This window comes from Sminthopsis crassicaudata, chromosome 1, assembly GCF_048593235.1.
Source record: "Sminthopsis crassicaudata isolate SCR6 chromosome 1, ASM4859323v1, whole genome shotgun sequence".
Classification (NCBI taxonomy): Eukaryota; Metazoa; Chordata; class Mammalia; order Dasyuromorphia; family Dasyuridae; genus Sminthopsis; species Sminthopsis crassicaudata.
In genome coordinates this window covers 601692456-601764544 of record NC_133617.1, presented here as the reverse complement: position 1 = coordinate 601764544, position 72089 = coordinate 601692456, and positions in this window count along the sequence as shown.

Genomic DNA, 72089 nt, shown 5'->3' with positions numbered 1-72089 from the left:
AAATATATGTTAAATCCAATATATGTATGCATATTTATACAATTATCTTGCTTGTGCATACCTTTTGATCCAATAGTACCACTACTGGGTCTATATTCAAAGGAAACCATAAAAGAGGGAAAAGAACCCATATGTACAAAAATGTTTGTAGCAGGTTATTTTGTGGAGGCAAAGAATTGGAAAATGAGCAGATACCTATCAACTCGGAAATAGCTGAATAAGTTATTGTATATGAAAGTAATAGGATATTATTGTTCTGTAATGTGAAGCTTTGTGAAACAAGGAGACCCAGGAAAACATTGTATAAAGCAACAATGGGATTATGAAATGATCAACTATGATAGACTTGGTTCTTCTCAGTGGTTCAGTGATTCAAGGCAATCCCAATAAACTTTGAATGGAAAACACCATCTGCATCCAGAAAAAATTATGGAAACTCAATGTAGATCAACATATACTATTTTCACCTTTTTCCTGTTTTTTTTTTTCTTGTCATTTTTTTCTTTTATTCTGATTTTCCTCTCCCAACATGATTCATATGAAAATATGTAAAAAATGAATGGACATATATAACCTAAAAAAATCATTTTACATGAAACTGGGAGAAATAAAAATAATAAATTAAAATAAAAACAAAAAATGATAAGTAGCATTTATTTAAAACCATCAGCAAGCATTATCTATAATAGGAATTACCCTTCCCAATAAGCTCAGGATGGAAGCAAGGATGCCCATAATCACCACCATTATTCAATAATATACTAGAAATTCTAGCTAAAGCAATAAAAGAAGAAAAAGAAATTAAGGGAAGCAGAAGTATCACTTTTTGGAGATAGTATGATGATATACCAAAAGAAACTTAGAAAATCAACTAAAAAGCTAGTTCAAACAATTAACAACTTTAGCAAATTTGCAGGATATGAAATAAACCCACATCAATCATGAACATTTCTACATCTTACCAACAAAATCCAGCAGGAAGACATAAAAAGATAAAATATTGTATAAAATAATTGTGGATAATATAAAATAACTTGGAAGCCTGCCTGCCAAACCAAACTCAGGAACTATATGAACACAAGTATAAAACACATTTCATACAAATAAAAAGAGCTAAACAATTTGAAAAATATTAATTGTTCAATGGAAGGCTGAGCTCATATAATAAAAATGACAATTCTACCCAAATTATTTTACTTATTCAGTGTTGGCCTGTCAAACTAATCAGAAATTATTTCAGTGCTAGAAAAAAAAAATTCACCTGGAAGAACAAGGACATCAAGGACATCAAGGCAATCAATGGGAGGGGAGGGAGGGGGAATGTGAAGGCAGGTGGCCTAGCAATACCAGATCTCAAATTCTATTAGAAAATAATAATCATCAAACCAATCTGATATTACATAAAAGAGCAGTGGATCAATGGAATAGATTAGGTACACAATACACGTTAGATAATGATCATAGTAATATGGTGTTTGATAAATACAAAGATCCCAGCTTTGAGGACAAGAACTGACTATTAGACAACAATATCTGGGAAAACTGGAAAGCAGTTTGGCAGAAATTAGGGAAAGACCAACATCTCCCATCATATAATAAGATATGATCAAAACAGTTGGTGGAGCTGTAAACTAATCCAATCTTTCAGAAACTAATTTGGAACTATGCCCAAAGGATTATAAAACTGTGCATATCCTTTGATCCAACAATACTGTTACTAGATTTGTATCCCAAAGATCAAGAGGGGCGTAAGGTGGGAGAAGAGAAAAGATCCATTTTTACAAAAATATTTATAGCAACTCTTTTTGTGGTGGTCAAGAATTGGAAATTGAGGGGATACCCATCAATTGGGAATGGCCAGACAAGTCGTGGTATATGATTATAATAGAATATTTCTGTGCTATAAGAAATGACAAACATAAAGATTTCAGAAAAACCTGAAAAGACTTATATGAACTGATTCAGAGTTAAATGAGCAAAACCAGGAGACACTGTACACTGTAAGAGCAATATTATATGATCATCTGTGAATGACTTCACTACAATGTCAAGATGATGATCTAAGACAGTTCTAAAGGAATTATGATGAAAATTCTATCTACTTCTAGAGAAAGAACTGAGTCTGAATGTAGTTTGAAGCATAATTTTTAAACATTATTTTTCTATTTTTTGCAACATAGCTAATATAGAAATATGCTTTGCATGATTTCACATGTATAATTGGTATCACATTTCTTGCTTTCACAATGGGTGAGGAAATAGTGGGAAGAAGAAAATTCAGAATTCAATTAAAAAAACAAAAGAGAAGAAAATTATAAAGTACCATAAAAATAAAGGTATCATTGTTACTAAGCTCAAAAGTTCATCCTGTTTTTTAATTTTTTCATAATAACACTTGCCTTGCCCATTTTCATGGCTTCCTGGCTTATTCTCAGTGGGTTTTAGGAAGTCAAAGTTCTCCTGTTTCAACACCATGTTAACATCACTTTGGTTCCAAATTACTAATAGATCATAATGTAACTAATGCTTATTCTGGGTGTTTTGGAATGACCTTTAAACAAAATTAGTAACTGTCTGATCTAGATCACTGGACTACTAAAAGCTCCACAGTCTTGAATATACCTGTTATTCTCCCTTCTGTAGTTCTTAGAGCAGTAAACTTTCCTCAACCCCACCCTACAGACATAATCTTCCTTCTGGTTCTCTGGAAGTCTGAGTTTTTAATTTGAAATTCATATGAGAAGTTTACCCTGATATATCTAATCAGGTCCCTTAAATCCCTTTTGCATCAAAGGATTCCCCAACTCATTTTTACTAAATGACAGATTCTTTTGATAGACAACCTACAAATAAAGATAAATAAGGTTAACTCGTATTGTTATTCTGTTATATTGTTATTACACTGCTCATCTATAGACTAAAGAAGCCCAAGTTCCCCATCTTTTCTTTAAAGTGAACTTGACTTTGTGTTTCCTTGAAAGGAGATTTGGGGAGGAATTCACCAATTGGAGGAAGATATCATAGAGTGAAAGCATTGACAGAGTGAGAAAAGGATCACTAGGGCAGAGGTAGAGAGACTGTCCAGAACAAGGCACTAAGAATACAAAGATTAAATATTATACAATTCCTACCCTCATTGTGATTACATTGTAATAGGTGGATACACAGAAATTAGATTATAAATAGCCAAATATATAATAGAGTAACAAAAAGAGAATGATGGAATAGAGGATAGAGGGACCACATCTAGCTTAGGCATCCAAGAAGGCTTCATGTCTAAAGAGGCATCTGAATTTGAAAGAAGAAAAGGATTTTTCAACATCTCAGTGAGTGAGGCTACTATTACCCCTGTTTTACAGATGAGAAAACTGAGGCTCAAAACTCAATCAGAAGTCACAAAACTGCTAAGTAAAGTAGACTTCAAACTTAGATCATCCTGGAATTCTATCATCTAGCTATGAGTTCATACCCTATATGGGATCTTGTAACAGAATATGGGGATCATGAAATTATGATTTATTATCAGTAAATGTGTGATTTGTATTTGTATACTATTTTATATATCTATATGCCCAGAGTATATAATTTCTTAGGCAAAAAAATGGTCCCAAGTGAAAAGAGTTTAAGAAATCTTGCTCTATACCAACCTGAAAATTAAGAGTGCTTGAAGAGAATTTTAAGTATAGCTAGAAAGAAAGATTGGAGTTAAATTGTGGAAAGTTCTAACTTTTAAGCAGAGAAGTTTGTAGTTTAACAATTGGAAGTGATGGGGAATCATTCTGAACAGGGAAGTGACCTGGACAAATTCATATAATGGGAAAATTGTTTTGGCAGAAAGATTGACTAAATACAGGAGGACCAGTCAGAAAACTTTTCAATAGTCTAAGCAGAATATGAAGAGAGACTTATCATGAGAGAAGATGGCAGAGGGGGTGGGCTAGATATATTATAGGGGTAGAATTCACATGACTTGACAGCTGGTTGGATATGGGCCATAAGGTAGGAAAAAAAAAAAACAAAACATCAAGGTTGACTCAGAAGCTTTGAACCTGGGTGGCTAGAAGAATAGTGGGAGATGTGGGCTATAAAGAAAGATGTTAAGTTTGTGTTTGGACAAGTTGCATTCAAGGCATGTTAAAGTAGAAATGGTCATTAATCAACTGAACATCCAAGATGAGAGGGTATGTCTATGGAATTGAACACAGCCCTTACACTCCAAACCTCCAACATGGAGCACAGTGGATAACTGAGAAATGGTGGTCTGGGTCTCCCCACAGCCCCCACTATGAGATCGGCTCCCTCACCTTAGAACCAGGCTTCCCCAGAGTTCTGAAAGAGAAGGCAGGGCCCATGTAAGGAGGTAGGGAGCATTCCCCAATTACTACTGTCCCATGATCACGAGTGACCTGGCAATGACAAGGACACACAATAAGCAGGTATCAGAGATGTGACCTGAACTTATTGGCTCCAGAGCCATACTGTCTCTTAATAGCAAAAATAATTAGTTAAAACGGGAATCTCAGTGAGCTTCCTTCTAGCCTTACCTCAAGCTGTGGTCTCAGAGTCTGTCTCCCTGCCCTGTTCCAAGTTGACAACATCATTTCTGTTCTTGCCCCAAGTGCAGAAATCCTCCATTACATGTCTACTTATGCATTTGATTGAAATCACAGAGCTAACCAATGGCAAAGGCAGGAATAAGACATTTGGTGTCCAGCCCAGTTTTTGAGCTAGGGAATACATCAGTGTCCTGAGTCAGGACAGCATTTCTTCTCATTCCTCCACTAACCCAAGGGGCTCTCAGGTTTAGGCAATAGAATAAGGGTCAGAAAAATGTGCCAGAGCCAGAGCATACCAAACATTATTGCACTGGGTTCCCGTATTCCCCAACCTCAGGCTTCCCCTCTTGCTCAGCCCATTGCCTGGAGACCAGGCTTCTCATAAACTTGACATTACTCAAGTGGAGGTGGGAAGAAAACTCAGTTTCTGAACAAAACCAGATGGCCTGGGGTAAGAGTGAGACTCCTAGAGCTGGGTCAGATTTCTCAGTCTCTTTCTTCAGCACAAGGCAAGCTCCTCCTTTGCCCCCCTTCACCTTGTCCCCTTTTTTGTTGCTTGGGTGCCCTCCAGCCTTTGCCTTCTCTTTTTTAAATGACCCTTGAATGTAATGGGAGAAGAGACATTGCAGATTTCATAGCCCAGCAGAGCCTCAGAGCTGCACCCCTAAATTTTAATTGGATATCCATTGGCTAGTTGGATGTTAGGACTGGCATAATCCTTTTAAAAACAGAATTCAATTTTTATGCAATTTCTAAGTAAACTTTCCTAAAGAATATTTAAAGAGTCTTCATTTTTTCAATTCTGGTAGGACTCAGGAATCAGTGTTTGGTCAACATTTATAATAACATGTCCATCCCACATGAGTCCTCATAAGCATCCCAGGATACTGAGTTATTGAAATGGAAGAAAGTCCCACATCTTCTCTGTCCTTCAGTATGGCTGCCATAAGGAAAGCTTCCAACTACCAACTTTCCCGCCCCTCATAAGCTCAGGAAAACAAGTGGGATGTGCAAATTGAAACCAGGAAGAATCAGCTCACATTTACTAACTGGGACCCTAGGAAGGTCTCCGTGTTCTACCCCGAGAAATAAGAGGTAGCTTTGGTGACCAGAAAGCCCCGGTAGCATTTTCTTTTGTTAGAGCTTCTTAACTGACCCACATAGACACGGAGGCGAATTCCCTCCAGCCTTGTTCTCTGCAACATCAGAGAGACGGCTGACTACTGGATGAGCCGCTGGCCCAGGGGATTAGGAAATTACTCTTGATGTGGGTGTGGGATGGGGATGGGGGAATTTGGTGGCCTAGGATGTTTGAGAAGGTCTCCAAATAAAACATTTTGGGTTTGGCAAAACATAAGATCCAGTTTGCCAAGCCCTGTTCTCTTTGTTTTTAAGTCTGTCTGTATATAAAGGGATATCTAATGTCTGTCTCAGATTCAAAGGCAGCATGCTATGGTTGAGAGGAGTACTGCAGTTAGAGACCCACCTTAAACACTCAACAGCTGGGAAGTTGTGGACAAATCATTCAATCTATCTAAGCCTCAGTTTCCTATTCTGTAAAATGAGACTCCTTCCATGTCTCAATTTATGACCTTAGGATCATTAATGTATAAGGAGGATGGTTTTGTTTAGAGACTGTCTAGAATGCCCTCCTCTCTCCAGAGCTAGCTCTTTATCTTTCTGAGCTCAGGGATAGCTCAATTCCCTAACTCCCTTGTGAAACTTTCCCAGACTATAACAGGTTTCTCATCAGGAAACTCAACCCTACCTCCCTTGTGAAGACTTCCCAGACTATAACAGATGACAGGGACCTTTCTCATCAGACAGCTCAACATTCCTTATTTTCACCATTCACTTGACATTTAATTTAAGGCCACTTTGTGACACTTCTTGCAGTATTGCCTTATTTTGTTATTTAGTTCTTCTATTACGTTGTGCATCCACAACTAGATCATGAGCTTCAAGGCAGCATAGTAGGACAAAATTTAGAGTTGAGGAGACCAAGACTCTAGTTCCAGCTCTGCCACTGACTTGTGTTCTTGTGATCTTAGATAAGCTATTTGACCTCTCTAGACCTCAGTCTCCTTTTCTGGAAAAGGAAGAGAAATATAATCTCTTCCAACTCTAAACCAATAGTCCTTGAGAAATAAGAGGACCATGATTTTTCTTCCTTTGTCCACATAATACCTAGCATCAACCTAGGAGCCTGGGAAGTCAGATAAATCACATAGGAGGAAGCCCAGTTCTAAAAAAAATTAGATAGAAAGTGGAAAGGTAAAAAGTGCCAAAGCAAAGAATCTGCAGAGCTAAACAGTGATTCAGAAGGGAAATTTGTTAGAGGAGTGAGAAAAAAGTAAGTGAAAAGATTCCTAAGGAAAAAATGCATGCATTGAGGTTTCTGACTAGAATATCTCAAAAATTTCTCATGATGAGAGTTTATGCACACCTGATACATACATATATATGTATATATATATATATACATATATATATGTAGTGAATAAGTATTGACAGAGTTTATTTAATTACTGCATTGACTTTGGAAGGACAAAGAAGATGGGATGAGAATTGTTGAATCTTTGTAAATATATGCCAGACAGGGTATTCTACCCATCCAGCTGTTCCTGAGCTCTCAGACTGAATGGCGTCCCATACAATTACAAGTTTGCAGAATTTTGATCAAACAAGGCTATCACTCTTTTGCTCTGATAATGGCAAAATTCCTAAACTAAGAGAATTAGATTCAGTACAGATAAAGGGAGCTGATGAGGACATTGCAACCAGTCTTGAACCTTGGTCCACATCATAGAAGGGATCCATTTTCAGACCTAAGAATAGATGGAATCTATTATAATAATATATAATATATAATATATATGTTATATATTATATAACATAAATTATTATAATATATATTATAATAATATATATAATATAATATATAATATATATATATAATATATAAATAGATAGAATAGATCAAGCATTTTCTGCCAGTTCCAAAAATTGTTAAAATAACTCATTCATTAACATTTATTAAAGGTCTATTATGTGCTTAATAGGTGCTTATTATTTGCTTAACAGATCCTCCCTTTAAGTAGCTTACTTTCTGTAGAAAATCCTTTTACAAATAAGTTGTGAGAGATCACTATAGAAAGGTGCTTGTGCCCTAACAGAGTCTTCTCTTTTACTTGGAAGGAGGTTATAAGCAACTCTCAAGAGTTCAATAGAAACAGCAAAAACTACAACTATTCCCAGAAGGTTTTAATTGGACTTATAGCCCTAACATATCTGATTGCAGTGGGAAAAGATCAGAAGCCTGATATAATTTCTAAGTTTCAGCATCAATTAGAAAGATAAAGAGAAAATCCATTAATTGAGAAAGAAAAAGGAGGAGGGAGAATGAGACAGAAGAGCTTGGGACCCAAACAAAATAAATAAAAGGGGAAAAAACCCCAAAGAGGAAGTGGTTTCCTTGTTTGCCAATGGAGCCTTGGATGGAACAAGGGAGCTACCTTTTCTAATGCCTCAGCTGCTCCTCTGCCTCAAGAGCACAATCCATGGGAAGAATGCCTCTTTAAAAAACAGCATGGCATCAGGGCTGGCTCCCAACCAAGGTCCGAACAGTTGTACCATTGAAGAGTTCTAATGGCAGGCCTGGGCGTCTATCCCTTTCTCCTACTCAACTCAATGGGTTATTTGTGGGGCTGACAAGGGCTGAGGGATATGCTGCATATCTCATATGTGGCCACAGCAGCTGCAAGATTCCCCAGGATAGCCACAATGGCTCTTGGAATTACTAGGAAGAGATGAGCAAGGGAACCAATGGATTCAGAGCATTTCTCCTCAAGAACTTCCTAAAGGAGGAAGAAAGTCTTGGCTACTTCCCTGCTCTGTCCTCCTGTCCAGGACTGACCCTAAGCAAAATTATGTAGGAGGTAAAATATGACTTTGGTGCTTTCCTCCCTTCCCTGTTAGCCTGCACTATTCCCTCATGGTGCCCCCTAACATCCAGGCATCCGATGCTGGGAATTCCAACCTTCTTTCTCTCCTTTCCTCATTTCATCAAAATCTATCTTATGGGTAAGATTTATTTGATTCTCTCCTAATATTGACAAGAAAGAGGGAAAATGTTTGATGACTGAATAGATGAATTAATGAAACCAATAAAATTTCTCCTTTCTTTCCATTCTGACCAGTATTTCTGTCTGCACTCCATAGTGACAATGGCAGTGTGGATCCCTGAACCAATATAATATTATTCATGGTTATTCTACCCTTAACATCTCCTGTTACTACAAAACCAGAAAAAAAGGATCAGCTATAAATCATCAAATCCTCCACCACTTTTTTCTTATTTATGTTTCCTATAGCTCCTAGCAGAGCTAACAGACTGACTGTGCATTTTATACTTCATAACCAAACTTAAAAAGAATTTGAACACAATATAAATAGATGTCTAAAACTGAAAGAGGGAGAAATTCCTTGTCTGATAGCTTATAAGTGGGAGCCACAGGCCATGTAATTATTATCTCTGAAAAACAAATTACAAGGGGAATATCGCCAGGGGAGCAATGCAGAGATTTGTATCACTAATGTATGTTAGCTACAACAGACTAGAAATGGAGAATTCTACAGAAGTGATGTCAAGGATGTCATTAGAAAAATGTATGACCAGAAAAACTGACAGCCTGGTCTTGTACTTAGGGTAAGGGACTAGCCATGTGCTCCACTGGTATTTGCACAATGTTAAGAGAATGCAAAGAAAGCCCCAGCATGCTAAAGGAACTCCTGGGGGTGAATTTATGGGACAGACAAGGACAACATGTGCATCAATGGGTTGTGACCTTTATCACTAAAGAGAATACCCACATCAATGAAATCATTGGTCCATTTGAGCTCTGGTGCACCTTTCAGAAAGAGCACGAAAGGTTGTTGAGGAGGATTGGTTGACATTGAGTAAAAATGGCCTATTCTATCACAGTTCAAAATTCTGTGGCTGTGGTTTAGGTTGCATTCTGAAAAGAAACTCATGAGCTCCTGGTCACTAGCAAATGCCTCTAATGAGGTCTGTTAACCTCAAACAACCTTGGTTCCAAAATCACTTCTGTTGTAGCCCTTTCTCCAAATCAGATCCCAAATCAAAGCCATACAAATGAGGAAGGCAATCAAAAATGAATTCAAACCTTGTGGTTCATTTCTCTCAGATTCTTCTAAACCCCATCCAAAGAGGTTTGGTTTCTTATTTCACAAGAAAAATAGGAGTGCTGGATAAATGTTTTTCATAAGCATGTGTTTAAATTCCAAGCCCACATTCTTAAAAAGCAGATTTGGATGCCAGGCTGCAGCAGCTTTTTGAGCTGAAGCCACCCAGTCTGAACGTGGAAGCTTCTTTTGGCAAAAACCATGTGAAAAATGCAAGCAAGTCCCAGTCACTGTTTTTCCTGAGCCGTTCACTCAGCCTCAGTACCTTCCTGGAGACTTGAGTGTGAAGTGAAAAATGAGCTGGTTGAAAACACTAGCGAATAAACAAATTGCCTCTTTGGGTTTCTGAGAGAAGTAAAAATATAACATTTAAAAAAAGAAATCAAAACCAGACTGGAGCTTTGGAACTTGTCTAATAAAATGATGGTGTGAACAAGTAGAAGGAAAATATTAGTGTTTTCTTCAAGAGCAGCTATTTATGATGAAATCAAAACCCAGCCACTAACCTAGAATAAGCCATGTCCTAATGTATATCTCTGATCCATAGATTTAGAGCATCAGATCTTATCACTAGTGAGAGGCTGAATCATATCATCACACACACACACACACACACACACACACACACACACACACACACACACACTGTAATAGATCACATTCCCAAAATTTAGCCCTATATTTTAGAATTTAGTCTAGAATATCCACTTGTTGCTTCTTTCACCTTTTGAGGAATGAAATAACTGCTAAACATAGACCAGCTGGTAAATATTTAACTTGCTCTAGCAGAAAGGAAATGCCATCAAATATCTGGATAATTGAAAATTCTAATCTATTTACTATATTATAGCTTCTTGCCAGGATTATGATTTATTGCTTTTGAAGTTTAAAAAAATTGATGTTTTTTGTTATTACTTTACAAACATTTCCAGATTACTCCCATTTCGTGAGCCATCTTTTAAGTAAAATTTCCAATGCACATGCCATTTCACACTGGTAGCAATCCCTCCATCTTTCTCTTTAAAACAAAATAAACCAAAGGCTACTTTTCTCCCAGAAGTCAATTTTCTCTCCTCTCTCTATTTTTTCTGTTTAACCACATATCCAGGCAAACACATTTTTCCAGACCTTGTTATATATACTCTACTCCTGACCAAGAGCCCAGCATTCCTAGAAACTTATCTCCCATCCAGAAATCCAAATACATCGAGATCCTTTCTTCCTAGAAACACTGGTTCTATTAAAAAAAAAAAACCCTACCATTCTGCATCCTTATCAGTAAAAAATAAAATTTAATATACACATATATGTAGCAAACATGTGTGTTTACTTATTTATAAAACAGATATCTGAAAAAATTAAAAATATACATATCTGTATAATTCTAATTATTGTGTAGATTGCCAAAAATTACACTAAAATAGATATTTCAAGACTAAGACAAAAAATAATCAAAAATGAAGATGAAAAATATTTTATCTTAGAAAAATTGCCTTCTGTGAAAGAAAATAGCTTTCTGTTTATTAAAAAAAAAACTAGAGAAATGGGAGAATGCTACAGGTGTTACATGTTATATGCACTTTCAGATAAAATCACTGTATTATAAATTCTGCTTAATTACAAAAGATCATCTCACCCATTGGAGTTTCTTGAATAGGGGAATAATATATTATGATATATGTATGTATGTTTTTGTATGTAATATATACTTATATACAATACCTATGTAACCTATTTGCTTATATACATTTACTATGGTATAATATATGCTTACATACTATATATAAATTTATAGTATTAAAATGTAGAATATTATATATTTATTATGATATCTATTTATATATGTAACATAAGTACATGATATTATAATATGATATGCTTATATATTAAATATATGTATAGCATCAATAATATACCATCTATAATATACTTACTCTGGTAGAATATTTACTTGAATGTTTAACATATAACAATATGTTTATCAATATATAACAAGTATATAGTAATATATTCATAAGAATATAACATACTTTTGTTATATATGTACTTATGTGTGTATTTATAAATATTCATAAGTATAAATTTTATATTTTATATAATATATACTTATAAGGATATATATTTAAAGAAAAAATAAACTATACATAGCAGAGTTTCACAGTTTCATATATAGTCTTGTTTTTCTTTGTCAATTATAAGTGGCAAAGATCATTTTATATGATGTTTGTTAAATTTAGAATTTCAAATAAAAATTTTTTCTTATGCAAATTAGTCTGTGAGATATCATTATACATCTCTCAGATTGGCTAAAATGACAGGAAAAGACAAGGACAAATGTTGAAGGAGATGTGGGAAAACTGAGCATACATTGTTGGTGGAGTTATGTATGGATCCAACCATTCTGGAGAGTAATTTGGAACTATGCTCAAAAAGTTATCAAACTGTGCCTACCCTTTGATCCACATTGCTGCTATTGGGCTTGTATCCCAAAGAGATTTTGAAGGGAAAAGGACCCACATGTGCAAAAAATGTTTATGTAGTTTTTGTAGTGGCCAGAAACTGGAAACTGAGTGGATGCCCCTCAATTGGAGAATGGCTGAATAAATTATGGTATATGAATGTTATGGAATATTATGGTTTTGTAAGAAATAACCAGCTGGATGATTTCAGAAATTCCTGGAGAGACTTACATGAACTGATGCTGAGTGAAATGAGCAGATCCAGGAGATCATTGTACATGGCAACATTAATATATGATGATCAATTCTGATGAATGTGACTCTTTCCAAAAGTGAGGTGATTCAGGCCAGTTCCAATGATCTTGTGATGAAGAGAGCAATCTACACCCAGAGAGAGGACTGTGGGGACTGAATGTGGACCACAGCATAGCATTCCCACTTTTTTTTGTGGTTGTTCACTTGTATTTTGTTTTCTTACTCATTTACTTTCTTTTTTGATCGAATTTCTCTTGTGTATAAATATTACATATGGGATTTAACATATATTTTAACATGTTTAATATATATTGGATTGCTTGCCATCTAGGGAAGGGGGTAGAGAGTAGGAGGAGAAAATCTAAAACATAAGGCTATGCAAGGGTCAATGTTGTCAAATTATCCTTGGATGTGTTTTGAAAAAAAATTTTTTTAAATAAAAATAATAAAAAATTTTCTTAAGAAATGTAAGTGTTGTCCTTGATAGTAATGCAGAAGCTTGGAAAAGAGGAAAAGATGAAATAATGATACCTGCACACAGATCACATCTTGTGACGAATAATCATGAATATATCACAGTATAAATGTAAATCACCAGGATTTATATTGTCCCACCAGAAATGAAAAGGGGAGAGATTGACTTTTATTCACTGATCACTGCCCATAAACACAGAGCTGACCCAGAGAGTGATCAAGTCCTTCTTCAGCAAGAAGGTGATCTGGGGGCCAGAGGATGGGTACAGAATTTTCACAATTTCTCCTGATGAGTATGCCAGCAAGATTAAAGAGGAGTAAGTGAAAGTCTGCACAGCAGAGCTAGAAGGTAGAGTGGGAGAGCACTGGGAGACAAGGGTTGATGTGATTGCGGTAGAGAAATGTCCCAGAAAGTAATTATTACAGGGACTATGATATATTACCTGCCTTGAGTCAATCACCCCTCTGTCAAGAAGAGAGCACCATGTTTCATAACTGGTCTTCTGCAATCAGGGTGAGCCATTGTATTGATCAGAGCTCTTAACTCTTTCAATGTTGTTCTTTTTTCCAACATATTAACATACATTTATTATATGTAAGGTGCTGTACTATGTAATGGGGATACCAGGATAAGGCACCTAACTGTCAACTGCCTTTATCCTCAGAGAATTTAGCATCTACTTGGAGAACATATCAAAACAGATTTAAAAAACACAACATAATTTCAATTGGAAAAGTGCTTTAGCAACTAAGGGGAGGCTTCCCAGGGAAGGGGGTACCAGAGCTGAGTTTCCAAAGAAACTAAGGGTTGTAAGCATTGTAAAGGAAAAGAGAGTGCAGGGAGTTTTAAATTTTAAAAAACAGCACTAAGATTTTTGGGATATCCTTTATATTCCATTGATAATACCTTGCAGTCTACGTGCTCAACATGTGTCTGCCCATTGTCCTTTGGGTCACTTCCTGTCTTGATTCTTCCTCGATCATGATGTTCCATAATTTGTAGCAATACAGCATCACTAGAAAAATGTTGGTGTCAAAAATGGGGTTTTCCAGAAACAGCTACACCCAGAAAAAGAACGCTGGGAGATGAGTATGGACCACAACATAACATTTCCACTCTTTCTGTTACTGTTTGCTTGCATTTTTGTTTTCTTCTTCGCAGGTTATTTTTATCTTCTTTCTAAATCTGATCTTTCCTGTGCAACAAGATAACTGTATAAATATGTATCCATATATTGTATATATGTTAAACACAATATATGTATATATATATTTATTTAACACATTATTATGTTATATATAATATGTGTATGTTATATAACATGTATAACATACATTTTATTTAACATATACTTTAACATATTTAACATGTATGGGACTACCTGCCGTCTAGGGAAGGGGGGAGGGGGAAGGAGAGGAAAAGTTGGAACAGAAGTTTTTGCAACAGTCAATGTTAAAAAATTACCCATGTATATGTTTTGTATAGAAAAAGCTATTAATAATAAAAATAAAATTTAAAAAATGGGGTTTTCAGTCAAGTAAGAGTTTGGGGTCCTTGCACAATTTCCCAAATGCAATCAGGTCCACTATTTTCTTCCTACTGATATTTTTTTAGTGGCAAATTAGAATTTTTTTTGGTCTCAATTCTTACTCAGTTCTTATTCATTGAAAGGATGTTGCATCAGACAAACTGAGGCCTGGGAAAGACCTTAATTTAGAAAGGCCAAGGTCACCCACTGCATCTTGGGTCATCGCCAATCATCTTGACTTATGTCTTGCCACTGGACTTTGATGATTCTGGAGGAGAGAGTGAGGCTGATGACTTTGCCAATTCTGCCTCTTAGATCCAATTTACATGTGCCATCCTTGGGATGACCCTGGTCTTTAAGACCAAGGAAAAACAACCTCCTCCTAGACTCAGCTTATTGTCTATCTATGGAGCCTGTCCAAGATATCTGCATTGATAAATTCATCATAAGGCAGAGAGAATATGCAAGGGACTTAGAACCAGCCTGAGAGGGAGAAGACCTTCATTCAGTTCATGGCCCTATTTGTTACCTGTACTATCTCAGGAAGTATCTTAATCTCTGAGCCTCCACTGTCTCTCCTGTAAAATGAGGGGTTTGACTAGAAGAATTTATCTAACATCCCAATCAACTCTACATCTGCATTCTTTGGAACTCAGCAGACTGCGCATCCAGCTGCATGTCCTACTTTGGGCAAATGACCCCATAATGTGACAATAAAAAAATAAATTTCTGTCTCTGTGTCTCTCCCTGTCTCTCTCTCTGTCTCTTTGACTTTCTGTTTCTGTCTCTGTTTCCCTCTCTCTATTTCTCTCTGCCTCCTTCTATTTCTCTCTGTCTCCCTCTGTCTTTCTCTGTGTCTCTCAGTGCCTATTTCACTTGTCTCTGACTCTCTGTCTCTATGTATATATATATATATATATATATATATATGAATAAAATGTAGGTATATACATAAATATATGTATATATAATATGAATATATATAATATATGAATAATATTGTATAATCATAAAATAAAAATTCATGTCATTCTTCTGCAGATAATTGACATGAATAGTTGGAATAGGAGATCTTTTTTGATGTGGAGATATTAGTTTGCAAGTATATAATAAGGATTTAACTATTAGGCACATGTTCCATGACAAACAGGCACCATTACTTAAGATAGCCTATGCATTCTTGACTCCTTGAAGATTTCTCCCATTTCACAATAAAGTTTCTCCTGATCCAATTAGCAAGCTAGTTGCACAGTATGGATCCAGGAAAATTAATATTTTATACCGACAGGTGCCATCTAAGCCATTCTGACTGAGTTAATGAGCATGTTTCTCCATGCAAAGATAGCAGATTTTTCTACTGAGTCGAGGAAACCCTCCATTGCCCCTGACATGAAGTTCTCCTGAGGTTAAAACTTAAGGGAGGAGCCAGTTACTTACACCATTGATGACCACAAGGTAGAAAAAAACCTAAAACAAGATCGAGTGACCCGACTTCAGAGGAAGCTTCTTCAGCACATTGGCATCAAGTCAGAGTAAGATGCAGAAATGCCAGTACAAACGGGAAGTGGGACTTTTTTTGTCCAAAGCCACAAAAAATATGTGTTTGTCCAAGAAAAGTGTGTAGGTTGGGGGTGGGGGTGGGAGCCTTTAAAATGGAGAAATAGCCATGTCCTGGGAAAAATATGTATATCTATAATGAGGACACTAGAAAACTTATGAGACATACCACTGGGCCGACAATGGCTTTCTCATAAAATTTTGAGTGACATGGCCCATAAAATCGGCAATAATCTCTAATACTGGAATAGTAGCTTCTAGTCAGTTAAACCTGACTGCTTCCCTCTTCCTAAACATCCTTGAGATTCTTGTGAAATCAAATAGTGTATATTCAGTTAACTTGGCTGGAACTTTTCTCCTTGCCCTGATCTTTGCCTATTATATAACATTCCCCAAATGTACCATCAACCTCAAGTGTTTCCTGGTAGGAAGCATGAAGAATAATGGGTAATATTGATTTAGTATTCTAAGGTTGTTAAAGCACACCATATATCTATAGATATAGAAATAGAGAGAGACCTATTTGAATGTGTGTGTATAAACATATATTATCTAAATGGAGGTAATTATTATAATCCCCATTTTACATATGAAGAAATAAGCTAAGCAGGTTTAAATGAATTGACCAAGGTCACACAGCTAGTAAGTACCAATATCAGGATTTGATAATGATGATATCTAACATTTATAAATATTATGTGCCAACCACTGTGTTAAAATCATTTTATAATGCTCACAACAACCCTGATGAGAAAACTGAAGCAAATAAAGGCAAAATGATTTAAAATTAAGTAAGTATCTACAGCAGGTTATTGACCCAGCTCTTCCTGATACAAGGGTCAGACTCTAACTACTACTCCATCCTGCTTCCCGATACTAATGAGCATATAATGGACACAGAAATCCAGTTAGGAAGTCTTCAACAAAGACTTCAACAACCATGAAAAGTAAGGGTAGGAACAGGGAACTCATTTATTTTCCCAAGTTATCCCTTGAGGTCAAAGCTGACCACCCAGAAGAAAATCTCTCTCATTAGAACAGTAGTCCTGGCAACGCAAGCCATCTTGACAAGGCAACTAGCAACTGGCTTCACACCTGCCCATTGGTAACGAGAACCAGTAATTCCTAGCAGCCTCAGTTTTTTGACACTTTGAGGAGCCTGAAACAAAGGTGCTGGATAATGCCAAATTGGCTTCATGATGTGGACACCTGCCCATTAGAACTTGGCCCAGAAAGCAGAGTTTTTTGGAAGCTAGAAAACAGCTGGTAGGCAGGAACCACCAGTTCTTTGTCATCCGAGGCTAAAAGGAACTGGCATTTTGAAGACAAAAGATCTCTTTCCCCAGTGTCCCTGATTCCAGGTCATTCACTGAAGGCCACATAGTTTGAACCAAAAGAGATTAACAAATTTTTATCAGCACCCATGCCATTTGGAGAATTGGTATTACCAAAAAATACCATAAATGATCATATTTTATATCACATCAAAATATAATTTATATCACACATATTAATATATAGAACATAAATTATATGTATTATGTGTGTATATTTACAGGGGAAATTTTAGTTGAGTTTTAAACTTTAATAATTTAAAACAGAACTAAGATTTTAGGAACAACCTGCATATATAACTCTATGTGTATATATGTATTGTTGTTGTTCATATTTCATTTTTGAAGAGGATCATTGCCTTGACTTGAAGGGTGTTGCCTTGACTTTCACTTGAACTGGATTTAAATGAAGCAGAGTTGCACAAAGTCACTGGTCTCTCTTCTACATTCATTGACGTTTAGTGTCAAGACAAAAGTCAAGGTAATGGCCTGGGATGCAGTGGATGACCTTGTCTGACCGAACTCTAAGTGTTCCACAGTGCCAGCCTTTATGGCAGTTAGAACCTCACCTGCCTGTTCTGCCAAGGTAAGTCTTCATGTGTTTGGGAAAAACACCTCCCAACCTGCCAATGAATTCAAGGCATTTGGTTACCCTCAGCCAGATTTAGCCCCTCTGCTGAAATGATTTTACTGCTGTGAAAAAGGCTCAGCATGTCCTCGTACCAGAAGGGCTGGTCCTTTCTGAATCTCTCATAATAGATACATTGTATTATATCGTATATACACAGTATATCGTATATCGTTATACACACAGTATACATATACATAACAAATACTGTCCCACACAGTGTGTATCACATTTACAAGTATATAAGCTACACTAAATACACATGTATTCATTTTTGATATATATAGCATGTAAATAGTAGATAGATGGAATGGTACAGATAAATCTTATAGCATATAGCTATGAATATAGCTAAAGCATATAAATAGTATAGTATGAGTAATAGATAGTACATATATATATATAATATATATATATACATAGTATATATACTATACTAAATACAAATGTACTTATTTTATATATATATATATATATATATATATATATATATATATATATATAGCACATAAATAGTACATAGATGGAATAGCCTAGATAATATATAGCATATAGTATAATACATATATATAGATAGATAGATATGCATATGTGTATGTATCACATTTACTAATATATACTCTATAATACTAATTTTTATATATATAGCATATAAATAGTATATAGTATATAGATGGAATAGTATAGATTATGGCATATAGATGGGGTATTATAATAATGGTGTGTAGATATACATGTATGTATCACATATACTAGTATAGTGCTATAATAAATACATATATATCTATTTTGTGATATCTAGAGCATATGAACAGTATCTAGGTAGAATAGTATAGCTAACCTATAGCCTATAGAAAGTATAGTATAAATAAAACATAGAACATAAGTATGCCTGTGTATATGTCTCTCATTTACAGAAACATGTGCTATACACATATATTCATTTTGTGATATATGTAGCATTTAGATAGCCTGTGGTATAGTATACATGATATGTGTTTATTTGTATCTCTATTTATATGTCGCCATATAGTACCATCCAATGACTTACACATGTAACCTAGCCCTTAGAGGGCTGGATTAGGAGTCAGGAGCTGATCTGACACTGGCTAATCACTGGTCTGTTATAATTCCTCTGGACTTCATTTTCTTCATCTGTCAAATGGGGATATGAATACCTCACAATCGGGATGAAGCCCATCAGAGATAAATCTATATAAAGAATCTTGCAAACTTTAAAATTTTAGATCATTTAATACTCAAAACAATCTGGTGAGGAAGGTCAGTGGATCACCAACTTAGATCTGGCAGATATTAGCACAATTCGTTCAATTCCCTTATCTTATGGGGAGGGAAGTGAGGTCCTTGCAGGTTAAAGGACATGCCCACAGTTTCTCAAGGAGTGGACAAGAACCCAGATCCTCCATCTCCAAATCCAGCTTCACCATTCCTTCTACTGTTCTATGAACATGATTAGCCTTTTACAGATAAAGCCCTAGGAAGCACATGGCTCATAAGTTTCAGAGTTGGATTTGTACTTGAGCTTTTTTTCCTTAAGTTTAGCACTTTCTACCTTATATTAGTTTTCCCCAGTTGTTGTTGTCATTACATTGTTTTTCTTTTTTTTTTTAACTGACATTTTTATTGCTTTTTTTTTTTTTTTTTTTAGGTGAGGTAATCAGGGTTGAGTGGCTTGCCCAGGATCACACAGCTAGTGTTATGTGTCTGAGTCTAGATCTGAACTCAGGTCCTCCTGACTTCAAGGCTGGTACTCTATCTATATGAATAATATATAGTATATATACATATATATGCATGTATGTATGTATCACATGCATATATACATGTATCTACTATATATTATTGATACTATATTATTTATATAGGCTATATATTATCTATATATGTCCCCATGGAGTTTTTTCAATTTTCAAATTCAAATAAGATTTTTTTTTAATCATGTCTGATTCTTCACGACCCTATTTGGAGTTTCCTTGTTAACAATACCAGAGTGATTTACCATTTACTTCTCCAGTTCAGTTTACAGATGAGGAAACTGAGGCAAATAGGATAAAATGACTTGCCCAGAGTCACATAACTATGGAGTATATGAGGCTTAATTTGAACTAAGTAAATGAGTTTTCCCCATTCTGGGCCCTTGGAGTCTATCCTCTCCATCACCTAGTCACCCCTTTTCCCCCATTACAAGTTCCCTTTAACTCAAAAAGCAATTTTCACCAACCACGTGAGGCAGTAAGTTCACAGGTGGCGAGATAGACAAGGAGCTATGTCAGCCTTCCTTCTCTGCCCCAGCACCAGGCCCCCCAGCATTTGCTGTCACATGTGGTAGCTGTGGGTTTCACATCCGCTAAAGCAAAATTCTGTCAAAGCTCTTGAGCTTCACATAGCTTCAGCCTAAAATGTGCTCCCCAAACTCAGCCATTCATTGTCTTCCTCTCCTTCTGCCTTGTAAGGAAACTAGTGCTCTGAAAAGCACAAGGCACTCTTCTGAGACGTAGAGACTCCTTCCTCCCTTCACTAGGATTTCAGAAGGAAAGGAGCTTTATCTGTCCATGAAGAGATCTTCCTTTGTCCTTAGTTTCTTCAATCATTCATTCTGGGTGCCTCTAATGGCATTGCTCCTGGGGACAAACCATGGTAGAATACTTAAAGGTTTACAAAACAATTGTTCCACAACAGTCCTGACACAAGTACCATCAGCCCCATTTTATAGAAGAGGAAACTGAGGTTCATTATAGTCACACAGTTCACAGTGGATGACAGAGTTGAGGCTCGAATTCAGGTATTATATCACTCTATGACCAATGACTTTTCCATTGTTGCTGTTGTTGTTCAGTCATTTCAGTCATGTTCAATTCTTCTTGATCAACCCCATTTAGGGTTTTCTTGGCAGAATGATTTGCCATTTCCTTCTCCAACACACTTGACAGATGAGGAAACTAAGACAAACAAGATTAAGAGAAGTACCCAGAATCACATTGTCTGAGGCAGATTTGAACTCAAGAAATATTTTTATGTACTGTACCTCCTGGCTGGTCCTCGTTTCACTCTACTATTACTTTATCATAGTCATCTCAACCTGGTCCCATGAGGAACTGGACCATAGTTTTAAAATAACTCTAAATATTTATAAATTATGCAGCTAATTGGTCCAGTTCATAGAGGAGTAGATATAGATAATCAGGAAATAACTCTATATTTTTATAAGTTATGCAGCTAATTGGTCCAGTTCATAGAAGTGTAGATATATAGGGTCAGGAAGACCTGAATTCAACCCTTGAATCAGGAATTTACTAGCTATGTAACTTGACACAAATCATTTAATCTCCTGTGCCTCAGTTTCCTCATCTGTAAAATAAGGCTAATAATAGCACCTACTTTTTATAATTATAACAGATGATAGATAGGAAAATAGATGCTAACTTATCATTCCAAATACTATAATTATTATTATTAATTTAATTAATATCAGATCCTTATCAAATGGCTGATTTCGGAGTGATTTTTTTTTAAATTTTGTCCTCCATTCTATAACAAATACATTCTTTGGAAATTTTTTTTTCCAACAATTTACTTTTCAAGTATATTTTTCCTTTGTTTCTTCCTAGTTCACTTTTGGTGTTTATAGATGTCACAAATTTATCCACTTTAACCTCAGTTCAGTGTGGCATTGTGGCTAGAACTCTGGCCTCAGAGTTGGGAAGACCTGAATTTACACTCTGTCTCTGACACTGGCTGTATGACCTAGAGTAAATCATTTAAGTGTTCTAGGCTAGAAGTGCCAGATACATGGACCACAAAACTCCCCAGTGAGGCTGAGTCAAATTAAAATTTAATTATTGTTCAGTCATTCCAATGGTGTCCAACTCTTCATGACCCTATTTGGGGTTTTCTTGGCAAAGATATTGGAGTTTTGCCATTTTCTTCTCCAGCTCATTTTACAAATGAGCAAGTTGAGGCAAAAAAGGTTAAATGACTTGCCCAGAGTCTCAGAGCTACTAAATCTTTGAGGTGGACTTAAAGAATTCACTGATTCTGAGCTTGGGGTTCTATCCACTGAGCCATCTAGCTGTTCTAAAATATGATTAAGATTTATTAAAGAAAAAAATAAAAATACATAAATATAGATAATTCTACTTTTTAAAACTTAGTGAAAATGTGACCTTCAGAGATCTTTATATACTTATGTCCCCCACCTTTTGCCTTGACTTTGACACCACTGCTCTAAGCAACTTTCTAAGACTAAATTGGAGCCCTGGTACCTATTTGTATTCACATAGGAAGCTTCTTCCCTGGGAGATCTTTATTCCAAAGAAATCTTAGTCTGTTCTTTGTATATTGGGGGTTTACTTTTGTTTTTAATGAAGGAGAGGAAAAAATCAAAAAGGAATTAGATTTTAATACAAGCTCTACCTTCAGGCAGCTATTTCTAATACAATAAAACTCATTCTAACTGACCAAAACAGAGCCTGCCATTGAATGAGACTCTCCCTGGGTTGACTATGATCAGTGTGACAACCCAACCCCTGCCAATTATTTCCTATATTAGAATTCTGATAAGCGGTGGTAAAATAGGGGTCCATTTGCTTTGACGGACATTATTTTCCTTATTTGTTCCCAAATCTAATGAAATCACAAATTCTAACCACATATGTATATGTGTACATGTATATATGTACATGTGTGTATGTACCTATGTTCTTATGCACACATATATACAGTATGTCCTTTATATGGCCATACACACTGACCAAATGGTCAAAAATTTAATCCAAGAGGTGACAGGTTAAAAGGATACTTGGATTGAAGTATAGATTCAACATTTAGCATATGCCCTTGGACAAAAAAACGTTTGTGATCCTCAGTTCCCTCATTTGTAAAACGGGGAATAATAACACTTATTTAACTATATAGATAAAACTGTTAGGAAGTACTATATAAAATGTAATGCCTTATATAAAAGGGCATGATTATTTTTTTCACAAGAACTCCCTGTATAATGGGGACTCAGAGTGAGGATTATTTTGGTTTTGAGTTTATCTCTGGAACCTAATACAGTGTCTGATACATGATAGGGATTTGAAAATACTGTTGAATTAAAGGGGATCATAGATTTAGAATTGAAAAGTACCTCAGAGATCATCTTAGTTAATATGTCATCTTAGAGATGAGGAAATTCATGTCCACTAAAATAGCCAACTGGAAAAGGAAGTTAAAGCTCTCAACTTTATCTGAAACCTTTTCATGTTTCCCACTGGAAGTCAACTAGCTTTTCTGATGTGGATGGAATTGAGCCAACTTCTATCAATAATATGTTTAGTTTACCCAAATTAGTTGCAAGCAAGAACACAACTGAAAAACCACTGACCACACACTCACACACACACACGTGCAGGTTTTCCTCCTATTAGAATGTGAGCTTCTCAAGAATAAGGAAAGTTTCATCTTTGATTTTCTATCTCCTCTGCACCTGGTCAAAAAAAAAATAGCTACTTTTAAAATAGATTAAGAGGTACCCAAAGTTGACTGACATCATTAAGATTTACTGTGTGACAAAAAAGAAGTTTGTTATGTTCTCCTGTTGCTCTCTACCATATTAAACCAGATAAATGAATAAAAAATGGAAAAGTTAGAGTGAATAAAGTTTTTTTTCACCTGGTGGTGTTTGACTCTCAGTCTCCTTACTATTTTTAAGTAGTATATTTACTATCAGAAGAAGAAATTGCTGAAAAAAAGTCTGTGTCCCTACAAAGCTCCAGTCTATTACCAGGAAAAATTCTTAAAAAAACAAAAAAAACCTTTAATTATCAGACCATCTACTCAGCCCAATACTAGACATAGACTGAGGAGTTGTAGAAGAAAAAAGAAAGTGTCTCTTCTTTCATTCCCTTCTTTCCTGGTTAGCAGCAGCATGATGCAGTTTCTTCATTGGTAAAAGGAGGGTGATGATATTTACAAATCTTTCTGGTTCTAAATTTATTATCATGAAAAATCTTTTCCAAGTTTCCATAAGAAAGGGACACTAAATTTTAGGTTTCTCTGGACTTCTCAAGCTCCAACTTAAATCTGGACACTCAAAAGTTGACAACAACAACAACAACAACAACAAATCCAAGAATGACCTCCCATTACAGCCACACAAAAAACAGCATTACTGTACCTATTGATAATATTTAGGGAAATCTGCTTACAAATATGAACATAATATAGAAAGATGAAGATTTGAGGGGAAAAATTAAAATTTACTATTTTTTCCATTCACTTTATAAACTTTAAATTAATCTTAAGATGCAGAATAAAACATACATTTTTTGGAACATAGCCAACATGGGAATTTATTTTGCTTAACTATGTAGATTTGCTTATAAGGATTTTGTCTTTACTTTTTAAAATTTATTAAATAAGGGAGATGGGATAGAAATAGGATAGAGGAACGAAGGGTTAGTGGAAAGAAGGAAGGAGTAAGATGGAAAGAATGAAGAAAAGGGAGGGGAAGAAATGGAAAGGGAAAGAGGAAAAAGGAAACAAAAGTCATTATTGATACATCTTTCTTTAAAATGCTGAAAAGAGAACAGAAGGAAGGCCAGAAAGAAGCATAGACTAGCACGACAGATTTGAAAATTATAGATTGAAGCTGTCTGTTCTTTAAAAGAAAAGCAAATTGTGTATGACAAGAGTTCTGCAATTCATCTGCAATCTCTTTTTCTGTTCTATTACATACATGGAAATACCCATTTTACTTAGTGTTTGTTGTATTTAAAATAGAGCCTAATTTTAAAAAAAAGAAAGAAAAGGAGAGATAATAGTATCTTCTATTAATCTAATTGCAATACAGCGAGAACTGACATTTTTAGATATCAGTGACAGCATCTTCCTTGCTTCCACAGCCATTTAATACATCCAGCTAAAAAGAAGGGGAAAAAAAAAACAATAGAAGAAGTCTTAGCTTAACTTTAGAGCTAACTTTAAAACACATATCCTTATGTTAACATTTGCAGAAAAATGGTTTTTCCTCTGGTTTGGGTGATTCCCTGCTCCTAAGAATATCTAGACTGGAGAGTAGCCAGACTGCTTGCAGCCATCTCCCTGACTCTGGCCAGCTTACTGGATCGCTCATGAATAGCGCATTGTTAAAGAGAAATGCACTTCAGAAGCAAATAAGTCATAAAAACACAGAGAACAGGAATCAGTGTCATGTTCTGAGGATCAGTCTGGATTCTGAACAATGAAAATGAGTAGGAGTGGCAAACACCTAAGGCTGAGTTATGAGTCAGAGCAATCGATTCCTCCTACCTCACTCAGGAAGCCATTGGGCTACTTAGTGATGACCCAGCTCACAACAGTCAGAGAATCATTAATGTTAAGCTAGAAGGCATCTTAGGGGTCTTCTAGAGCAGGTTTGCCATTTCACAGATGAGGAGAGGAAAGCCCAAGGAGGAAAGTCTTTTGATGATTGCCCCAAGTTTGAAGCAGAATCTCATCTAAGATTCTTTGATTCTAAAGCCAGTATGTTTTGCACTACACCAGGCAGAGGAAGGAGGTCGGTGGGTTCTTTAGGGTTTGAATTTCAAATATCTCCTACACTCCCATATAATTGTTTAATTAGAGAGATCAATTATCATTTAAATTACTATGTACCTACTAGGTGAGTTTGTATTTTAAAGGGAAGACAAGCCCAATAAGATACAGAATAAATACAAAGATATTAATGTAGTTAAATGCAAGATAATTTTGGAGATAGATGATTAGCTTTTAAGGGGAGGAAGTGGGGCTTGAGTTTCATCTTGGAAGAAAAGTGGGCCTTCAAGGCAGAAGTAAAGAGATTTGTCTTGTGGCAGCCTCTCTAGAATAATCATATCTCAACCCTCCCCCTGCAACCCTTCCCCTATGGTCCTGAGCGTTGGAAAACCCAGAAAGTAGCAATACAAAGTATGACTATATCCTAGGAGCTGATTTGAGCTGGATGAGCAGAATTTGTTTTGTTGAAAAGCCATCACTGGACAGCCTCACAGTAATTTAAAAAACAATATTTCTTGAACATCTATGTATAGTAAAATAGAAAATCACAGCCTCTTGTTACTCACTAGCAAAATCTGATTCCTTTTTAAATGGCCCACATAACCTCTGTCCTTACCAGGCTACAAATTTAGCTTAAGGATGATTTAAGGATATTTTCACAAAATAGGAGTCAGGAAATCCCATTTCTGCTTTTAGTCCTCATTTTTTAATTCATTTAGCCTGGCTTTAGCAAGTTGGAGTTTGAAGAATAAGGTGAGCATGACAGCTCACTAAGCACTAAGTTATATATGAGTTTGGAAAGTCACAGCTTTTCTGGGCCTCAGTTTCCAAATGAAAGGAAGTTTAAAGGCCATATAACCCAACTATGTCATTTTATTGATAAGGGAATGGATAACTAGGTTGAGTGAAGAGACCTGACAGGGATTAAGTAGTTCTTATTGGAACCCGGGTCCTCAAAAACAAATCTAGAACTTGTTCCGTGGTACCACTAATTCATCCAACATAGCAAATCTTTATGGAATATCTATCAGGTGTAAATTAATTTGCTAAAAACTGTTGGGGATGCAGATGACTAAGAGAACATGATCCCTACCTTCAAGGGTTTATAGTTTGTTCCCAATAATCTAATTTTAAAGTTTTTCCTGCACAGGCTACCTTGTATTTACTCTATTACCTTGTTAAGTTAAAAAAAAAAAAAAGGCAGCCCCAGCCTCTTGGACAGAGAACTAACCTTAGAACCAGATCAGGAAGACTTGTGTGTTCATCTCCAATGTCTGATACACACTAGTCATGTGACCCTGGACAAATCACTTCAGCAATTAATGCTTCAAGAAACTCCTGAGACTATATATTGCTGAGAAAATGATGACCTGCCCTGGCAGACAGAATTTCATCATAAGGGTTGGCCAAAGAAATCCAATCCTATATATGTATATATTCTTTTGCATTCAATAAATATTTATTAAGCACCTTTTATGTGTTTGTCACTATGCCATGTACTGGGAGTATTAAAAAAAAAAAAAAGGGAAAAGACTGGCCCCTATCCTCAAGAAGTTTACAATCTAATGGCTTTCTCCTATAGAATATAAGGTCTTTGAGGGAAGAAACTGTTTCATTCATGACATCCATAGGTGCTTACTAAATGTTCATTAATTGGTTCAATTCAGTTCAACAAACATTGAGTGCCTATGTTCTAAGCACTGTGAGCAAGCCAAAGAGAAACTACTTTCAAGGGCATGTGAGAACAGAGACCGGATATATGTATAAATAACTACAATGCATGATAAAATGAGAGGCTTGCTCTAGGAGAGATATAATACAAGTTTTTGCCTAGAGATGAAAGATGAGTATTTCATCCTGGGGAAAATTCAGGAAGGCTTCATGGAAGAAGAAGGATTCAAGCCGTTCCTTGAAGGACACGAAACAATTTCAACAGGTGGTGATAAGGGCATCTCAGGTGCTGGAAATGGCTGGACTAAATCACAGAGAGACAGAAGCACAGTTTCTTTGCAGAACAGCACTTAGTCCAGTTTGGCCAGAGCATGAAAGGGAAAGAAACAAAAGGAGATAAGGTTAGAAAGGTAATTTGGGGCCAGGTTGTGGCAGGCTAAGGAATTAGGACATTGATCTGTGAGCATAAGGGCTTGGGGAGCCATTCCATTTTTTAAAATTAGGGAGTGAGTGATATTAATCATAATAAGGCTCTTTAGAGGAAGCTCCAAAAAAGTAAATGCTAAGGCCATTGAATTATGCTACCTTTCACTAAATTCCATTTCTGAATGGGGAAACAAAAATGTGATTTTTTAAAAAACTAAACCTTTGATTTCATTGGCATGGAGAACTCCCCAGAGATAAATTGCCTCCCTATGCAGACCAGCAGCTGCTCAGTAGCAGTAGAGCCTTAGAGAGATACATAGAGCACTGGAGGGTTAGATGCCATGTTTCAGAGTCACATAGTCAATAGCTATCAGAAATGGCAGATTTTTCTGACTCAGAAAACCCTACCTACTATATCACACTGGCTTTCACGATTGTCTCGACCTAAAAATTTTTTGTGAACACTGAGTTTATTTCAAAACAATTTGGGGCTAGAGAGGGACATTAGAAAAACATAATCCAATACCTCCATCTCATAGATAATTAAAATGAGACTTTAATAAAATAAGGTTAAATAAACTGAATAAGATCACAAAGGTAGTAAGAAGTAGTTTTAAAATATAATCTGGGGTCTTCTGATTACTTTGCCAGTTTTCTTTCCACTATAACATGAAGCACCTCTTGTGTCAATAAGTTTGTGTGTGTGTATTTATATATATGTGTGTATATATATATATATATATAAATACACACACACATAAATGGGGTAACTAGGTGACACAGGCCTGGAATCAGCAAGATATATTTCTGAATTCAAATCCAGCCTCAGATACTTGTTAGCTGTATAACACTGTTTGCCTCAGTTTCCTCATTTGTAAAATGAACTGAAGAAGAAAACGGCAAACCACTCCAGTATCTTTGCCCAAAAAAACTCAAATGGGGACACAAAGAAATGGCTCAAATGACTAAACAACAACTAAACAAGTATATATAATAACCTCATCTCCATTTTATCATTCTAGATGGCATATTAATAATAATAACTTCCTGTCCATCAAGCAATTACGTCTTCTGGTAAATATTTGGTCCATTAACTTTCCTTATGTGAAATGTAAAACAAAATCCCAGCATAATATAGAAAGTAGCTTACTATATTTTAAAATGGTTATCTCACGCCTTCTTATCTCTCTCCCAAAATGGGATATACACAACATTATAATAACCCAGAAAGAACGCATTGGGGTTATCCCAAGAACAATAAAGTAATTAAGTTTTATTTATTTTTAATCAACCTAGTGCATTCATAGCCATATTTGCTCAAGTGAAAGCCTTCCTGGCTTTATGCCATGAGGGGGAAAAATTAGTCTATCTTACTAAGACCTGTTTCTGCTCTTCAAATGCCCTTCACTCAAAGCCATCACTTCCTTCAATTCTTAGTCTCAGATTCAAGGCCCTCAGCAATATGGCCTTGGACCTCATGGACATCCCTAATTTTCCACTGAGGTCACTGAATAGACTAAAACCAGGGCTGAAGGACCATTTGTTGGGCAAAATCATTTTGTCCTTGACATTTATTATCAATAGAAAAGTTTTTCTGTTTTAATACCCACATTCTGGCATATAATTACAGGAATAAAGTCTAGTCCTTCACTCTGGGCCACTATTGCCAGGATTATGAAATCACGGCAGTGGTTGTAAAAATAAGAGAGGTCATGACTCTTCCACACACACACACACCCACTCTGCAGTCGATATTAAATAGCTTTGGTGGGAAAATGCAGACCTTTAAACTTTCTCTACCAAACTCAATGCATTCTGTATTTAACTTCTTCTTTAAAACAGTTTGTGTTTGAGGAATTCAAAAACTGCATATAACCATGGAAAGCCTGCACTTAATTAGCTACTAAGTCCAACTTGGACTAAGCACAATAACAACCATGCCTTTGTGTTAACTGTTTTTAATGATATGCATTACATGCATCAGCCTGTCCTAACGCCAGGACTTTTCCAGCGTCAACCTCCGTTCCAGTGTTGTGCTTTTGGCAAATGGCAGCCCAGGGGAATGCCTCTCTGTCAATGCTTTGGTGTTTCCATAGGAGTGACCACACTCTCCCCATTAGCACGAGTCCCCACTCAACTCAGAGCCTCCCTTGCTCAACAAAGAGTATAACCATGGACAGCTGTCATTCAAGGAGGTCAGCAATGATACAAGGATTCCACTGAGTAGAAACAGGGAGTCATTTCAATCTGGCACGGAGTCATTTCAAAATTCATCCTCGCTGGACTGAAATGGGAACAACCACCTGTGTGGTTCTTATCCAATCGCTTCCATATAGACCCACTTATTTAGCATTTCACTTCCCAACCAGGCCCAGGGTCAAGTTTGCTCAGGATTATGATGTGGACAGCTATGCCCAAGAAATTGTTTTATCCATTTGCTTTCATCCTCTGTGATTCCACAGAGCATGGCCAAATAAATGGACACAAGAAATCTTTGACTAAGGTCAATTCCAAATTTGGAAGTCTGGGTTTAAATTCCCAAAAGAAAAGCATCAGAAGAAGAGTTACATTTTGGATTTACATAGTAAAGGGAAGGAAGGATGATGAGCTGGAAATCAGAAGGCCTAGGTATCATTTTTGAGTAATCATAAAGTGGATTATAAATTTAGAGTTGCAATGGAACTTAGAGATCTAATACTCTCACTTTACAGATGGAGAAACTAAGGCAGAGAGATTAAGGGATTTATCTAAGGTCACATTGATAGTAATGGACAGACTTGGCCCTTGTGATAGGACTTCCATTTAATGACATGGTTTTCCAAGCTAGGAAGAAGTGACTCAACTACAAAACCTTCTATTATTCCTTTGTCCCTTCTCTCTCTGCCCCTCAGTATTCATTAAATAAGTATCCACTGAAACATGCATGATCATGAAAATACTCATGAAAATAAGTACTGGCCTGAACATTAGAACTGTAAGGACTTTAGAAATAAATCATCTAATTCCTTTATTGTGCAGAAGGGAACATTGAGGCACATAAGGTTAAATGGCTTGTCCAAGGTCACACATCAAGTTCTAGAGGACACTAACTACTAACCTTCTGGCTTCTTTAAGTCCCAACTCCTTTAGGAAGGCTTTCCTAACCCCTCTTAATTTAGTGCCTCTTTCTGTTATTTCCTGTTTGTCTTACATATAGCTTGCTTTGTATAAGTTTACATGTTGTACACCTTATTCTCCATTAGATTGTAAGCTCCTTGAGGGCAGGAACTTTCTTTTACCACTTTTTTTTATCCCCAGTATTAGCACAGTAACTGACACATAGAAGATGCTTAATAAATGTTCATTGAACTAAATAAAACTGGCCTGATATTTTTCCCATGAAATCAAACTGCCCCTTCAAATCTAAAGGAAATCAGGACAACTGTGAAAAGGGGAGAGGGAGAGAGAGAAGGAAGAGAGCTAATGCATTTCTTTTGTGTTCCATTTCATTTTCATAGGAATCCAGAGACTACATATGAGTATTTCCTATAGGAAGATGTTTAGCAATATAGAAAGCAATATGGTGGGAGGAGTACATACTGGCTAGGATTGGGGAGGGGGAAAGAAAGATTCTTTATAAAGGATATTGTGAAGCCCATGCTAATTTTGTAGAATAGACATTAAAATTTGGGGGTTCTTCTGGACAAAAAATTTTGTCCATATTGCTCATGAAAAATTAGATTAGCTAACAACATCTCTGAAGGTGTATTAGTGGAATGAATCTATCTTTAAAGTGGTTTAGTACAATAAATTTGCTTTTCAATATTTGATAACATCAGCTATTCCTTCCCTCTATATCATATTTTTCTCCTCTTCAGATCACAAATCAATAATCATCTTCTCTATCAAGCAAACTTCCTGAGATTTGTATAGTCTCTTTTACAATTAGCTAAAGCCATCTTCTCCCTTGATGCACATTTGTAATGCCATTGATAGCTTCTGATTAATAATAGCTAGCATTTATACATAAGGTATGGGAATATAGGCTATGTATGTATGAGTGGAAGAGAGGAAGTTGGGAAGGAAAAAAGAGGAAGGGATGAAGGGTGGAAGAAGGGGAGAAGGAAGGGAAAAGAGAGGGAGGGGGAACAGGGATGGAGGAAAACAACAAGCAGGGAAGGAGGAAATGGAAAAAGAAAGGGAGAGAGGGGAAAAGGAAGGAAGGAGGGAGGGAGGGAGGAAGAGGGGAAAGAAGGGAGAAAGGAAGGAATGGAGGAAGGAAAGGAAGAGAAGAAATCTGATTCTTTTACTATGGTACTCAGTGTTTCAGAAACTATTCATTTAACTGAGAGTCCTTTGAAACACATTACTGACACTGATTGCATTGATACATGTTAGAAATTTTAAATGTAGAATGTCAGCTCCCTGAGGGAAAGAATGGTGTCATTTTGTTTAAGGGGGCTCATTTCCCTCATTAGATGTTAAGATCCTTGAGGGCAGGGACTGCGGGATTTCTTTTGTTTGCTTGTTTTTTAAAAAAAATTTTGTTTGGTGTTCTCAGTTCTTAGCTCAGTATCTGGCACATAGTAAATGCTTGATAAACTCTTATTGACTGACAGGCCTTGAAAACTCGAAGTCATGACAAATGTCACATAGTCCCTTCTACCGCTTGCCCTGTCATACTAACAACGTGGCTGATGTAGAGACAAAAGTTGAACTTGGCGTCAGGAAGGCTTGGGTGTGAGTGAGTACTGGGACCACTACAGCCTTGGGCCCAATACCTAACCTCGGAATGTGTCAGTCTCCCTATCTGTAAAATGAAAATAATAATATTACACTACCTATTACACAGGATTATTTGGCTCTCAAATCAGAAAATGAAGTGAAAATACTTTGTAAATTGAAAAGTTGTGCTTATATGTTGTTATTGTTTTTACAGCCTGAAATACCCTACCTCAAACTAAAAGAATTATTCATGAAATCATAATGAGTGCCACAAAAGCCCTACTCATCCCCAGACCGTTCCAAAAACATACCACTTGACCTACGGTTGACCCTTCATGCATATAGGCCCATGAAAAAAAAAGAAAAAAATAGAGACAGGAACTAAAACTGCAAAAACAGTCAAACAAAGCTAAGCAAGTAACCCACATACCCACACACCCCTTCCTGCTGAGAAAATGTTTCACTTTTTTTTTAATGTTTTGCTTTTATTTTTTAATGTAGAACCTTAACTGAAATATGTTTGCTATTATTTTAGTGATCCAAAAGGTACAATAAGAAAAATGCAATGACTCTTTCTTGAATTTAACTATCAATAAATTGTATTAATATTCACTTTTTATAGAACTATATAAAGTTTGGCTGTCTTTCACTCTTCCATCTAACAAAAACCATACATGTCATTGCAAAGTCACCCCTAATATACATATAGGTTTCTACCTTACCTCTTCCCAGCAGGAGGATTTCAGAAAGGCCGGGAGAGACTTACATGAACTGATGCTGAGTGAAATGAACAAAACTAGGAGATCATTATATACTTCAATAACAAGACTATATAATGATCAATTCTGATGAAAGTGGCTATCTTCGGAAATAAGATGAACCAAATCAGTTCCATTTGTTCAATACTGAATAGAACCAGCTGAACTCTGGGAAATGAGTGTGAACCACTACATAGCATTTCCAATCCCTCTGTTTTTGTCTGCCTGCATTTTTTATTTTCTTCACAGGTTAATGGTATACTATTTCAAAGTCTAATTCTTCTTGTGCAGCAAAATAACTGTATGGACAAGTATATTGTATTTACATATTTGTTGTACATATATTTTATTTAACTTATACTTTAACATATTTAACATGTATTGGTCAACCTGTCATCTGGTGTAGGGGGTGGGGGGAGGGTTTTGCAATTGTCAATGCTGAAAAATTACCCATGCACATATCTTGTAAATAAAAAGCTATAATAAAAAAATGAACATTATCTTTCCTTAACTGAATGACTGACTGACAACAGGCCTATTTCCAAAGAAATGTGAACTCTACCCATTCAGGTATAACCAGTTTCCAGCTGTAAGATGCTGCTAATTACTTAATAGGTAGCACATTTTATGCACATCAAACTATTTTTGGTGTCCCATTAAGAAATAAATTACTATATATGGCCACTGAGCCATCTTGCCTCCTACCTATCCCCCAGCTTCCATGGCTTCTGATCTTCCCAGGTCATATGTTCACAATATTTATTAGTGTACATTGTACACTATTATACATTTCTTAGTATGAAAAATCAATAAAACTACATTTTGACCAAGAATGACCATCATGTTCAGAAAGAAAAGAACTAAATAATTTTCTTCTACCCTCCCATCATCTCAGTTTTCTCCTTCCTATATTGGACACTTTACTCCTTGGAATCCTTACCAAGCAATGAAGCAAATCAGAATGAACATTGGGCAAATTCCCAGTAGACTCTGAAAGGCCATCAAACCATAGTCACTTGCTTCTCACTGAAAGAGAAGGGTGACCCAGAGCACAACAAAGAAAGAGTTGGACTTCTTCCCTGAGCTTAGTCAGGAATATGGCAATTCACAACATTTTCAGAGATTTGGGACTTCACTAATGTATGTCTAACTGTAGCTATTGCTGTTACTTAAGAGTACAGTAAATAGAGCCTACATCTCAAAGAACATTCATTCATTTGCTGAATGTTATGGGCAAAAAGCAAGCAGAGAAATAGCCTAATAGAACTAGTGATCAATCAATAAGCACCTACTATGTGCCAAGCATCATACTAACCACAGGGCATACAAATAAAGAAATGACAATCCCTGCTCCAGAGGAGCTTTCATTAAACCCCAGAAGGAGAATTACTCTATAGTCATATCTTACATGTTTTCCAAAAGGAGTTAAAAGGAAGGCAATAGGAAAGACATTATGTTCTGTCATATTCATTAGTTTCTTTTGCTCTAGGATCAAACTAATATCCTTCTGGGTAGTTTTTAAAGCTTTTTACACAATGTCTTTCCAGTCTCATTAGACATTACTCTTCCTCCTGAGATCCAGGAATGAGATCCAGTCCTTTTCTCTGTTTTTCACACACAACACTCTATCTGCCCTTTTGCTTTTGCGCTAGCAGTCCCCCATGATAATTATATGTGTGTGTGTTTGTGTGTGTCATATGTGTATATATATGTATATATGCATATATACATATATATAAAACAATGATAACAGTAATAACATCAACAACTTCTTGAAAGCTCTCCCTCTCTTAGGATCCCTCTCTTTCTTTAAAATGTAACCCAGAATAGTCTTAACATGAAGCCTTTGCTGATTCTCATTACCTTCCATACAATTGCCAGTGTTCTGCCTCCAAGGGTGTGTTAAAGCTAGCTTGGAACCAACTCTTGTTCAATTGTTTCAATTATGTTCTACTCTGCATGACTCCATTTGGGGTTTTCTTGACAAAGATACTTTTCTTCTCAAGTTCATTTTACATTTGAGACAAAAAGAGTTAAGTGATTTGTTTAGGGTTACACAGCTAGAAAGTTTCTGAGGCTTGACTTGAACTCATAAAGATGAGTCTTCCTCTAGTCCCAACACTCAGCTACCTGAAACTCACATAGAACCAGTTGTTAAAACCTCAGTGTCAGTCTTTACTTCTCAGAAATCAGCAAATGCTACAAATCAGGACCTGATTTATTGTTTGATAGATGTCTAGTGAGGGTGAAAATATTAATAATGCAGATTAAACTTAAATGTGCATCCTAGACACAACTTTTTTTTTCAGAGATCGAATCATTAAACATTTATCAGCATACTCCTGCCTCCCTCCCCAAACTATTTTCTATTCAACTACTTTGTATCCATTATAATATCCCCTTATTTTCCCCATTGATTGTTGTTCAATTGTTTCAGTTTTGCTCTAGTCTCAGTGATCCCCCTCTGAGGTTTTCTTGGCAAAGATACTGGAATGATTTGCTATTTCCTTCTTTAGCTCATTTTACAGATGAGGAAATTGAGGCAAATTGGGTTAAATAACTTGCCCAGGAACAAACAGCCAATAAGTGTCTGAAGCCACTTTTGAACTCAGGAAGATGAGCCTTCCTAACTCCAGCTCTGGCACTCTATCCACTGAGTCACTTAGTTCCCCTTCTTTGCTTTCATTCTTTATATTTGTATCCTATTTGCCTAGCACAGAGCTTGGAACATCAAAGGCTATATTGTCTCATTCCTTGAAATATTTGGTCCTGATTTTCACTCAAAGAACTCTTGGATAAAATGGGGAGGGAGGATATTTCTCTACAAATCAGGTTGCCAGGTCCTGGCCCATCCCATTGTCCACCTCCTGCAATGTCTTCCTCTTATCAAATCCACTTGAGTGAATCATCCATAGTCAGTTTAAGGTGTAATTAAACTTTTTTGTAGTGTGGAGTGTCAAGGTACAGGTTAGGAAAACAATGGAGATCCCTATGGAAATTCATGTTATTCTGTCAGTTTTTTGCACATGGTAAAAGCCCTAACGGTTCTATCCTGGTCCTGTTTCACTCTACTTCTAAATTCATGCCCTGTCTTTAGGATCTAAACCTTCAAAGTGAATTTTTTTCTTAATAGTTCATCACAATTTCCATCCTCCAATCTTAGGCCAAGATATTATTCTGGATTTCCTATAAATCCCACCCCCTCATTTACCCCTGTAAATCCTCATAGACAGTTATCTGTCTCAACTATTGCAGTTAAAAAAAAAAAACTCCCCAGCCTTCAACAGTTCTTCCATTTCTCTCCACTCTTACTCCCTTCCATAATCAACTCTCCAGAACAAGTAGGATTTTCCCTCCCTATCCTGAATCATCACAGACTCTTTAGAGGAATCCTATTCAGTGATTCATAGACCAACTCTGAATGTCAATGACTAGTCCAAGATCCCTGAGATATCTTTATTATCCTTCCTTAAACACTTAAAATACTAATGATGTCAAATTTACATTTTTGACCCAGCTGAGGACAAACAGGAAAGAGAACATGTTGGTAATCAAGGAAACAAGATCAAGGATTTACTACATTGGGGGGGGGGGAGAGTATGTCTGGGTTGGGCTTCTGAAATTTAGGGTTTGTAGTTTCCTATCCAGTAAAACTGTTAAACCATCTTATTAGACCAGCCTCTGTGGTCAATCTAGGCACTACTTCTTGTTCCATCTCAGGGCTAATAATCACAAATTGGGTTTGATAACAATTTAGGTCAATTACTTTCAACTGAAAGCCCTCTCTCTCTCTCTTTCTCTTTCTTTCTCTCTTTCTTTCTCAGCACTAATCCTCAGCACTACTGGTTAGCAGCCACAAAGAAAACATGTTAGATGGGATGAATATCACTTCAAGGTCAACCAAAATTAAAAACACATTGGAAGACACAATTTGATATAACTGAAAGGGATCTTAGAAATCATTTAGTCCAGTTTTTCATTTTAAAGATGAGGACATTAAGGCCCTGACAGGTTAAGTGACTTTTCAAAAATTATATTAGTTATTGGAAGCATCTAAATTGGAAACTATATCCACTCCCCTCAACACTCCCAATATAACTTCTTATATACTCAATTAAGGAGTGAGGAAGCAAAAAATAAGTTTAGAAACCAAAGTGGGGGAAGTAGTTAGATATTTTGTTCATTCCTCAAAACCCAATTTTTTAATACCTATCATATACAAGTAGTGTACTATCCAGGAGGTAATATAATTCCTGCCTTCATAGATTTTTATACTATAATAGGAAAATATATATATATATATATATATATATATATATATATATATATATATATATATATATATATATAGGCATGAATAGATCATGGGCCACAAGTGATCTATCTTCTCCCAAGCAATCAATGAGCATTTATTAAGTGATTATTATATAGCAGGTATTGAGCTAAACACTAGGGACCCAAATATGAATTAAAAACAGTCTCTGACCTTTATTCAACCTTATATTCAATTGGAGGGAGGGGCAAAGATGGGGAGAACAATAAATAAATATACATAAAATACACACAAAGTAGATTTAAGATAGCTTGGGAAAGCTAACTATCTTTGAAGATAGCTTCAAAAGTTGAGGGGATAAGGAAAGTTGCTTCAGAAGGTGGCATTTGAGTTTAATCTTAAGTGAAGTCAGAGATTGATTCTCATCCCAAGCATGAGGAGAGAGAGCCATCAATGGAACATTATAGTGAGTGTATGCCTATGATTACATATTAGTGTGATCCAAAACAAAATGCTATATGAAGTCCAAAAAAGATTCCCTAAATATAAGGGAGGAGAAGAGGAAGAAAGGAAACCATTCTTAGAAAAAGAAATGGGGAGGACAGGAACATGGCAGAGGTACAAGACATTGTTAAAAACACAAGGTTAATTATAGGAAGAGAAAGAGAAGAGAAGGAGAATTAAAGACAAGAAGAAAAAAGGTCTAATTGGATCTAATTAGTAAGAAGGCTGAGGTAGATCTCCAGGAAAGAAAAAAAAATAGCCAGGGGAGCTCTTTTGATCCAATACTAAGAATTAAATGCAATGTGCTGTCTCACCTAAAAGTGGTCTACTTAGCAGATTAAGTAACAAAATCTTTAAAACAAGAAACTTTCATATTGAAGAATTTACAAACCAATGTTATGTCATCAGAGTATCTCCCATCTTATCAAATTAGTAAACTGATTTTTTTTAAAGAAAAAGAAATCAGTATAGGTTCTGATAGAAATCATTTATTGCATACACTGTTCCAGCATACTATTTATTATACCCCATTTGTAAGACTTTTTTAATTTACTCTGACACATGAGTCAAAAACTTATTTGATGCCTGAAATTTCTGGAATTAATTCATTAGTTTAAGTAGGGGAATTGATGCCAAGAAAGCTACTTATTTCCCTGAAATTGGCTTGGGCTCCATACACCAAGGGCTAATACATTTGCTTCTGGACTTCCCGTCAGTATTCACATCACATCCCCAAAGTATGGGTGTTTCCCAAGGGATTGTCCTTTACCTCTATATTCCCTCTTCCATAGGTATAACTATTATCTTTCTGCTTCAGTATCTTCCCTGAACTTCAGTCCCATCTTATCAATTACTTATTGGATAGATCAAACTAGATGTCCTGGAGACATCTCAAACTGAACAAATTTAAAACTGAACTCAACATCTTTCCCTCTGATCATGGGTCTCTCTATGAATGTGCTTTTCAAATACTCTGATAACTATATTTCAATATAATTGTGTACTTAAAAATATTATTCTAAAAAAAAAAAGGTTTCATAAAATCTACCAGAATGCCAAAGGGGTTTACAACAAGAAATAAAAATTAAAACTCCTGCATCTTGTCTTCCAAACTTCCCTCTTTATCTTGAAGACACCACCATCCTTCCAGTATCATTAACTCAGCATTATTTGGAATTCCTCTCCTTTCCTCAACCCTTGTATTCTATCAGTTGCCAAAATTTTCCATTTCTACCTTTAGAACATCTTTTCCGTGCAATCCCTTTTCCTCCCCTCACACAAACACAACCTTAGTTCAGGCCCTTATCTCTAACCTGGGTTATTGTAACAGCCTCCTAATCATTCTTTTGCCCTCATCATCGGATACACTGTTGCCAAACTGATTTTCCTTAAGAGCAAATCTGCCCATGTATCTCTTCTGCTCAACCAACTCCAATGGATCCTCACTGCCACTAGAACAAAATATGAACTTCTCTATTAAGCTTTTTAAAATCCTATGCAACCTGACACTAACATACTTTTCCAGTCTTTTCATACGTTATTCCCTATCCCATAGTTTTTTGATTTAGTCAAACATCTCTCCAGTCTATCTTCAAATCCCAAGCTTCAGCCCTGGCTGTTCCTCATTTTTTTGAATGCTCTCTGCCTCCACCTCTTCCCATCCTTCTTCCTTTAAGACCTTCAGTTACTCTCTTCTGCATGAAGTCTTCTCTGATTTCCCAATCATATTTACCAATTACCTTCCTTCCCAAGCTATCTTATATTTAACTACTTTGAATATATTTATATTTAAAGGGATATCTTGTTTTATTGTGCTTTGCTTTATTGCATTTTACAAACTTGTATTTTAACACATTGAAGGTTTGTGGTAACCCTGCATTAAGTAAGTCTACCAGCACCATTTTTCCAATATCATGTACTCACATCATGTCTCTGTGTCATATTTTAGTACTTTGTACAATATTTTAGAATTTTTCACCATTATTACATCTATTGTGGTGATCTGTAATCAGTGATCTGTTGTAATTGTTTTAGGGCACCATAAACCATGCCCATATAAGACAGCAAACTTAATTGATAACTCTTGTGTGTATTTTGATTGCTCCACAGACTTGCTATTCCCCCTCTTTTTCCTTTTCCTTGGACATCTCTATTCCCATAAGACATATCAGTATTGGATTAGGCCAATTAATAACCCTACAATGATCTCTAAATGTTCAAGTGAAAAAGTCAATTGATGCAGCAAACTCCTATATTATATTATTTTAAGACATTGCCATAGCCACCACAACTTTCACCATCTTGATCAGTCAGTGTTCAACATCAAGGGAAGCCCCTCCATCAGAAAAAAAAATTGACTCACATGATACTTATCATTTTTCAGTAATAAACTAAATTTTAATTGAGACATGTACATTGATTTTTTAGACAAAATACTATTTACATTTAATTGTCTAAAAATATAGTGTAAACATAACTTTCTTATGCACAGAGAAATCAAAATATTCATATGACTCACTTTGTTGTGGTGGTCTAGAACCAAATTCACAATATCTTTGAGATATGCTTATATTGATTTTGTATTAATACTCTACACATATTTATATGTACTTATTTCTTCGGTTGGAATGTAAGTTCATTGTGTGGCCCAGTTTATAATAGTCCCAGTTTCCTCCAGCAATGTTTGACAACTTGAAAGTAGGAGCAGAGGAGGTGCTAGATAGCAACCATTAATCAGACTTGAGAATTAGTGGGACAGAAGAGGCATATGGTTCAGAGGACAAGAGATTCCAGAATAAAAAAGGAGATACTATTATAGAGATAAAATTACATAGAGAAGAATTAGGAACTAAGACATTGGTGATGCATAAAAGGACCAAATATGATGATGGCAAGAATAGAAAAGGAGGAATAGTTTCAAATCTGGTGCATCCTAAGGTGCTCATTTCAAAAAGTAGTATACGCTAAAGTTCAATCCTTCTGATGGATTGCTGAAGTAAAGTGGAGACAATGAATGAGTAAAAAAGAATTTATTAAGTGTTTAATATCGCCTAACACCATGCTTAAAGAGAGTTTATGATGTCTTTAGTAAAGTTTACAAGAACAATGGAGGATGGATGCACAGGGAAGGTAACAGAGGCTTGTGCCTCTATGTCATTAATTCAACACACATTTATTATATGAATGGTATGAAAAAAACAATGGTATGCCTGGAGTTAGAATAAATTTAGGTTCAAACCAAAAGTCTAACTTAATACTTGCTAGTTGTGGTTTGCTGGAGAAGTTATTTAACTTATGCAAGACTTAGTTTCCTCACCTATAAAATGGATACTACCTTATTCATGTGGTTGTTGTGAAGAAAGCATTGTATATTATATTTGCAATGTATATTATTATTACCATAAATGTGTTAGAATATTTAAATTATGGTATTTAGGTAAGCAGGAATTCTGAAGATAAGTTGAACATAAGGATGTTAGTGGAAAAACTTATGGTCCTTTTATAACATTGAAAATTATGTTTTCCATAATCTGGGAACTTCCAAATGCAGAATTCCCCTTGATTTCCTGAGTGGATTTACTGTGGCTCTGGGATATGTGATGGGAGGGGTGGGGAAGGGAAAGGGCCTCTTCCAGATGGAAGTTTCCATCATCATAATAAGCCCTATATAAATGTTATTAACTAAATAGACAATAGAACTAAGGGAAAAGTAAAGGCTCAGGGCCCTCCATCAATTTATTCTAATACCAAAAAATTTGACAAAATTATACGATTGAAAATATTATAAACATGAATTTACTCTAACAAGTTCTATTTTCATGTCTGCCCATAATGTAGCCTTTCTCCCCCCACCCCTAGAAAAAGTGATTTTTCTAGTAAAAATATTTCACCATTTTTTTCTAGTTGTGACCAGGATCTGGAATGATCATAAAGTTCAGAGGGTCTAAAGCTAGAAGGACCATGAATATCATTCAATCTAAACTCCTTTGCATACGAAGAAATTGAGGTAAGGAATAATTAGCAGAGCCAGAATTTGAAATAAGGTCTTCAGGTTCCCAAGTCAGTTTTATTTTCATTACACTGCATTGCTTAGTAGTAGAAGAAAAAGTGGGAGGATGGGGGAGAATTCCATTCAACTGTCAAAACACCTTAAACACTGTAAGGTTTTGGCTCCATAGTTCAATTTCCATTGTAACAAATTTCTTTCCAGTAATGATATCTGAGTAATAAAATTATCCCCCAAATCCTGTCTACCCTACTCTCTTATCCCCAGCGTTATTTAATACATAGAAATTCCTAGCACAGCAAAGAATTGAAGTAATTACTTCAAGTTCATTTATTATGGCTTATGTTTAAATGAAGATCATAATTTGGATTCAGTCTTGGTCAGTTTTAGTTCAAATTGCAAGGAGAAGGGAGGGAGGCTAAGAATGTGAGGTATATCAAGTTGTAAGAAATTAGTTTCTCTAGCCCCAGACACTGGTTTCTATAAAAGAGTATTTTTGATGTCAGATTTGATGTCTTTTCTGTAAACCTTTTTCAGATCTCCTTTTTAGCCCTGCTGAGTCTAGAAACAACAATAAAAAAAAAAAAAACCAGATCTGAAAAATTTCAAATGAGATTGGGGGTAGGGAATTATGTGCAAAGTTTAAACATACACACACACACACACACACACACACACACACACACACACACACACATCCTACTTCCTGTTTTAATTCAAGTTGGGAGGATCAAAAAAAGGTCTCTCAGCCAGCTAAGATAGTTTCTGAGGGTTTGACTCTGATCTGTCAGGTTCCTGAGACAAAAAGGAAGCAGTCTACAGCTGTTTCTGTGAATATTGGGGGGTGGGGGGAGAAAAGGAGGAGGAGATGGGGAGGAGAGGTAAACTGACAGTAAACTTCCAGCAAAGGAAAAAATTGACAGATCAGTTGTTGGGAACCAGGCAATGCATTTTTGTCACATTTCAAACTTACTCAGACTTCACAGGCTTGGAGTTTGAAACTCAACTGGAAGGTTTTGAAATGTGTGTTCCCTTTATACTTGGCTAAAGCTAGCTGTCTAGTTCCTAGAAAAATAAACTGACGCAATGATCCCCGAGGATTTCTTGGCCAATTGATTCTTCCTTCCCTTTATCTTTACTCCTCCCCTCCCACCCTATGAAGTTGGATTAAAAAAATGACTATGATAAAAATCCAATGGGTCTAATAAATACAAAAGAAAAGGAACTTTTGAAAGGAATCCATCAACATATATTTATTAAGCACCTACCACAGGCCAGATACTACACTAGATACTGGAGATAAAACAAGAAATCAACAATTTTTAACTTTAAGGAGTCTGCCTTTATTTCAAGAAGCCCTATGGAAATTAGGCCATGACCTTATGCTTTGGAAATTTATTTTTTTAATGCTTTATATTATAATTTTTTTTCACTAAAAATCCATTTTCTTGATTTCCCACTCCAACTCTCTTCCAAAACAAATGTAAAACTTTTGTTACAAACACACACAGTCAAGAAAAACAAATAAACAAATCTCTCTTTTGGTCATATCCAAAAAAATGTTTTGTCTTATTCTGCATTCTGATTTCTTCACCCCTCTATCAGAAGATGGATTATTTTTATTATTCATCCTCTGGATTCTTTATTGGTTATTACACTGATAAGAGTTCCTAATTCTTCCAGAGTTGTTTTTCTTTATTATGTTATTGTTGTATAAATTGTTCTCCTTGCTTTTTTCATTTCACTCTGCATTGTTCCATACAAGTCTGCCCAAGTTTTCCTGAAACCATCATTTACTGTAGCAGAATAATATTCCATCATATTTATGTACTATAACTTATTTATTCATTCCCCAATTTATGAGATTCCTACTCTTTGTCACCTCAAAAAAGAGCTACAAGTATTTTGTACATCATTAAAGTTTGTTTCACTTATGATTAATCTCTCTTTTTCTATTTCTCCTTCCTTACCCTCTCCTTTTCTTCCTAATTTCCTGTTGAGTGAATGTATTTCTTTTCCCAATTGTACATGTATATATGTATTCTTCCTTCCTTTAACCAGTTCCCATGAAAGTAAAGTTGAAGTGTCAGTTATTCCATCTATCCCCTTCTCCTTATTCTCCATCTACATTATGTGAGAAATTTTTCCCTACCTTTTCTTTCCTTTTCCTTCCTTTCCCCCACAATCTGTATTCCTCCTCTTCTCTTTCCATTCTTCTCATAAAATCACAACATAACAGAATCATCTACAGGACTTATCTAATCGTACTCTAAGACTCCTGAAGAAGACAAGGCACATATATTATCTCCCCTAAATAAATGTAAGCAGTTTATCCTTGTGTGTAATCTTGTTATTGTTCATTTCTATCTACCTTTTTTATCTTAACTCCTGTTTTTGAATTTCAAAGTTTCTACCCAGTCCTGGTCTTTTCATCAGGAATGTTTGAAAGTCCTTTATTTCATTAAAAATTTATTTTTCCCCTGTACCATTCAATATACTTAGTTTTCTGAGGAAATTATTCTTAGCTATAAGCCTATATCTTTTACATTCTGGAATATTGTTCTCTGCTCCATTATAGTGCTGACTGCTAAACTATGTTCAATACCCAGTACTTGCATCCTTTCTTTCTGGATACCTACAGTATTTTTTCTTTGACTTAGAAATTCTGATTGTAACTATGATGTCCTTCTGAGTTTTCAATTAAGTATTTCTATTTATCCTTTGCCCTCTGCTTCTAAGAGGTAGATTTTTTTTTAAGATTTTTTGAAATAGAGCATCTAGACTATTGCTTTAGTCATGGAGCCCAGATAGTACAATGATTCCTAAATTTTTTCTTCTCTATTTTCCAAGTCGTTGTTTCTGCTCTGAGATATCTTAAATTTGCTTCTATTCTTTTTCAGGCTTTTTGCTTTGTTTTAGTATTACTTGCTGTCTCATAGAGTTATCAGCTACCTTCAGATTTCCAGGGAGTTGGTTGCTTGGGCAAGTTTTCATACCTCTTGTGATAAAATGTTAATTCCCCTCTTCTCATTTATTTTCCAGTTTTTTAGTACTCTCTTTTCATTTATAAATTTTAAGTATTTTTTTAATTTCTTGATTCATTTTTCTTCTAGAAATCTTAGTCAAGTTTGTATCCAGGCTATGTTTTTCTCTGAGACTTTTTTTTAATAGATGTTTTGGACTCATTGTCTTCTTCTATGTTGGTATCTTGAGTGTGCCTGCCACCACACCTTTCTTCCTATTTCCTGATTAGAATTGATGTTATGACTGGTCTTTGCCACATTTCTAAAGAAAATGTCTAGATGAATATTGTTGATGCATTCTTGGGGTATTGAATGATGCATTATTCTAGGATTTCAGGACATCCTTGGATACTGTAAACTTTTAGTGCCCCCAAAGAGATTTCTGATTGCTATCCCATCTGAGTTCTGCAAGTTCCTGACTTGCAAACAAAAAAGTTTGGTTTTAAGCAACAGCAGAATACTGCTAGACTAAGTTTCTATTAGGCAGCCCATAAGATCCATTGGTTCAGGGTGATAAAATTATAGGTTCCCCTTTAATCTGAGATTCTTGCCCTTATTATTCCTCTGCAGACTGAGCTAGAGTCTAGAACTGAGATTCATCATTGTTCCTGGTGGCTGAGCCATACCTTTATTGCTTGTGAAATTCTTCCTTTCCACTCAGGATCTCTCTGCTGGGATATAAGAATGCAGGTCTTCCCTTTAATCTTCCCTGTATTTGTGACTCAGGACTGGGTAATGAATTAACAAGCTGACAATTGGCATCTGTTGCTGTTGTGGTAGCCCAAGAACAGGTCTAGAGATATACTAGAATCTAGTTCGAAAAACTCCTCTTACTCTGATCCACAATCTTGCCCTGGGTGATAAAATGACCATGAACTCTTGTCCCAAACTTAATTCCAGTGTCCACAGAACTCTCTAGCCAGTTCTTTATATTAAACTGGAGTAGAGAAATGATTGTAACTGAACATGACTGTGACTTTTTCTGGATTTCCCCATTAGAATTAGATATGATACATATTTTTTTTTTGCTTTAGTTTGACTGCACTGCTTTTTTCTACTCTGCCATCTTAATTCTGCTCCATTCCTTGGCAATTTTTAATAGAAGTCAAATAAAAGTATTAGAAGCAGATATTTATAAAATATGTCAATAACATTTTGGAATACTTTTCCACCCCTTTTCTGAGCAGCTCCACCTGGATGCTCCAATGCTTCAAACTTAACATTTCCAAAACTGAACTTATCCTTCCCCAATCACATTCTCTGTTTCTGTTGATGGCAATGGCATCTTTCCAGTCATTCAGCATGGAGAACTCAGTCATCTCTAAAAATTCCTTTTCTCACCTCCAACATTCAATTATTTGACAATTCCTATCTTAAGTTCTCTTAATTCTGTCTTCCTAATACCTCTCCAGTCTGTCAACTCCTCTCCAAATTGCCACCACTCTCATTGTGGCCTTCATTATATCTCACCTAGGTTATCATAATAAGCTGTAATTGGGTCTCTAGGCCTTAAATCCAGTTATTCTTCACCTGGAGTTTGTGAACTTGTCTTGTTTTTAAATCTTTTGATAATTATATTTCAATATAATAGCATACACGTCTTAGAGGAAGAACTATGAAAAGATACTCCCTCCTCAACTCTTTTGAAAAAGTGAGAAATCCACAAGTTTAGGATATTGTACAACATGTCTTGATCAGTTGTACTGATGTACTTTTTTTGAACTTTTTGTTAAATTTAAAAATTATACTTAAATTTTAAAATACTACTTATTATTTGAACTGATTCTCTGGGAAGGGAAGGACATGGGGGGGGAATTATGATGATGTTAAAAATTAAGACATCAAAAAATCTTGAGTTTTTAAGAAGTTCAATTGGCAAAGTAGGGAGGCATCACATCAGAGTGAAAAGAACACAGGTTTTAGAGTTAAAACCATCTGGGAAAACTCAGGCACATCACCTGGCTTCAGTGACCTTCCATTTTCTTCTAAGTAAAAGGAGAAAACTGGACTAAATGGCAGTCCTGATTCTTTCTAGCTCTAACTCTATGGGAAGTTCTCAAAAGCTATGATAGTAAAACACAAATTTGAACATTTCTTATTCAACTAGAAATGAATAGAGTATGGGCCTGGTGATAATCTGGATTAATACAATATGAAGACCAGCCATTCCTAGGCTGGCTCCAGGAGAACTGTTTTAAGTCAGAGTTTTAGTATCTATTCCAGAAAGAAGAAAAGCATTTGTTAAGTACCTGCCATGTGTCAGGAACTATATTAAGCACTTTACAAATATTACATAATTTGATCCTCACAACAATCCTGGAAGGTAGATGCTATTGTTATCCTTATTTTTATAGGTGAGTAAACTGAGGCAGAAGTTAAATGACATGCCCAAAGTCACCCAAAGCCAGATTTGAACTCAGATCAGACTCCAGGCCCAAGATTTTGTCCTTTGGGTGATTTAACTGCTTTTGTTATTAGAGAGATGACTAATACTAGTCTTTCAAACATTCAAGTAAGAATTGTATCTTTTCAGTGACGAGATCGTCTTAATTAGATATAATGACTATAGAGTTTTCCGTTCTGACTCCTGTATTATCTTTGTCCTTATGAGAGAACGTAATAATAGGGAGAAATCATCAAAATTAAAATAGAGTACAAAAAAAGGTCAAAGCAGTCTGCCCCATCCAACCCTAGAGCAATTTACACAGTAGGAAGTGGGATGATTCCCGTTTCTATGACAGGAAAACTCCTCTCAGATTTCAAGTTAAGGCAGTACAGCAACACCTCTATTAACATCTCTCCCTGGAAATAAAGGTCTTCTAAAGAAAATTGGAAGGTCTTATTAAAAAGGCAAACAAAAGAAAGCAAAACGACCTTCACAGATCACACTCAGTAAAATTGTACAGCATTTGCAGCTGCTTGATAAAAATATCTCCTATGCTCACCAGTTCCATTTGTTCTTGTCCAGTTAAGTGTAAAAAAGGGCCCACTATAGACACAACTGTAATCACTACAGTCATTTGCTTTCCATCCAGTGTCTTCCCTCTGAGATTACATTTATTTTGTATGTACCTCATAGGTACAAAGTTCTTTGAATATTGTCCCCCTTCTCCCTCCTTTAGAATATGTAAAGAATAGTGATCTGAACTTAATATGATGTAAATCCTAGGATACTTTTTTTATATTCCTACCTGGTTTCCATCCTTTTTCTCAGTCTCCATTTTCCATCAGAAAAATAAAGGCTCGTTCTGTTATTGATCATTTGTGCTTGATTAGTTAGCTTCCTGTTCTGAATCAAATTCACTGACACTAAATTATTACTCCATTCAGGTAATATATAATCTTCATCAATAGAGCTTTTATTGGAATCTGTTGCAAAAGGGTCTGGCTTATTGTTTACCTGACATCCAATTCCTATTCCCAAGTGTAAAGACAGAATGTTAAATTTGGAATAGACCTCAGAAGCCTACAAATCCAACCTTAACCTGAACAAGAATTCCCTCTGCCTCATGGTTATCCAAGTTTTACAAAAAAGCTCCTAGTAGGAGAGGACTCTACTACCTCCTGAAGCAATGCATTACTCTTTTGGACATCAATAATTGTTTATGATTTTTATTTTCCTTTGTTGTTATTCAGTCTTTTCACTTGTGTCTTACTCTTTGTGACCCCATTTGGGGTTTTCTTGGCAAAGTTACTGGAGTGATTTTCCATTTCCTTTTCCAGATCATTTTATAGATGAGGGAACTGAGACAGAGTTAAGTGATTTGCCCAGGGTCACAGAGTAAGTGCCTGAAGCTGGATTTGAGCACAGGCAGATGAATCTTCCCAACTCTAGGCCTGGCACACTATCCACTGAACCACTTTTTTTTCCCCCAACATGGAACCAAAATCTATTGCTCTGCAACTCCTACCCCCTACTCTAAGTTTTGCCATCTGAGAACAAGCAGAACAAGTCTAACCTGTTTTATCCATGGCAGCCCTTGAAACACTTAAAAACAGCTATAAAGTCACTCTTCAGTAACCTCTCTTTTACCTGAGTGCCCATAAAGTACAATTACTTAGTTTGTACCAATACTTACTGGAAATATAACTATATGTTCCCAATCAAAAGTCAGAGCACATCAGATAAAGGACATTTCTTTGGCAACTTTTTGACACATCTTTCCAGTTATTAGGGTAGGTCAGAAAAGTCAAATACATATATGACAGACAAAAAGAGACAGCTGTGCATAAGGACTAAGAAGACTTAGAGCTGCCCAAAGACTCCAACAAAATGCCAGGATAATCTGATGCTAATAGTTGGTGAGATAGGTATGGTTGAAAGTGATGTGTGATGAATCAAAGAGCAAATTCTATGAAGAATATGAACAAACAAATGAAAATGAATAAATGAATTAAAGAAAAGAATTCATCAAATATTTACTATGTATCAAGAACTGTGCTAAGTACTGAAGGTACAAATATTAGAGTAAGTTGGTCTTTGTCCTCAAGGAACTTAAAGATAGAAACAGTATTTGCTTCTGTAACTGAAACACAAGGTGATGAGTTACTGTTAGTGTGTAAAAGCTGAAGAATGGTGTCTAAATGATTGCAACTGCATATGAGGGTATCTGGATGCAAATCCTTGGGCAATCTAAGGGCATATTTTTGATCTTTGGATATGGATGTTTGAAAGGCTTGAGGGTTTAGAAAGAGAATATGAAGGCTAAGTGGAATCTGGAACTCTGCTGGTTTTTCAAGACCTGAGATTTTATCTACATTGGATTCTAAATTCTAATTCAAGGGGGCAATTCAAGTTTTTAGATGCCATAATAAACAAAACCTTGACAGAGGCTCTCTGACTGACATCGTTTTGAAACTCCAGTAGTCTATTTGAAAAGAGAGCCCCTGGAATTGGAGAACATAGAGAAAAGAAAGGATAAATGAAACCAGAGATTGGTGAAAGGGAAAGGGGGGGGGGGGGAAACAAGCATTTTATTAAGTCCCTACTATGTATTAGTTTTATTGTTACTATATTTGTTTTATCCTTACAACAATCCTATGAATAGATACTATTATTTTCTTCATTTTACAGTTGAGGAAATTGAGGCAGTCAAAGAGTAAAAATGACTTACTCAATGTCACATAGCTAGTAAGAGCTTAAGGCTAAATTTGAACTCATATCTTCTTCACTCCAAACCCAGAATACTATTCACTCACCAATCCAGTGTAGCTTCCAGTGAAGCACTTTGGTGAATGATTAAAAAGTTGAGAGGATGTATGAGTGGTGCCATGTCACTATAATTATTATAATCAGAGAACACAGTGATTTTTTTTTTGTTAGATTAGAGCTCCCCTGAATTTCCAAATATATTTACCAGATATTCTTATCTTTGGTTCCTGTGAAAGTTCTTCAAATAAATGCATTCTTTTTTGTTGTTCAAATATTTTATTAATTATTTTTTAAAATGTTTTATTACTATTACTCCTTGACGTCTTCCTCCAGACCTCTGCAGCCTCCACTTGTAACAAATAATGTAAACAAATTGCCTCACTGGCTATATCTGTCATCTGAAAACCTATTACATACTCTGCACTGAGTTGACCATCATTCTGCCCAGATATAGGACCTACATGAGAATAAGTATATATTCTATAGAAAGCCAAAGATACTTCCAGTTACTGAAAGGTCATATAACTGTCTGACTTAGATATTTTCCAGCTTTAGAATCTTTCTGTACCCTAATCTTTTGTCTCCTTACCAGTGCATCACCATTTCACTTTTTGTGCACCACAGTCACTGGGGACTGTTAAACAGTATCTTTGCTTTCTCAGAAACAAATCTTGCCCCTGATGAAAACTATAGATCTTATATTTCCTCATTCCTTTCCTTTATTCCCCCAGGGCACAATCTCCTGTATAACAGCCAAGGGGAAAATGCTAAATTTATCCCTCTCTAGAATAAGGTTGAGGCAGCTAATTGGTACAGTGAATAAAGTACCAGACCTAAAGTCAGGAAGACCAATCTTTCTGAGTTCAAAGCTGGCTCCAAATACTTACTAGCTATGCAATTCAATATACAAAACTGTTTGCCTCAGTTTCCTCATCTGATCTTTGCCAAGAAAACTTCAAATGGAGTCACAAAGAATCAGACAACTGAACAACAACAAAAGTTAAAAATGGTTTTGATACTGTGCATACTCTTTGATGCAGCAGTGTTTCTACTGGGCCTATATGCCAAAGAGATCTTAAAGAAGGGAAAGGGATCCACATGTGCAAAAATGTTTGTGTCAGCCCTCTTTGTAGCGGCCAGAAACTGGAAACTGAGTGGATGCCCATCAATTGGAGAATGGCTGAATAAGTTATGGTATATGAATATTATGGAATATTATTGTTCTGTAAGAAACAATCAACAGGATGATTTTAGAGTGGCCTGGAGAGACTCATGAGTTGATGCTGAGTGAAATGAGCAGAACCAGGAGATCATTGTACATAGCAAAAATAAGATTATAGGATGATCAATCCTGATGGACATGGCTCTTTCCAATAAATGAAATGAAGTGAGGCCACTTCCAATGATCTTGTGATGAAGAAAGCCATCTATACCGAGAGAGAGGATGTGGGAACTGAGTGTGGATCACAAAAAAAAAAAAAAAAAAAAAAAAATTCTCACTCTTTTTGTTGTTGTTCACTTGCATTTTGTTATCTTACTCATTTTCTTTCCTTTTTTATCTGATTTTTCTTATGCAGCAAGCTTAGTGTATAAATATGTTTACATATATTGGATTTGACATATATTTTAACATGTATAATATATATTGTCTTGCTTGCCACCTAGAGAAGAAGATAAGGGAAAGGAGGGAAAACTTTGGAACACAAGGCTATGCAAGGGTCAATCTTGAAAAATTATCCATGCATATGTTTTTAAAATAGAGTTTTCAAAAAAAGAATGGTTTTGACATTTTTCAATATAATAAAAATTTATTTTAAAATGTAAAAAATCATTCTTACATCAAACCAGGAGCATACTAGTGTATGCTTAAACTTAGCCCCTCTTCTTTAATCGCTCAGCTAGTCTTTCCACCTGCACTCACTTTTCACCATTCCAATTCATTTTACTTCCTAAAACACTGATTAATCTTACTGAAACACACCTTTAAACTTACTCTCCTGCTTTAAAAAAATTTTAATGGTTCCCCATTACTACTATCCACTCAGCCTCTGAAACACTATAATCACATTTTGTTGCTTAAATGCACTTGTACTTTTCTCCCCATTCACTCTGTTCATACTAATCTCTCTTCTTGGGAGGTTTTTCCTCTTTTTCCTACAAAATATTATCTTTCTAACTCAATGGTTCCATCTATAAAGGGTTCCCTCATTACCCCAATGGGAAATATTAATCCTCTTCTCTGATCCCTGATAATATCTTATTTATACCTTTTATTACCCTATCACATTCTGCTTTGTCTAACAATTATTTATGCCTCTCCTGTGAAAATAAACTCTTTAATAGCACAGATTGTTTTTTAAACATCTTTGCATATTGCATAAATTAATGAAACAACAAATTTAATATTCAGGGAACCAAATAATCAACATTTTCAAGAAAATACATTTCAAATGGAGAAATGAAATATATCTTTGGTGATGGGGTTTTTAGAAATTATAATGTCCACAAAATAGCTGATTGATTTCTTCATGGTTCTTTTCCAATATAGAACTATTAGCCCCCCTTCAGCTTGAGCCATTTTATATACACATCTAAACATACAGTCCCTCAAACAGAATATCTACCAGATTCACCACAAAAACACAATGCATTTTAAAACTTAAAGAAGGCAACACTGCACATGTGATACTTCTAGCCCATTTCTCAAAGACAAGAGGCAAAACGTAAAAGTTAAATGCATCTCAGCCATGGGGGAAGCATCTGGCTTAGCAGCATGGCCATATGTTTTGGGTGTAGGGAGTATAAATTTGGATCACGCAGAGATGATTCTGGCAGAGTCAGGATAAAAATAACCACTTCCCAATACTCTTGGTATCATGATTATAGTAATCAGATCTTGGAAGTGAAGATGGTGTGAGCAGCCCAGAGGGGAACCAACACAGAATGTCACCTCCTTCAAGGAATGATGAGATGTTACTGTGCACAACGCTTCTGAGATATAAAAAGAGCACCAAGGACCCTTTAGTAGAAATACCCCTTCCTTGTTAACTAACCTTATCACCTTGAAATCTGTGGAGCTGACTTACACCATATTATGCCTAGAATTGCCATCATTTGGGGAGGGTTACAGATTTCAACTGCTCAGGCACTGCCTCCCAGCCCCAGAGAAACTTCCATAAAAAGCCCAAAAGCCCAGCAGCTAACCTGGATCTGCAACTTTTCTGTGCTGAGCAAATCCTGGAAGGAAAACAAAAACACCTTTATAAGCAAGATCGGAAAGAAATGAACTGGGCAAAGATAGGGTCTGGGCGTTCTTTGTGTAGCCAGGCAATTTCCCAGAAAGGTTTCAGGTTTTACAGTTAGCTTTTGTAATTCAAAGAAAAGAAAGATAGTAACCTTTCCAGTGAGTGACAGCAGCACCCGAACATAAGACTGTGTGAAAACAGATTACTTTACTCATTGCCTCATAAGGTGGGAGGGTTTCATTGTGCAAAATTGGGCTTTGTTGGAGACGGCCAAGCATTCTTTCTTCTTTAGCTCAGGGTCATTTCACCTGGGTGAAGCCCATTGCTTCACTTGGGGTGGGAGGAAGCCCCCAAATCCAGGATTTTGTTGTTGCTGCTGCCAGGGATTTATTTGTGTAACTGTCTCAGTGAAACGGGGGTGTCAGGAGAGAAAGTATTCAGCCTAAGAAAGCTATTGGGTGAAGCATCTCAGCAGTAAAACTGTAACATGATACCTTTGGGAGCTTCATGTGACCTGCCTGGAGCAGACAGTGGCCCGGGAGATTCACTTACTTGATGAAGCCATTGTTCCAGCCTAGTCTCAATCTTGCTTCCCACCATGTTTCCTATTTTCCAGAGCCAAGAATGGATAAGGAAGCAATAATATGGAGGAAAGAGAGCTAGACCTGGGGTCCACACCTGCCTCCCGTAACTAGAAGGAATGTGACCACAGGCAAAAAAAACTTGGAGTTCACTCTCTCTTTACCTTAACTTCATCACCCAAATCAATATGTACTTATTAAATGCCTGCTATATGCCAGGCACTATGCTAGGTGCTGGGATACAAGTACAAAGAAAAAAAAATCCCTATTTATTTCATAGAATCCTTTCTTTTCTTTCAAGAGGCAACTTATCTTTTCCTGAAACTCCTTTCCTGAAAACGATTTTGTATGTATTTAATCATTCTCCTTTTATTTATTTGTATTTATTTATATTCTTCTCTTTATCTTTATTCTGCTTATGCTTATCTATGTCTTTGTTGTCTTCCCTATTAAAATGTAAGTTCTTTGTAAGTAGCACTGTTTAATTCCAATACCTGACACATACTAGGTATTTAATAAATGCTTACTGATTGATTCAAATATCAGGAAAATAAATCATCAGCAAACACATCCCAAGCTCACCTCCTCCAATGGTCAATGATGGAAAGTTTCAAGGTTATCTCAGTCCTGAACCCAAGACTTGGTCTGAGATTTGCAGTTTGACTCTGGCCTGAAGATCAACACAAGAAAGCTGGAAATTCAAAGAACAGTTTTCCCATCACCACAGTGACAAGGCGCCTTCAAAACTGGAAGCCACTTGACATAAGAACATTGAGCCCATTTTGTGATCAGCTTTGGAGTCTGGAAGACCTTGGACTGAACTGAACTACCAAGACAGGCATGAATATGAGTCATGAAACTGGTAGATCCTCAATATCTGGCTAAAGCAAGTAAAGGAAGCAAAATCTCCAGAGTCCCCCCAAATCTTAGCACATGTGGAAGTTGTCATGACATTTTCCTTTCTTCTGCTTCCTTCATCTCTGTCTCTTCTTCTCACTTTCTGGGTGGTAACATATGACCAGCCTACTAGGCATGTGACAAGAGTTATCATTTATTATGTCCTTTTCATATCTTTATGTCTTCCCCACTCCCAATGCCAGTGTTCTGTGCAATGATTTTTTTTTATTTTTTTTTTTTGCTGAGGCAGCTGGAGTTAAGTCATTTACCCCGCTGCTCACACAGCTAGAAAGTGTTAAGTGTCTGAGGCCATATTTGAACTTAGGTCCTCTTGACTTCAGGGCTGGTGCTCTATCCACTGCACCAACCAGTTGCCCCTGTACAATGATTCTTAATAAATGACTGCTGAATAGTTTTGCTGCTGAATTAATGCTCTGTTTTATTTGAGATTCTTTAGGTCAAAGTATTTGATATAGTAATCCAACTGGTCATTATAAGTCTTTCAAAAAAGCCAGCTAATATATAGGTGCAGATATGGGACATTTCTATAAAATGTGTTTATAGTTTGCATGCTTTTTTAAAAAATGCTTACAAATGTAAATTCTAGTTGATCATTCCCATATTTATGGGATAATAGGACTAAGGATCATTGTTCCTATGTCATATGATCACACTTACAACTTGGGCCAAAAATATATGAAACCAGCTGGATAGGATTACATTTTGATGAAAAGACAATCTGACTGAACTTTAGAATGGGATTTAAAAATATATTATATCCTTGAAACACAAAATTCAAAATGGAGCCTCAAACACAGGCAACCATTTCAAGATTACATGTTATATGGGAGGAAAAAGGAAGCTGTGCACATATCCACATACTGGGTTAGCAAGACAAAAAGTAAGAACAGAAATATGTTCCTACATGTGTCAGTTTGTATATAATATGTTTTCCTAAAAAAACCCAAAATACATAGAAACTGATTGGGACTCCCAAGTGCCTAATAAAATACCTCACGGGTAGAAGGCCTATCAAATAAGAATTTGTTGGTGATTAAAATTGTTGACATTTGTTTCCTGTTGGAATGTACTTGCTTTAATGTTGTAATATCAGAATTTTAATCATAAGTACCAAATTGCATAAAGTTTTATTTTTAAAACCTATTCTTTATAATTTACATGTATATATATATATATATGTATATATAATTTATAATTATATGCATTACCTATATCAGGTCTACCCTCCACCAGCATCCCATCTAGAGTTATAAAATGCTGTTACCTTAACTGAATGAAAACCCATTTAGATTGATCAAATTAAAGACATTTCAACTAAATATCTAAAGGCTTTGATCAATTTAGACATCTTTGATTAGTCATTGGATGAACTGGAGTAATGTTGCACAGGAGGACTATTTGTATTGACCAGTCAACAATAAGTTATTAAGCATTTTCTATTTGCCAGGAACTGTGCTAAGTGGCTAAAAACATTTGGTCATACCCTCTGGGTCTCCTCTAAAACAGAAGATGAATACAACACTGAGGAATGGAGATTTCAACAAGAGGTGAATGAGGAGAAATCATTCTAAATAAATCTATGAAGAGTCACTTGGCACAAGAAAAGAACTTTGGATTCCTCACCTTCTATCTTTGACTGGAAGAGGACCTTGTAATTTTTGCACATCTGAAGGATTCCCATATTTTTTAAAATTTCTTTTTTTTTTTTTGTTTCATACCTCATCTCTGGAATAGCTGGCAACAATGTTTACATCAAAAGCCAAGGATAGACTGAATACAGAATCATGGGTCTATAAAGACCCCAGAAATGAAGTTAATTAAACCCAAAGGGAACCTATGACAGGGAAAAATCTTTTTCCAGCAATCAGGAAATGTGAATTACCCCCTTGCCACATGTGTTCTCTAAGCTTAAGCATACTTTCTTTTGTCCTCTTATCAATTTACTTATAGGAATGTGTGTGTCACAGACTTTTGGGGGAATTTTTTTGTGCCAACTTGTGTGATCTTAGTAAACTCCCCTTTCTAAAAACTACTTATGTCTGACTAATGGTCATGAAAAAAAGCACTGGTGGGGACTTAGCCATACAGTTAGAAAAACTGATCATGCCTACCTTCCCTTCCTAGATCTTCCCTTCTAAATATCTAAAAAAAAAAAAATCTTAGAATTGATCTAGGAGCAGGGAAGCAGGTCTAGGAGCCAGGCAGGAAAGGTTTCTTCACTAGGATAAGAGGGAAGAGAGGTCCCAGAGCAGCAGCAGCAGCAACCAGACTCAGAGCAGGGGATCTGCAGAAAGGCTCCCAGTCTGGGGAAATCCATCAGCAAGGTTTCATTCTCTTGCAAACTAGCAGTGCCTTGCAACCTGTTCAGTCTGTGCAGTAGAGCAAGACCTTAACCCCATTGCTGACCAGTAGAGAAGTCCCAACCAAAGGCTGGCCAACAGTGAGATCCCCTTCCCAGGGGCCTACCAACAGACAAATCCTGTTTCTGTATTAACCCAGCACCACTCTTAGGCAGATTAGAAACAAAATTACTCCTCAAGGCTGTACCTTTAGAGAAGCCCTGTGTCTATAACAACACCTGGAGCATACCAGCAACAAGATCCTTCCTCCTTCAGGGCTAGACTATCAGAAAGACTGTTAATATAGCAACCCTGCAGCAAGGCTCCACTCCTGATCCAGGGGTGCAACAGCTAACCTCCACATCCAGAGGAGGCCAACAGAGAGTCCCCATCCCAGTAGAATCGAAAGGGAAGCTTACCTTCCAGAAAAAACAAGCACCTAATCTCTGAAGCCCAGTGAAAGCCAGCAGTAAAATGCAAAACTCCAACATAAAAAAAAAAAAAAAAAAACTTGGGATAGAGCAGAACCAGAGCCCAACTCTTACATAAAAATACCAAGTCAAAAAATGAGCAAAACAAAAACAAACAAACAAAAAAAGAAAGATTAACTATAGTTAGTATGATGATAGGAAGAATCAAGACATAAATTTAGAAGAGGACAAAAGAGTCAAAATGGATACATGCAAAGTTTCAAAGAAAAATGTAATTTGGTCTCAGACTCAAAAAGAATTCCTGAAAGAGCTTTAAAATTTTTTTAAAGCATTTAGAGAAGTAGAAGAAAAATCAGGGAAAGAAACTAGAGTAATACAAGAGAATCATGAAAAAATTCCATTGCATGGGAAAAATAGACAAAAAATTTACTAAGAAAGGTAATTCCCTAAAAGATAGAAATGGCCAAATGGAAACAGAAGTACAAGAATTCATTGAAGAAAATAATTCCTTAAAAATTAGAACTGAACCAAGGGAAATAAATGACTATGCAACATCAATATACAATAAAACAAAATCAAAAAAACTCTTAAAAAATAGGAGGACCTGAGTTCAAATCTGGCCTCAGGCACTTAACACTTCCTAGCTGTGTGATCCTAGGCAAGTCACTTAACCCCAATCACCTCAGCAAAAAAAAAAAAAAAAATTAGAAGATACCAAACTGCTGAAATGTCCTTTTAAGTAGGCTAAAGTACTAATGAAGGACCTGCGGTAACAGGAGTGGAGAAATAGATCAGAAAGACTGCCAGTCACAGGACAGGTATCCAATTTCTGGTTGTTTCTAAAAAATAATCCCAAAAACTGAGTCTGCCAGGGCAATTCAACAGAATAAAGATTTCAAAGTTAAATCAAAACCAGCAAATCCAGTAAATTTAAGCAGTAAAAAAATAAAAAGGGCTATTTAAAGGACTTCCAATTAAATCTGAACAAGTAAGATAAGGGGTAGGGCAGAAGTCCCTAAGAAAATACACCAGTTTCCCTAATTTCTGATTTCTTCCTCCCCTTTTTTTTCTCATAGAAAGGAATTATCAAGTAACAATCCCACATATAAATCATATACATATGCATATACGTAAGACTAAAGATCCCTCAAACATAATAGTAATAGTTAAACAATTTTAATAATTTCCATCCCAAGTCTTAAACACAGTAATACAGTTAAAATTTTAACAATTCAGCCACTTTCTCACTCCCCCATATTAGTTCAAATTATATCAGATGGAACAGGGGCAATGGTTTTCTCAAAAACTATTTCCTCCTGATGATGGGTGGAGATGCTCAGTCTAGGGTGGGGAATGGGTATAGTGCAGCATGCTAACAATCAAAGATGAATCTAGGTCTCAGAAGCAAGTCAATATATCTGTAATTTGACCAAATCTAGAAACAACAAACAAAACACAAATCTAACAAAGAAAAGTTAGAACAGTCTAAGATATAAAGACTGGTCCACAAGGATTGCTACAAGATGTGGCCTCTCATTAGTTATAAACCTTAAAAAAACTTGAATATCCAGACACAAAATCTAGTAACAGATAAATGACCAGACTAAATACTTACTTGCTCAAGTATTTAGGGTATAATGATTACAGACAACCATATAACATATAACCAGATTGAAAACAGCAAGGTTTAACATAATTGAATTGCATTAACAGATTCTTATTGACCATTGCTCTGATTATAGAAATCAGTTACAGGAGGAAAAAAATCCAGTGACATTAACTACAAACCCAAAAAAATTTAACCTCCAATAACAAATCCCATTAACCAAAGTTTCAGATAAATCCTAAACTGATATTTATGATAACCTTATATTTATATGAATCAATTTACTCCTTTTAGCCAAGAGCCAGGTGGCTACAACTTGATAGAAAACAGCTGGAACACAGTTTAGAAGGAGGGGGCAAGAAAAGGATTCCATGTGGCTGCCCTTCTCCCCTCCCCCACTCCATCTCCAAAGAGGCAGGAGGGAGGGGAGGTAAACTAACCTGCACTCCAGGCTAACTAGATGCTCCAGACTTGAAGTATCAGAGAGCAGTGGGGGATGAGTTTAATCTTCACCTTTGAAAACAAAAGATCCCTACCCCACCCAACCTTTAAAGCAGCAGAAAGCAGTGGGGAGGTGGGGGGGAAGGGAGAGGGGAGGAGAAAGAGGGGGAAGATTCCATAAAACCCACATGTCCAGCAAAGCTGGATTTAAAGCATAACTTACAAGGTTGTAAAATAGGTAACAAACTCTGAACCAAACTAAATACAGCTTTAAATTCCCAATAATATAAAACTGCTTTTCCTATCATATTTCAAATAATGAATTTCACTAAACAGCATAGTTTTTCTTTCTCTCCCTCTGGCCCCACGTGGCCATTATTCCCAATGAACTTCTCTGAAACTCCAACTTGGCCAGAGTTGGAGCCTTCAAAAAATCAAATCTTTTTTGCTATCTAATTAGAGGCACATGACCCATTTCAGGCAAGTTAACCCAATTTCTTTAAGAAGTTTTGTTCTTTTAAGATCTTATAATTAAAGATAACTAAATCTAGCCTGTATAGGCAACAATAAAATTATTTTCCACAATGTTAAAACTGCCCAAAATACTCAGAACAAATCTAGCATGCAAAGGCAATAGTAAAATTATTTCCCAAATTTAGAATCATACTAAAATTCCTAATCAAATGTTTTCTCTAGTTGGAGTTCAGTATTGAAATAACTAATTCCCAAATTTGATCATTGTTCTTAAATTTAACAGAGCTCTCAAAATTAACAAAACAGACAAACAAATCACATAGAACACAGAACCACATAGACTGCGCAGTCAAAACATTTAACACAGACCAGGGGCTATCTGGAAAGTTGTTGGCTCCAGTCTTCCCTCACATAATCCAAATGGAGCCTTTTTTTTTCTTTTTTTAGCCAGATGGTGTCTTTAAAAAAGACACCCAGATTTATACTCTGGAATGCCCAGAGTTGTGCCAACTGGCACACAGATGTGTCTTAGACACCCAGGTAGGGTCCCCTGCATCCAGAAGACCCTATTCCCAGAATTCATGCCTGTCAGCATTTCATAATTCTGGGACTCCAGATGCTAGCATACAGAACAGAACAGAAAAGGTCTTATACAGACAGAACAGAACAGGTCTTAACACTTAACCAGATGGTACCCCAAAAGGTACCCAGACAGACTTACTCTCCTGTGGCCAAAATGGGGATGTCTATTATCAGGCTGTTGTGGCTGGAAACTGCTCTCTTTCCTGGAGGCTCTGGGAAAAAAAATATAGGGGGGCCTGGCCTCTCAAGGTCAAGAATTCAGATCCACAGCCACTCTGAGGCCCAAGGCAGAGGCTGGAAAGTCTCTTATCTCTAATCTTGCTCATTTTCTAACATCTTGCTGGGGAGCTCTAAAATGTAATGCCTGAGAAACTGAGCAAGATAAAGATTACAGAACAATTCAATAATTTATTAAATGGGAGAGATTTACTGGGACCAAATGGATCCATTGTTTGGCCCCAGGGCTGAACAAGACTGTCATCTCAAAGAATCGAGCCCTGAATGTCCAATAACAAGATTCTTTTATAAGGTTATAAGACCAATGACATGATGGGGGAGGATGGAGATGATTTAATGGGGGGAGGCACTTAGGATGACAAAATGGGAGGTACTGGAGAGACTCCTGATATTCTAATGATGTCTAAAATGGATAAAGACCTTTATCCCATCAAGCATTAAGAGGAAATAAGTATAGCCTAGATCTAAGATATGAGATTTTTATCCTATCAAACATTAAGAGGGAATGGTTATAACCTGAGACAGAGTAACTAACTAGGATAATTAGGGAAACTGGGTCAGGACATTAAAAGAGAGCTGTGGCACAGGGGGAAAAAAAAAGAAAGAAAGAAAAGAAAAGAAAATTGAACAAATCATTAATGAGCTTCCTAAGAAAAAATGACCAGGACTAAATGAATTCACAAGCAAATTCTATCAAACAATTTAAAGAACAATTAATCCTAATACTGTATAAACACTAAATTTCTTTTACAGCACAAATATTGTGCTGATACGTAAACCAAGAAGAGCCAAAAAAAAAAAAGAGAAAGAAAATTATAGACTAATTTTGCCAATGAATCTTGATGCAAAAATGTTTAATTAAAAAAATTAGCAAAGAAATAAAAGCAATATATCATAAGAATAATACACTATGACCAGGTAAAATTTATGCTAGAAAACAATGTTAGTTCAATATAAGGGAAACTATCAACATAATTGACCATTTCAATAACAAAACCAACAGAAATCATGTGATTATTTCAATAAATGTGGAAAAAGTCTTTGACAAAACAGCATCCATTCTTATTAAAATACTAGAGAGCACAGGAGTTAATGAAGCTTATCTTAAAGTGATAAGTAATATTCATCTAAAACCATCAGCAAGTGTTATCTGTAATGGGAATAAATTAAAGACCTAATGAAAAAAATCAGAAGTGAAGCAAGGATGCCCATTATCACCTCTAGAATTTGATAATTTACTAGAAATGTTAACTATAGTAATAAGAAAATGAAATTAAATGAATTAGAATAAGCAATGAGGAAACAAAATTATCACTCTTTGCAGATATGACGTTATACTTAGAAAAGATCAAAAATTTTTAAAATGATTAACAACTTTAGCAGAGTTGCAGGATATAAAATAAATCTACATAAATTGTCAGCATTATTATATATTGCCAACGAAGTCCAGCAAGAAGAGAAGAAAGAAAATTCCATTTTAAAATAACTGTAGATAACATGAAATATTTGGGGGTCTACCTGCCAAGACAAATCCAAAAACTATATGAACACAATCACAAACAGCTTTTCACTTGGATAAAGCCAGATCTAAAACAATAATTGCTCATGGGTAGGGCTAGCCAATATATAAAAAAACTTCAATTCTACCTAATAATCTATTTATTCAGTGTCATACCAATCATACTATCCAAATTATTTTATAGAGCTAGAAAAAATGATAAAAATTTATCTGGAAGAACAAAATCTCAAGGATATTAAAGAAATCCATTTTTCAAAATGCAAAAGAAAATAATATAGCTTTACAAGTTCTCAAACCATTATAAACTGGTAATTATCAAAACAATCTGCTACTAGCTAGAAAATTAAGTGGCAAGTCAGTGGAATAGATGAGGAACAAATTACAGTAAAATAAATGATCATAGTAATCTAGTATATGATAAACTCAAAGATCCAAGCTTTTGGAATAAAAATTCAGTATTTGATAAAAACTGCTGTTTTTGATAAAAAACTGTTTCTATATGACAGAAACTACATATAGACCAATATCACACACCATTACTAAGATAAAGTTTACTCATAAAAGGTGATATTATAAGCAAATTAAGATAGCATGGAATAGTTTATCTGTCATATTTATGGATAAAGGAAGAATTTAGGATCAAAGAAGATATAGAGTATCATAAAATGTAAAATAGATAAATTTGATTACATAAAATTGAAGTTTTTACACACACAAAACCAAAGCAACCAAAATTGTAAGGAAAGCAGAAAATTGAGGAAATTTTTTTACAAAAGGTATCTCTATTAAAGGCCTCATTTTCAAATATATAAAGAACTGAATCAAATTTGTAGAAATATGATTCATTCCCCAATTAATAAATGATCAAAAGATATGAACATACAGTTTTCAGACAACAAAATCAAAGCTATCTATAGTCATGTAAAAAAGCTTTAAATCACTATTGATCAGAAAAAAATGCAAATTAAAATAACTCTGCAGTACCACCTGACATCTATCAGAATGGCTAATATGACAAAAAAAGAAAAATATCTGGTTATCACTCCCCAGATATGGGGAAACTGGGACACTAATGCACTGTTTGTGGAATTGTGAACTAATCCAACCTTTCTGGATAGCTATTTGGAACTATGCCCAAAGGACTATAAAACTATGCATACCCCTTGATCCACTAATGCCACTGTTAGTATTCAAAAAGGGGGAGAAGGGGGGCAGCTATGCGGTGCAGTGGATAGAGCACCAACCCTGAAATCAGGAGGACCTGAGTTCAAATCTGGCCTCAGCACTTAAAACTTTCTAGCTTTGTGACCCTGGGTAAGTCACTTAACATCAATTGCCTCAGCAAAAAAAAAATATATATATAAAGGGGGGGTATCTATTTATAAAAAAATATTTATAACTGTTCTCTTTGTGATTGGTAAGAATTAAAAATTGAAAGGATGCCCATCAACTCGGGAAACGCTAACAAGTTGTGGTATATGATTGTAATGGAATATTATTATGCTGTAAGAAATGACAAACAGAATGATTTCAGAAAAACATAAAAAGATTAAATGAACTGATGCATAAAGTAGTGAAAAATTCAGGAGAATTATAAAGTAAGAACAATATTTTTTAATGAAAAACTGTGAATGACTTAGCTATTCTCAGCAATGCAATGATCCGAGACAATCTCAAAGGACTACTGATAAAGCATACTATCTACTTACAGAGAAAGAATTGCTATTGATTGAATATAGATTAAAATGTGCTTTTTAAAAATTTTCTTTCATTTTTTCCTTTTATTTGAATCTTTCTATACAAAAAATTTAATACAATATAATTTCATACATATAACCTGTTTCTGATTGCTTCCTGTCTCAGGGAAGAAGAAGAGAAGAAAGTAGGAAGTAATAGAATATGGAACACAAAACTTTAAATAAAAATGTTTAGAAATTCTCTTCCCTATTCTATAATGCTGCCCATTTTAATTTTTTTTGTTTTTATAAATGTACTCAAAAAGAATCTCTGATATCATTATTTCAAGAGTTACCTTTCATCCTCCAATGATACAACCAATCAATGCCTTCCCATTTTTCTTATTTCCTCCAAAAAATTTATCATATAACTCCACCTAAACATGCTATACTTTTTCCTCTCTTTTTTCCCCCGACATCACAAATGCACCAATGGATAAAAATGGTTGTTTCCCTGATGTCCCTAGCTCTTGCCATAAGACCAACCAGCTCATCCTCCCTTTCTATTAGATACTTCTTTGATGTTTCCCTTCTTTGGAGTTCTTCACTTGTTATATTTTGCATTTTTCTTACCTTTACTATGTGCCTTTGATTGCCCTCTGATTGTTACTCATTTTTAGTTTTTGGATACAATGCTTTGGAACTTGCTTCAATAAAAACAGTATCATCCACAAAAAGGATATCTAGCCAGTGAATCCCACAATCTATGGAACAGTGATTCTTTCCTTATCCCTTACCCTCCACTTTATCACCATGCTATACATTTCCCTATTTTATACCTTACTTGATGATTATTATTATAGGGTTATTTTCCAAGAAACTTTGAATGAGCTTGATGTAAATTTAAGTATGCACATGTATGTGTATATTAATATATATACACACATTATAAGCATAAACATCAATACCTAACGTGTCTTGTACATAGCATACTTTTGCTATATGTTGAGTTGACTAGATACATATGCATTGTCAACTCTTACCTGAGTGACTTTAGGGCAACCTTTCTAGGAGTTTGCTTCTATCTTAATATGTTATTGCATATTAATGATAACACCAGGCAAATCAGTTCTAGGCAGGAAATTATCCAAGTCAAGTCATCAAGTATTTATTAAGCACTTAGTACGTGCCAGACACTGTGCTAAGCACTGGAAATGTGAATACAAGCAGAATAAAAGATAGTTTCTGCTCTCAAGAACTTTACATTTAAATGGAGGAAGATAGCACATAAAGGGATGCTGCATGAAGTGGAAGAAGGGGGAGGGAAAGAAGAATTGAAGGTACTAGAAATGGGAGCATTGTAGAGGAAGTCTAAAGACTCAGGAATTCAGCTTATAGAAGAATGAAATTGTTGGCTTCTGTCTCCTCCTTAAAATGAATTAAATTAATTCTAAATGAAAGGAACTAGCCAATCAGAAAAAAAGAAGCCAAAGGGGCAAAGGGGTGCATTCAATATGCAAATTCCAGGGATAGAACTTCCAATATGAAAAGTTTCCAGCAGCATTGTACAGCATCTAGGAAAGACATTACTATAACCTGGAGAGCAAAGAACAAAATTGTCATAAAATACAGGTCAGCCGTTTTCTAAGAAAAATCTTCCTATGCACATAATAATTCACACTTTTATTAAAGGTGAAGTACCACATTACCATTCCAGACTGTATCATAGGCATTGTCTCCAAAGGTTGATTTGTCTTTCCCTCTCTATTCATAAGGTAAATTATACTCACATGGGTTCTTAGGGTAGTAGATCACTCATTGAAAATAAATCTCTCTCACTAGGCCCTCCTCATCTTTCACTTGCTGTATAATTACAAGGGAGGGATGGAGGTGGAGAGGAGTGTTACTTATTGGTTTTTGGCTCATCAGAAATGAAGAGACTCTGCTCTCTGAGTTCTCCCCAAAGGGACTATATTTATATGGCACCTGATATTTTACATAATATCCAAGTGAAAGAATAAACTTGGCCAGCTTTCCCCACAAATCATTCATCACTCTTGCAAGTGGCTGGCATGAGTCCACACTGTTTCCTTCCCAGCCTAATGTAAGTTATTTTGTGGCAACTTCTCACGTCCCATTTAGAGAGAGGGCTCCCGGCAGGAACAAAACTCCACCTCCTCCCCCAGAGACTTGCACAGGAGAGTGGCAGTAAGGGCTCAAGTGTGTAGCCTAGGCCGATTTATAGAGACACATCCAGACATTAATTTGAAGTATTTTTAACTAAATGGACAAAGAAAAAACAAATTCTATGATTCAATTCCAGAAAATACGAAAGGATTCTTCATCTGAGATCTACCTAGGAGCAACAAAGCAGGACCCATTTCCTTTTTAAATAGCATTTCATTTTTCCAAATATATGCAAAGTGAGTTTTCAACATTCACCTGTGCCAAGTGTGGTCTTCCAAACTTTTCTTCCTCCCCCTCTGAGATAGCAAGTGATCCAATATAGGTAAAACATGTGCAATTCTTCTAAAACATTTCCATATTCATCATTCTGTGCAAGAAAAAGTAGATAAAAGGGGGGGAATCATGGGGAAAAAAAACAAACAACCAAACAAACAAAAAAAAAAGGTGAAAATACTATGCTTTGATCTAAATTAAGTTTCCATAGTTCTCTCTCTGGATACAGATGGTACTTTCCATCCCAAGTCTATTGAAATTGCCTTGAATGAGGGGGAGCTAGGTGGTGCAGTGGATAGAGCATCAGTCCTGAATTCAGGAGGACCCGAGTTCAAATCTGATCTCAGACACTTAACACTTCCTAGCGTGTGACTCTGGGCAAGTCACTTAACCCCAGCCTCAAAAGAAAAAAAAAAAGAAATTGCCTTGAATGATCATCACATAATCTTCTTGTTACTGTATACAATGTTCTTTTGGTTCTGTTAACTTCAATCTACATCAGTTAATATAAGTCTTTCCAGGCTTTTCTGGAATCAGCCTGATCATCATTTCTTATAAAACAATAATATTCATTACATTCATATACCAAAATTTATTCAGCCATTCTTCAGCTGATGGTTATTCACTCAATTTCTAGATGCAGGATCTATTTCTTTACTGAACACAATAAGGGAAAGACATTTTGTTACTGTCATTGATAAAAACTCCTATTTTCCTACACTTGCATAACTCCCAACCCTTTCATCCCAAAATACTGACCAATTGTATCAAGAACTTCGAGTAAAAACACTGAGTCACCTTAAGCTCAACAAAACCAAACTCATCATCTTTCATCATTTCTTCTAAATATCCCTTCTATTAAAGATATCAATATTCTTCCAGTCTCCCAAGTTTTAACTGTGGCATTATTCTCAATTTCTCATTCTCCTTGACGCCACATATCCAATTAGTTGCCAAATCTTAATGTTTCTGACTTCATAACATTTCTCACATTCAATCTTTCTCTGTACTCACACAGCTGCCACCTTAATCTCATCACCTCTTGAAGATTATTGCAATAGCCTTCTAATTGGTTTCTCAGACTCAAATCTCTCATCACTCCTAACTTCCCACACAATGATATCAAAGTGATTTCCCTAAATCACAAGTCTGACCATGTGACTCTACTCAATCAACTCTAATGATTCCTGTTTATCTTTTAAAGCCTTTTACAACCTGGCCTCATTTCCAGCCTCATTAGACATTTTTCCCCAATACACATATAATCTATGCAAACTGGCTTTCTCTTTGTTCATCACATACTCCATTCCCCCACTCAAATTTGCACTGGCTGTTTTTCACATCTGACATTCACTCCTTCCTTAGCACCAAATCAAAGATTCCTTCTCTTCTTCAAATACACAGCTCAAGTCTCATTCTCTGCATGAGGTCTTTCTTGATTCCCTCTAATTTCTAATTGTTGTTGTACAGTCATTTTTCAATAGTCTGACTCTTCATGACCCTATTTTAGGTTTTCTTAACAAAAAATACTAGAGTTATTTGTTGTTTCCTTCTCCAGTTCATTTTATAGATGAGAAGCTGAAGCAAACAGGATTTAGTGATTTGCTTAGTCACATGGTCAGTAAGCATCTAAGGCCATTTCTTTAAACTCAGAAAGATACTACTAGCTGCTAATTTCTAGTCCTCTTCTCCAAATCTACTTTGAATTTCACAATTTATATGTATTTGTATTTATTCACCTTGTATTTATACTATATATTTGCTTTTAATAATATTTTATTTTTCCAAATACATGCAAAGATAGTATTCAAAATTTTTCTCCCTCTCTCCCTCCTTCTTCTCCATACAACAAGAAATTCAATATAAGTTCAATATGTGCAATTCTTCTAAACATATTTCTATGTTCATCATACTGTGCAAGAAAAACCAGATGGAAAAAAAAAAACACCAGAAAGGGAAAAAAAAACAAATAAACAACAGCAACAAAAGATGAAAAGACTATGTTTTGATCCATACTCAGTCTCCATAGTTTCCTTTTTAGATGTGAATGGCACTTTCCATGACAAGTTTATTGGAATTGATTTGAATTACCTCATTGTTGAAAAGAGCCAAGTCCATCAGCATTTATCATCATATAATCTTTTTATTACTGTATACAATGTTCTCTTGGTTCTGCTCACTTCACTTAGCATCAATTCATGTAAGTCTTTTCAGGCCTTTCTGAAATCAGCCTGCTTATCATTATTTTTAGAACAATAATATTCTGTTTCATTCATATATATCTTATTCAGCCATTCCCCAAATGATGGGCATCCATTCAATTTCCAGATCCTTGCCACTACAAAAAGTGCTGCTGCACAAATATTTTTGCACAGGTGGATCCTTTTCCTTCTTTTATGATTTCTTTGGGACAGAGCCCTAGTAGAGACACTGCTGGATCAAAGAGCATACACAGTTTTATAATCCTTTAGGTATAATTCCAAATGGTTGGATCATTTCACAGCTCCACCAACAATATAATATACATATATACATACAAACACATATACACATATCACGCATGCATACATACACACACATATACACACATATATGCCATTTTAGAATGTAAGCTATATCTATAACCCTTTTTCAGGGCCTGCACAGAGTTGGAACTTAATTACAACTTTTTAACTGATTAATTGCTTCTCAAGGTATTCAGAGCATATAGTCATCATTAATAATGTTCACAAGGCCATAAAATCAGAGTTACATAAGACTTCAGATACCAACTAGTAGAAGCTTCTCATTGTACAGATGAGAAAACTGGGGCTCTTGGAAGTAACAATATGATATCAAACTAAGATCCTCTTAGTATCAATTCTGTACTTTCTGCTACACCACACAGCTTTGATCAATGACAATATATTAATATAAAAATAATAATAGCTCACATTCACATAACAATTTAGCATTTATACAATGCTTTCCCCACAATAGACTTGGGAGGTAAATAGTGCAGAATATTATTTTACAGATGAAGAAACATTAGTTGAGAAAAGTTAAGAAATGTTTCCATGGTCAGCTTAGACTGGTCATCGCTTTTACCATATTTTTTTTTTACTTACAGACTCATCCCCCAAAGGTTTAGATGTTTATCCACAAAGAAAAATAATTGGCAGTAAGATTTGTCTAACATATGAATTGGATCAAGATTTAAGTTTTCTCAACTTTAAACTAAAAGTGGGAGAGAAGGGAGAAAACTTCTTTTGATCTGGTAAATCAGATAAAGTAGAAACTACAGACACAACATAAAAAGAAGACTATCAATAGAGAAGAGCAATAATTTACAGAGACAACATCCAAGAAGAAAACCAACAATAAAATCTGTGAGTAACAAACCAAGCAAATGCAAATACCTAATGAAAGAAAATAAGTTTGATCTCCTAGGTATTACTGAGACACATAACGCAAATATGATTTGTTCAAAAAGTGCAGATAAATTTTTTGTGTTTTTAAGGGAGTCATGGAAGAACATTGTGTGTTAAGAAAATACACTCATCCAAGGAAATCCCTGAATTAGAAGTGGGAAATCATTAGGTAAGCATCTGTACTCAATTCCAATTTAGAGGGAGGTAAGATTCCAAAAGTTCTTCTCTGACCCTATATGCATCATCACTGAGATCAGTGCTTTGAAGAAAGGCATAGACAGCAGCATAGTTAGCAAATTGGCAGGCAACATGAAGCTGAGGATATTTAGTTAACATGTTAAAGGACAACATAGGAATCCAAAAAGATCTCCAAAGAAGATCATGATGGAGCAGTTCTCATAAAATGAAATTTAAAAGGAAGAAATAGAAAGTCATCTTGTAGTCAAGTTCAAAAATCCCTGGGGCTCCTTATAGATCTAAAGCCTATGATCCCTTAAAGTTGTCAGTAAATGCTGAAATTGTGTACTATTTTTTTTTCTTTTTCTTTTCTTTTTTTTTTTTTTGAGGCAATTGGAGTTAAGTGACTTGCCAAGGGTCACAGTGTCTGAAGCCAGATTTGAACTCAGTTCCTTCTGACTGGAAGGTTGGTGCTCTATCCACTGTACCACCCAGCTGCCCCATACTATTCTTAGAACTGAAAAAGAATCAAGGGATCAACTAATCCAATACCCCTACTTTACAAAGAATGTCAAATCACTTGCCTAGGGCTGCATGGTAAGTCTATGACAAAGGTCTCCAGATTCTTAGTTTAAAGGACCCTTTTTGCTCCATCAGAATCTGAATCTTCCATCCTGTAGTAATCCATATTCCATTCTAATTACATTCTCATGAGATATCTAGATCACTAATTCATATTCTTGGCTAAGCAACATTGCTAATATGGCATTAAAAAAACAAAACAAAACAAAACAAACAAACAAACAAAAAACACAAAACAATCACAGTAAAGCAATCTGACTATTTGCTATCTAATCTTACAACCTAAAACTTGACAGTGATGACTTTTACTTCTGGATAATCATTTAATATCTTTTTTAAAATGTAATTTTTTATATCATCAAAATTTCTGTCACTCTCCTCCTGCATCTCACTCCAGAAGCATCCTATCTAACAAATAATATTTTAAAGGAAATTATTAAGAATATATCATATTATCAAAAAAGATGGTATTGTATACTACATTTGTGGACCTTTCACCTCTACAAAAGAGAGATTTGGAGTGTTTTTTTTCATATCTCTTCTTAGAAGACATGATTGTTCTATATATATTTTTGCATATTCCCTTTAGATAGTATTGCAGTTGTTCTTTCCATTTGCCTTGTTGTAGTCATTGTACATATTGTTTTCTTAGCTATGCTAGCCCTCGGGCCACCAAATCTCATGTCTTAACCATGTCTCTACAGTATTAAGTAAACTCCAGTGGCTTCCTCTTACTCTATAATCAAATATATAATCTTCTGTTTATTTTTTAAAGCGCTTCAAAACCGCATTGCTTCCCACTTTTCTAGTCTTCTTATACTTTATTCCCTTCCATTCTATTCTCTATAATCCAATATTGGTCTCCTTTTTTTTTTGCACAAATCACTCCATCTCCCAATGCTATACCTTTTCTTTGGCAATTCCCTCATGTCTAGAAATGCTGTCATTTTGCTGAATGTTCTCCATGACTATCATGCTCTTTTTACCTCCTTATCACTTCCTCTTGGTCTCCCTGATTTCCTCCAAGACTGTTCAAATCTCACTTTCTCCTGGAACCTTTCCCAGGCCTCTTTCCTCCCCTACATACCATCCTGTCCACACATTGCCAGTGCCTTTCTTCTGAGATTACCTCCTGCTTACACTGAATATATCTTGAATGTTCATAGCTGTTTGAATATCTCCCCACATTAGAACATGAGCACTTTAAGACAAAGACTGTGTTTTTGCCTTTCATTGTATACTTGGTGCTTATCACAGTGCTTGATATATAGAAAGAGCATACTAAATTCTTACTACACCAGGTATGGTAACCTACACCTATGGTCCCTGAGTCTGGGAAGACTGAAGCTGGTAGACTT